The sequence below is a fragment of the Salvia splendens genome, chromosome 13 (genome assembly GCF_004379255.2).
Source record: "Salvia splendens isolate huo1 chromosome 13, SspV2, whole genome shotgun sequence".
NCBI classification, from domain to species: domain Eukaryota; kingdom Viridiplantae; phylum Streptophyta; class Magnoliopsida; order Lamiales; family Lamiaceae; genus Salvia; species Salvia splendens.
Genome location: NC_056044.1, coordinates 24,193,700 through 24,263,323, shown reverse-complemented (window position 1 = coordinate 24,263,323; position 69,624 = coordinate 24,193,700). Strand labels below are relative to the sequence as shown.

Sequence of the window (69,624 nt, the reverse complement as noted above, 5' to 3'; positions counted from 1 at the left end):
TTCTTAAAATACGTGCCCGACTCAACCGGAACTCCTAAAGCGGGATGGGGGTATTATGTTAAAGAATCATAATAATCGATAATTAACGAAAAACATAAATTGAAAGCATAGAAATGAGGGAGAAAAGGATCAGGAAAATGGAGACACCAAAAAAAATGATACTACTAGTAGAAAATTTGAGATGCATTTTAAGAAAGAGAAATGGGTAAAGCTAGCCCCTAAACTTAATTTCAAGAATCTCTATTACGGGCTGACAAGAACAAAGGCCCAACAATCATGGACCATGTTCGAACTCAATCTGTATTTTGAATGAGAAATATGGGTAGTAATCTTTGACTAATCCAAATTCTAAATGGAATAATACGCATTTTATTTTATGTATATAAAAACAAAAGGCAAAATTGTGAAGTTAAGCTAGAAAATAAATATTACTCCGTAGTAGATTTCGCAAAAGACTCAATATTGCTCGACTAGATTAACACATGATGAATTAGGAGATTTGAAATTGTGTATAGTCATATTGCGTGTGATTAATATAACTATAATGTTATAGGCAACCCAAGCTCTAGTCGAGAAAAAGAAAGAAAAAGAATTCAACATACATCATTACAATTAATATGTAGAGCAGCAGGGGTCATGTATTTTCGACTGCCACATCGACATTCTGTTGGTCGAAATTTTTTTTCGAAACATTTTATTCTCAAAATTGAAATAATGAATATGAAATGATAATGATCTAAATAATTGGATATGTTCGAATAAAAACCACAAAACAATAGAACATATTCGACCCTTCGATGTTAAAGCCAATTCATTGTATTTTTTGTCAAACATGCCAAGATTGAAACAATTAAGGGAGGAAGATATGGAACTGATATGTAAAACAAAGTCTTAGAATAGATTGATTTCACATAGATTACATTCCAAAATTAATTTGTATTCCTCCTTACATATAGGGAAGAACCGATTGTATCAATCACTATCAAAGAAATACAATTCTATCTCCCAAAAAGCTTCTGATATGCATCGCCTTTTCAAGTCTCTCGATTACCATCGTTAAGATGGTATCAGAGCAGGTTCGGGACTCAGAACAGATTCATCACCGTCCCGGGCATACCTTTCCTGACCTTTCCTAGAACCCCTGCAAACCACCAAGATGTCAGAATGTGACAAAACCAAAACCACAGAAAACTTCCAACTATCCAATGTGACTTCAATTACAGAGCTTGCTGCACAGTTTGCAGAATTTGTGAAAAGGCAAAACAGCCAACAATCAAAGCCATCAAACCAAAACCAACCAAGCTGAATCTCCCCTAAACCAGAGTTGTTTGGGGAAGTTCACCTACAATCCAGGATAAATGGAGACAATTGCTCATTCTGGTCAAATATGATGGAGCGTGCTATCGGAGGAGAGGGCCGAAACGGCGGAGGCCGAGGAGGCGGGAGAGCCACAGCGGCCGCCGCACATGACCACGCCACCAACACCGATCCTCCTGCGGGCGGCAGCATCACCGGTAGCGGCGGCGAAGGGGCACCCGGTGAAGCTAGGGTTCCCACGGCAGAATTGAAGGAGACGGCTAGAGTGCCGATTCATAGGGCAATTGTTAAACCCCACCCTCCAAACATCCCCCAAATCCCAATTCTCCTTTAATCACATCTTCTGATCAGACATGGTTTCCCCAGAGAACACGAACTGGCTCTACGATTACGGATTCGAGGATATCACTGTCCCAGAAGGAAATTTCGCCGCCCCCAATTCTGGTTTTTCCTGGCTCAGTCAAACCCTCCAAAATTCCAAAACTACCTCCCACAAATCCTAAATACACTAGCCGACCCCAGCCAAAAAAGGCCCTTCAGAATATACCCCCAAAATTCCAAATACTCCAAATTAACCCCCACTTAAAGAAAAACACAAAAAACACCCCCAAACTTCCAAAAAAATCCAAACTGACCCCCCACTTGTAAAAACTTTGCAAATTGCACCCTCTACATCTGTCTCGTGCCCAAAAGACCCCCAATGTATTTTCGGGCCAACCATATCCTGCCGGAACTCCTTTGATGCCTTAGCCTGTTCATCTACATCTGTTTCAGGCGCAAAAGACCATCAATGGATTTTTTACTGTGGGGCAACAGACACGATATCGTTTGAAGCCTCAGATTTTGTTTCCTTAGCCAAATCAAAAAAATCCTATGTCCAAACTGTCAGTGGGGACCTAGCACAAGTTATGGGGGCAGGCACAATCAATATCTCGCCGACTCTATGCCTCTCGAATTGTCTTTTTGTTCCGTCTTTATCACATAAATTGTTATCAATAAGTCACGTGACTAGATAATTGAACTGCAAATTACTGATGCAACCTCGCTTTTGCATGTTACAGGATGTCAAGACGGGCACGATAGTTGGGCGTGGCACGGAGCGAGATGGGTTGTACTATGTGAACGAGATAGCCCAACAGAGTGCTGCAATGATGCTGACTCCCGGACCGACAGACAGACAGGCTTGGCTTTGGCATCGTCGGTTAGGGCACCCATCTTTGGGGTACTTTCGTCTTCTTTTTCCTAAATTAGCTAGATCCTTGAACTCCTTTCATTGTGATACTTGTGTGCTAGCTAAGAACCATAGACATTCCTTCAAATTGAACAACACGAGAGTAAAATCCCCTTTTGCTTTAGTACATTTGGATGTTTGGGGTCCCGCTCCTATCCCGGGGGGACAAGGTTTTCATTATTTTGTGCTTTTTATTGATGACTACTCCTGCATGACTTGGATCTATTTCTTGAAAAATAAACATGACGTGTTTGATAGGTTCGTAGATTTCTATAATCTTATTCAAACTCAGTTTCAACACACCATCCAGATCCTTAGATCAGACAATGGGGGGAAATTTGTCAACAATAAAATGCAAGAGTTTTTTAGGAGTAAGGGATTAGTCCATCAAATCTCGTGTGCGTACAATCCAGAACAAAATGGGGTAGCCTAAAGGAAAAACATATACATACTCGAAATTACCCGAGCTCTCTTAGTTGAATCTAAAGTACCGAAGTCTTTTTGGCCAGCAGCTGTAGCAACCGCTGTGTACCTCCTAAATCGTCTACCTACTGGCATTCTCAACTTCAAAGACTCTCTTAGATATTTTTTCACAACACTTCGACATCCCATCATCTCTATCCCTAGAACCTAAAGTTTTCGGATGCTCGGTCTTTGTACATATTCCTAAACACGAGCGGTCCAAATTTGATCCCTGCGCTCTCAAATGTGTTTTCCTAGGCTATGGGAAAAATCAAAAAGGTTACAGATGCTATGACCCTAAGACTCGTATGATACACACCACAATGAATTATGATTTTGTGGAAGGGGAATACTTCTATGCCCAATCTAGTAGTCAGGGGGAGACTTCAACCAATAGCCCGAATAATGATCTCCTAGATTGGCTACCAGATACTCTAAACAACCAATTAGGGGGAGAGCCACCATGGAGACTACAAACAGGGGGAGAGTCACAGCCAAGTCCTATCACAGACGTTGGTCCACCTGATGAAGTTAGCAACGCCGCCGGGCCATCACCTCCGGTAATACAAAACGTCGAACAAAGTGTCACTGACCATCCGTCAACCCCGCCTTCGATTCCTGAGGTAAACAATTCAGATTTTGATAATATACCTCCAGATAGCACTAACATTCATATGGGCAATGGAGAGGAGTGTGGAACAAGCGGACAAAATATCGATTCAACAGACCCATACGAGTTACCTCCAAGAAGAACAAGAGGAGTGCCTCCTCGAAGGTACTCATCAGACTGGAAAGGGAGAAAGGCCAAATATGCAGTCTCCAACATTGCGCAAAGTCATCAATCAAAAATGGCCCGAGCCTTCGAAACTGCTCTATATGAAGAAGAAGACATTCCGCAAACATTTGAGGAGGCCAGTAAACATAAGCACTGGAGGAAAGCCATGAAGAAGGAGATAGACGCCCTAGTAAAGAATGGTACATGGGAGAAATGTACATTGCCAGCAGGAAAGAAGCCAGTTGGATGTCGGTGGATATTCACCATAAAAAGAAGGGCAGATGGTTCAATCGAGAGATATAAGGCGAGACTTGTGGCAAAGGGATACACCCAAGTATATGGAGTGGACTATGAGGAAACATTCTCCCCGATGGCAAAGATGGAGACTGTACGAACCTTACTATCTGTAGCAGCGTGCAAAGATTGGAATCTACATCAGTTCGATGTGACTAATGCATTCCTCCATGGAGAACTAGAAGAAAACAAGGAGGTATACATGGAAGTCCCACAAGGTTTTTCGGGGGAATTCGGAAAAGGAGAAGTTTGCCGATTACGGAAAACCCTGTACGGTTTGAAACAGTCTCCTCGAGTCTGGTTTGGTAGGTTTTGCCAAGCCATGTTCAAGCATGGATTCCAACAAAGCCATTCCGATCACACACTCTTCACAAAGAGGAGGAACAACAAGGTAGCATGTCTAATTATCTACGTTGATGACATGATTATCACAAGAGATGATGTAGAGGAAATCCAGAAGTTAAAGGAAAATATGTTTCAAGAATTCAAAATGAAAGATCTAGGAGCACTGAAATATTTCTTGGGAATAGAAGTGTTGAGATCCAAACACGGGATATTCTTAAGACAGAAAAAGTACGTCCTAGACTTGTTGCCCGAAACAGGACTCCTCGAATGCAAGCCCGCAGACACTCCAATGATCCCCAATCATGGTTTGAAGATAGTGGAAGGAGAAGAACTCGCAGACAGAGAACGGTACCAACGGCTTGTCGGAAAAATCATCTATCTCTCACACACCAGACCCGACATTGCATACGCCGTGAGTATTGTGAGTCAATTCATGCATCAACCTCAAGTTACTCACATGAAAGCCGCATTGAGAATCGTGCGTTATTTGAAAGGTACGATAGGATATGGAGTATTTCTAGCAAAAAGAGAAGACCTAGAGATTGATGGGTACACTGATGCTGACTGGGCGAGCAACCCGGTGGACAGAAAATCTACGGGCGGTTACTTCACTTTCATCGGGGGAAACTTGGTCACTTGGAGAAGTAAGAAACAAAAGGTGGTAGCTCTATCTAGCGCCGAGGCTGAGTTCAGAGGAATGAAAAGTGGACTCATGGAAATCCTATGGCTAAGGAAATTGCTCACAGAAATCGGCTTCCCACCTACTCGAAAAAGTCAGTTATTCTGCGACAACAAGGCTGCCATTAGCATCTCAGAAAATCCAGTGCAACACGACCGAACGAAGCATGTGGAAGTAGATCGGCACTTCATCAAAGAAAAACTGGAAGGAGGAATTGTGGAGTTCCCGTTTGTCCGGTCGGAAGAACAACTTGCAGACATTCTGACAAAAGCAGTTTCCCCAAAGATCTTTAAAGAAATGTTGAGCAAGTTAAGCATCGGAGATATCATTGCTCAACTTGAGGGGGAGTGTCAAACATGCCAAGATTGAAACAATTAAGGGATGAAGATATGGAATTGATATGTAAAACAAAGTCTTAGAATAGATTGATTTCACATTGATTACATTCCAAAATTAATTTGTATTCCTCCCTACTTATAGGGAAGAACCGATTGTATCAATCACTATCAAAGAAATACAATTCTTATCTCCCAAAAAGCTTCTGATATGTATCGCCTTTTCAAGTCTCTCGATTACCATCGTTAAGATTTTTCGTTTATCAAAGGGTATCAACAAAATATAGTGGATAGTATAATGGTCCTATATTGGCATAGCCTGTCTAAATATATAGGATAGGAATTACATGTGCAACATTTCCTCAAACACCAGCATACTAATCCAAGTCATATGAATAATAGTATTCAAGTCATATTCCAATAGAAAAAATGATTAAAAATTCTGGATATTTTATGGACTATGAATAATAATTGAACCTAAAAGCGTTTTCCATATATAATTGATCAATCACCAAACTCAATCCAACTCCCCACTATGACCATACATCTAGAATACATGAAGAAATTGATTTTGTTAGGTCTTATATTGGTCCCAAACCCAAGTAACCTTTTTCCCCTCCTATTTGTGCTAAGATTCCCTCAATAGCTTTTGCTACTTTGTATTGACAAAGAAAAGATGTTTGTACACATTTATCACTTTCCTCATAAGCTTCATTTTGCAAAACATTCACCCCACATCCTAAAAATACCAAGAATAATTATTTTCTTTGTTAGTTGGGATATATATATATATATATATATAGGGTTTTGATCCATGCAAAACCATTCTTAATACAAAAATGCAGAACCAAGCATACAAAAGTCATTTTTAGGTCATTGTAAGCTTATTTTTACGTCATTATAGTAAGGATGACATCAAATGATCTTAACATGACCTCAAACCCAAAGTTTATAATATGACTTAAAACTGCTTTACAATGACCCTCCGTGTTTTTGTTTAATTATTGACCATTGAATTGTCAAATCTCATGGTCAGGATTTGGTCTGGATTTTGTATTGAGATCAAGTTTTGTATTGATCATTTTCCTATATATATATATATCATTGGTTTTGGTTGAAGCTGGATGTTTCTCACATGGTCCACCAATATTCAATATTATGAAAGTAGTCATTTGAAAAACTAAAACTATAAATAAAATAGGATAAAATACATTATTTATAAAATACTACTGTATATATTAAAACAAAAATAGTTTGAGGTGACGATTATCTATAAAATAGTAGTAGTAGTTTGTTTTTCCGTCACCATTATCTATAAATAATTTTTGTTTTTTCGTCACTTCAAACTTTATAGTATTAAAACATAAATATAAATAAAATAGGATAAATCTTTAAAATTATGAAATTGAGTATAGTGTGAAAGACGTATACTTTCCATTTTTCTGACTTCTTTTCAATTACGAAAAGCGTGGACTACTTTTCTCTTTACTTTCTTTCTCTACTTTATATTTTAGTCTACTCAAAAAGACTAGATTTGAATCTACGATCTTATCAACAATTTAAAATACACAAAAAAAAGATTTCTTATGATAAACAAACGATTCCAAAATTAATTAAAATTTTGAATTAGAAAACACGAATTCATCCAAGAAACTGCAGCATCACCTTCTTAACAAAATCAAGGAAATTTGAATGCTACAACATCGAGTTCGACATCTATATCACACATATTAAGAAGATGAAAAAGAGGAATGAATCATCGATTTCTTGCAATGAGCGATAGCTGCATTAATGGAAACCTCAATCTCCGCGGCGCTGCTGCTCCGCCGGAGAAACTGCAGCTCATGCAGACCGCTCAAATTGAACGAGGACGACGCCGTCGATGACGAAGACGAGCAATTCGTCGTCGTCGTTGAAAAATCCGCACTGATTGCGCCGGAAAAGGATCTCCTGTGATCGTCAATTCCGTTCCTTTTCATCAAAGTTGCGAATCTCTTCCCGAATCTGGAGTATTTGACAGCGAGGTCGGGTTTGGATGATAGGTTTTGGGGATCCGATTTGGTGAAGAACGATTTGAGCTTGTGAGCGAGAATAGAGCGCTTCATCTTAAGCTTTTTGGACCAGGAAGTGGCGGTGCTTCTAATCGGTTGGTGATTGTTGAGGAAGGAGTTGATTTCGGTGGGCCACTCGAAGGCGGTGAGGTCGCAGCTGACTCTGCGAGATTCGGAGGGGGAGATGTTGCGGGAATCGGATGGGGTGTTGGAGTTGGTGCAGGGGGCGGTGCGCAGAAGGTGTTCGACCATTTGCCTGCGAGGGGGGAGGTGGAGAGGGAGGAGTTTGCCTTTGTAGAAGAGTTCGTCGGCGGCGGAATCGTCGGGAGTGGGAGCGGAGAAGAATTGGAATTCGAACTCTTTCAGCTGTGGGGATTTGGAGGGGGAAGACGCCAGCTCCATGTTTATGTACTCTTCTTCTTCTTCTTCCTTTACCACCGAATTGGATCCCATCTTCTTCAACCTGCTACTCCCCTTTACTGTGTGTATATGTGTGTGTGTGTGTGTGAGAGAGAGCAGGCTAAAATATTTGTTCTTCAGTGTGTGAGTGAATTGCAGACTAAATTTATGTGTGCGCGAAATTAGGAAGGAAAAATTCTGTGTTTTTTATTTGAGAGAGAGGGAGAGAGAGCCTTCTTTTTTAAAGATGAATAGTCTTTTTAAGCTGGAATTAGTAAAGCTATGATTTTTATTACTCCATCAACAACTGTATCTACCAGTAAATCGAGGGATTAATTGAGTCAAATAAATTTATTTTTGATGGGGATTCATATGGAGTAATTCTTTGTGCTGCAAAAAATTGTAACTAAAGCTATTTATTTCGAAATTATATGTAGAGCTTGAACACATCATAAAAATGTCTATAGCAGTAGCACCGTATTATAATTAGTTAAACCTTTTGAATAACTGTGTGTAAAAACCAAACAATTATTGACTGGATACAGTAAATAAATAGGTCACTTTGTTCGTATAGATAGTAGTAATAGTAAGTTATAATTGATATACGACTGAACATACATAGAATTCCTTGATGGTATAAAGGAGACATATATATGAGTAAAAAGAAAAAAAGATAAACGTACGTACATGTAGTATATAATATTTCTAAATTATAAATCTAATTACACTATGGCATGAATTAGTTTTGTTATTAGTATTATTTATATAGCAATATAAAAGAAGTGATATGGAAAATTTATGACTCCCTCCGTCCAGCAATAGGAGTCCCATTTCTTCAGGGCACGGGTTTTAAGAACGTTTTGGAATGTGTAATAAATGGTGTGTGATAGTGGAATTTGAGTCCCACCTAAATTGTTTTAAACCTTTTTCTTTAGCTTGCATACAACAAGAAGCCAAATTTTTTTGTTGGTTTGCATACAACAATGCAGCACGTTTCCATATCATTTCATGGAATGACAAAGTTAATTTTAGGCTGCCAAAATTAAAAATAGGCATAATATATGGAAAACTGAATTTAAAAGAACACTCAAGCCTCAGCCATGGCCTCTGCCCTCCCCCTCCTCCTCTCTCTCCCCCTCCTCTACTTCTTCCTCGCCCCTCGCTTCCTCTCCCCCCCGCCAAATCCCCATCCCTCCCTATGACGAGCTCCACGACTTCTCCCTTTTCCACAAGGCCATTGCCATGGCATTCCTCTTCCTCACCAACTCCTCCTCCACTTCGCCCCCCTCTGGGAGCGATTCTTCTCCCCTGCGCCCTCCTCCCTCTACAACATTTACATCCATGCCGACCCCTTCTCCCCCCTCCCTCCCCTCCACGGCGTCTTCCGCGGCCGCCTCATCCTCGCCAAGCGCACCCAGCGCTCCTCCGCCGCCCTCATCTCCGCCATCCACCGCCTCTCGCTACCGCCATGATTGACTATCCCGCCAACCCCTATTTCGCCCTAATTTCGCAACACTGCATCCCCCTCCGCTCCTTCAATTTCAACTCATCAAATTGAACCCAGAACTTTCGAAAATGACTCATCAAATTTATCTGTAAATTGAACCCAGAACTTCTTCAACTTCAACTCCAAAACCAACAAACCAAACAAATAGAAACAGAAGAAGAAAACATCTGAAAACAAAAACTCCAAAAGTGGAACCAACAAAATCGAAATCTGTAAATCCCGGCGAGAGTTGAGAGAGAGAAGTGGTGGTCCTCGTAGGCGGCGGACACGTCGCCGCTGGTGAATCGGATCGACAGCGGCGTGTCCTCGATCGAGACGTCGGCGTCGGAGTGGAAGGGGAGCTCTAACACATTGGGGTGGGTGTAATTGAGAGAGTGGCGAGAAAAATTAGGGTTGGGGTGAGTGTAACTGAGAGAGCGGCGATTGGGAGAGGAGGAGGAGGGTGACCGAGAGTGAGGGTGAGAGAGTGAAATTTGTTTTTTTTATGGCAATTGTGTAAATTAGTGAGAAGGGGGAGGGTAATTAAATTGTCCAAATATGGTAAGTAGAATCGGGACTCCTATTCCCGGACGTCCCAAAATGAAAAAACGGGACTCCTATTGCTGGACGGAGGGAGTATAAATTTTCACACGATTTCGAGCTTGAATCGAAATAATTATACAATATTAAATTAAAATTTTAATATTTTTCTAAATTATTATAAAACGATTAGCATGAAAATTATTTTAAGTTAATATATTGGTTTTCAATGTAATATGTCAAAAAAGTTCGATTATGTATACATTTACATTTATCAGTACCCGAATCAAGGGTTTTGTTGATAGGGACAAAAACAAAAAAATCAAAGAAATTAATTTAGAATTGAAAACATCATACACTAATATAATCTAACAAATCTTAGTGGATCTGCTGAGGCTTTATAGGACTTGTACCTTTCTACATGTGTCCAAAAATCACAAATTTAAATAGAAATGGAGTTTGAATAATGCAGACGTATACATCCCCTAGTGCAGCACCCACAGCTTTCACTGCAACTATAAAGAAATGAATACATAGAAAATTTAGACATAATAAGAAATAAATTATAAATTGGGGAAACAGCCCATTCCTCAAAACCTGGTTTTTCGCACCCCTCAAAACAATTAATTTATGGTGTGACCAGAAAAATGAAGTATTGTTGTTTGAATCTCGCAGTTGCTTTGGTCAAATTATGGGCACTTTGTCTTTTTATGATTCAAGAATCCAAGATGCTCTATGTAGATCCATATTCATCTTTTTATTTCATTGTTATGTATTTATATAAACATTTTATATTATACTACGAGAGATACGACGTGCAATGCATGTATTTTTTTACTAGTTTAAATTTAAATATGATATCCGTAACATTGCGTACATTTACAATGTGATTGGGACACCGATATATAAATAAGATAACAATTAAATATTAGGAGTGACCCTGTGTCCAAATTTATAGTATTAAAACGCTAATACTTCCTATGTAACTTATGATTCATTCTGCTCACAAATTACTCCCTTCGTCCACCATTAAATATCCTATTTTAGGTCACTACGGCTAGGCTATTAAGAAATGTGAAAAAAGTGAAAGGAAAAAATAGTGAAATGCATGTTCGATTTTCGTATATTAGTTTTATAACTTAAATGAGTTAGACATGTAATGACAATTGAATTGAACAAGTATTATTTCATTTTTTTTTATGTATTACGCCTTTCTGATGTACCTTATGATTAATTGTATCATAACGACACTTCTAAAGCATACCATCCAATATTGATAAAGAAAAAGTATTGTACTACTGTAACTACTGAGAGTAGAGTAGGGTTGTGTTGGAGATTACAAATGTTATTTAAAGTTTAAACATTGTGATATGAAAAGTTATTGCACCCCTAGAAATAGGCTTTCAGTTTCACTTTTAGTGCCTTCCTATGCACAATTTAGTCACTCAAACTATAAAATAATTATTGAGCATCACTTCCAATCAGAGTTCGATAATCGCATAATTATTAGACAATTATTTCAATATTTGTATTGTATTATACATAGATATGCGTGTGTCATTTGAAAACCGCCTCTCACTATTGATGATTATCAAGGGTCAATTGTCGTCTAATAATGCTTTAATTATTTCATCTTATAAAAAAAGATATTTCTCCTTAATTCTGTTTTATTGACGTATTTCATCCACTAAGGGCACAAACAAACAAACTTTTGCAATATAATTAAAATACTACTATTAAATAATTTCGAGGCAGACTCAGAATAGTCCAATTATCTTTTCGGTCGGGCTTGGATATTATCAAATATAATGATGATATAATAATCGTCAATTTTTAACATGTATAAATATAATAAGTTTTTGGGAAAATGGTATTCTCGCCAAACAATAAAAAACAAAAAAAAAATTGTGATGAGATGAATAGATTTATTGATTAAAGAAGATTATGGGCATCAACTTAGTACAACATGAATAGTCTAAGGTTTACATATAGATATGAAGTCTTTTTGCTTAACAGTAATGAGAGTACTAAATCATATGATGAGGTTAAAAAAGACAAAAAAAATGATTAAAAGAATACTGGTTACCAAAAAAAATTATGTCCCAGCATCTCCAGCCACTGATACAGTTCCGCATTCCGGCCAAACCGGGCTTCAGCCGGGCTTCTACAAGTTATCGATATCGGGTAAAGGCATTTTCCAGTAATTCCACAAGTTATAATACTCCTGCGCAGATGCAAAGTTACACACCACAAATTTAGCATCAACAAGCCTGAGAAATGCGATTTCTTACGGGAAAAAGAGAAGCCTTATGGAGTTGGCATTACCTGCTCAATCAGTGATGTTGGTGGGAACATGTCGTTCACCAGCGTGTGCAGCGAAGTGTACGATTTCACATCAATACGACGATTAATGGCCACCTCCCCCTGCAACAAAATAAACATTAAAATGAAAACCAAGTGTTTCGTTTCGTTTCGTTTCATTTTTCTTTTCTTTTTTGACCAAATCATTCAAGACTGTACCTTTGGGTTGATTATGAAGATTTTTCCCTTCGGAATCCCAATTTTCCGGTAGCTGAGCTCGTCAGTATCTCTGTTCCCAAAGCCCGCATAAAATGGATTGTAATCGGGAGGAAACAGAGCCTTAATATCCTGCAAATCGAAGATTGCAGAAACTTATATGAGAAGATGTGTAGGTTTTTGGCTGACAGATCTTTCATAACTAGATGGATATTGACATTTACCTCTAAACATGCAATCTTGAATTCGTGTGTGGCTCGCCGTATAACTGGCACATCACAACATTTCTGTCAGATACGATGGGGAAAGATGCATCTACAAATCTATTGCAGTACAGCAGTAGTGAAAAGAATGGAGACAACGGAAATTTGCTTGTCATTATTCACAACCACATATGAAGGGAAATAATGCCAGAAAAGGGATCAAAATGATCAAGAATGGCTCTATCATATATGAAATTCTTTTAATGCCAATAAAGTTTGAGCAACACAATTTTGAGATTAGATTTCAAAATTCGAAAAGCAGGTTTCATCCATATGTAGACACTTAATCTCCAAAGACAGCTCTTTCGTATCGAGAAAAAATATGAGTCAAGTAGAGGGATATCACCTTCTCGGTACAATGAGGGAAATAATCCATCAGGGGAAATGACAACAGGTCCATTTGGCAAGCTTTTACCATCCTGTCCACAATGAAACAAAACAATAATCCCAAGTCTCAAAATGTTATAAGAAGCACAAGAACATATGCACAATCTTGCACGTCACAGATGTGAGATAGATGGCATATAAGAAAGAGTGGAAGTCATAGTTACCAGTTAACAGTAACATGGATTTATGTGGACCAAACGTTACAAGTTACAGCAAATTGAGACCATCTAACATGCCTAAAGGTGCTACAAACATATTCCTTTCAGAAACACCAAGTAACAAATTCCCTAGAGCTAGTTAGACTCAGGCTCATATAAACTATACCTGCTTGAGATTGAATAGGAAACTTTTCGTTAGGTATGCTTGAACAATAGCCCGTGCACTCAGAAATAAGAGTTGGTAACCATTCTCCTGTAGCAAAAATAATCATAATGAGACAACAGAAAAGGTATATGTATACAAAACAAACAAATATGCAGCTTATATCATGTGGGCCTTCATATTTCAAATAATCAAATGAGCTCAGAATACATAGTATTAAGTATTAACACATTTAGGGAGACTCTAAAAACCCAGCATAATGCAAAGGAGTTTGTGGTTTCTACTATTGTTTTGTGGTTCCTATATTCAGATTCACCAATCCCACCTCCCGTAGAGCTATGGTGTGCTAGGCTTTACCAGTAAATATTTACAGCTATTGTTTGCATCAGATGTAGTGGTTCCAGATTTTTTTTGTATTTGGGTGGTTTAGTATAGAAGTGTTCTAAGGGAGGATAATAAGAACTATCTGCTTAGCATGAGTGAAGACATGCAAATATTATGCAGCATCTAGCGATGAATTAAGTACCAGAACAAAGCATTTAAAAAGACTACCTTTATTGCAGAAAAAAGATGAGCGATCACAGAATGAGTCCAGTCTTTTCCTACCAACGGCATAAACTGGCCAAGAACATCAGACCTACAAACAGGCATACATGATTTCTTTAGGAAAATACGAAAGCTTGTGGGATTGATTATCAAATCTCTATCTTTAATCCACTAAAAATGAGGAGCAAGAAACGAAAAACACTAGAGTGTTCAGCCAATAACAGTCACCAATTCCGTACTTTAAACATATGTACCATCTCAGTTAACAAATTCTGCAATGCAGCTTCGATGGCTACATTATAACTGCATCACTAGTAGCCTTCTTGGAAGAAAAAGCTACAAATTAGGGAATGAAATATAAAAGACTTACTTGGTAATAGTCCCGTCCACATCTGATATCACGATTCGTGTATTCCACTTCCACAAGTATATATGAGCTTCAACCTTCTGGGATCCAAGAACTCTGGTAGAGAATTTGAAACTCACCATATTTTGTCCCTCTTTGAGATTCAAAGATGCTATCTGTTCGGTAGTGGGCGCATTGGTTCTTATAAACTGCTTGCGGGGAGACTCACTCGCTGCCTGTGCTGTGGGAGTTATAGCTGCCTGTTGGCTCTGTGAGCCAGAGTCAGAACCAACATAGATGTCTTCATTAGATGAGTAGCTAGTGGCATGTTCGAGTGGCTTGACCCTCCTAAATGGGATTGGCCAGAGTCTCCATCTGTGAGATTGAGTAGACACCAACTGTGGATCATCTTCCTTTATTTCTGGCTTCTCCTGTTCGACCGGGATTGTGTCATCTGGCTCAACCGGTATATACTCACCAAAAGCAGCCATGCCGAGAACGACGTGTGCAGCTTTATGCCATGGTAAGTACTTCCCCAGAATTCTAACAATCAGGTCTTCATTTTTCACTACTGATGCAGGTGAAAGTTTGAAGTCCTCCAATGATATGTGCTTCGAGTCGAAGGCATCTTGTGCTGCACTCGAACCCATTCCAGCATGAAGCAACTTTGCACAAAGAGATATCTCCAACCCTGCAATGAAAAAATATGATAGTAACAGTTTTAGACCATAACAGGAAGTAGTGGGTGGCAATCACAATGTTAGAATTAAATGAATTTCTTACCTGATGATATATCTAAATTTTTGTATCCAGTTGAAGAAGCTGTTTGAGGTTCTACGCGGTCCTGGTCCCTTTCTTGACATACATCAGAAGGAGACTCCCTGACATCATTCATTGTTCCGACGGTGCGATCAACTTCCACTTGTTCACCTGAGTCCTGATCAACACTAACAAATCGAACTGCCATGCGACCAGAACCATCAGGATCAGTATTGGAATCATATCTTTCATGAGCTGAAGCTTCAACCTGTGATTCTGGCAATGAGACATTGCTAGGATTTCCAGACTCGTGGCAATACGATTCGTCATTGTCTCTTGATATTTCAAGATTCTGTTCTACAGGCTCGTCATTCATCCAAGGACTGAAAGGAGATTTCTGGTCTCCTGAAGAACTGATATCCTCCTGATCCTCATTTGTCGACTGCTGAGACAATTCCATGAACTCCAAACATCTCTTGAATACATCTTCTAAAACTACCTGATTCAGAGCCACTTTCTACACTGAGTTCCTTGTCATGATTCGATGCCGGACTTTCTTGGAGATGATATAGGTGCTCTTCATCACTTTGTCGATATTCCAACTGTTCAGAAGATTGAGGTTCCTTGTTTCCGTTGCAATTTTTTCCTGTGGTAATTTCATGAGTAGCGGAGTCAAGCTCATCCATATAATTAGTTGTCCACGACTCATCACCCCTGTTAAACTGTTGAGTCCTTTCACCTGGTCCAAGGTGAAGATGAGGTGCGGTTAGTTGCACACTTGCAGCATCTGTCGCGGATGATGATATAGGCGCCGTTAGTATATGCCCATCTACACTCACCAAAACTACCTCTGAATTCGAATTTTGTGATTCCTCCAGTGCATGTTCCACACTATCTAAATTATCGTATCTACCAGAATCATACTCAGAAAACTCAACCGAACCATCCAAAGAAGATTGTTCATCTTGAAACTCATAGAAAATCCGCTCATTGTCAGACTCGACTCTCTCTAACCTCTTCATACTAAGTGAAGTGCGTAACTCTCGCATCTCTACATCACCACTATTAAAGTCATCTATCTCTTGTCCAAAAAAATCGTTTTCTTTAGAACCACTCTCTGCATTACTATAAACACTACTATTATCCTCCCTCCCGCCTTCAACACTGTCTGAGTCCTTAATACCCTCGCGATCATCCTTGTCCGCATCAACCTCTCTAACGAAATACGCTTCACCGGAGTTATCAAGATGCATATGAAAATTGGCTTCCACACCATTGACTTCTATCCGGACAACCTTCTCCGCCCCTTTGAGAACGCCTTGGAATTTTCCAAATCGAACATACCAAGGTGTGCTCCTAAACGTCCCATCAAGCTGCTTAACAGTGATTATGTCAACCGCCCCACCAAACGGATGAAACGGTGTGGCAACAGAGTACACTCCTTGTGTTATGAAGCTACTAACTTTACCCACCACATTCATTTGGCTCACTTACACAAATTCACCCCCCAAAAATCCCTTACAGTCTACTATTTCTCAAAAAAACCTGTTAACCCTCTAAACACTTAATCAATCAACATAAACCAAGATAAGAGAATTGTCAAAACTGTTCAATCCTCGGAATCTCCGACATCTGCATGCAACAAATCGAATGATCATGCAATCATTCTATCCCTTTTAACTTTATTGCAAAACTAAATCTTATCTAAAAAAATACTAAAAATTATGATTGGTTTTTTTTACAAAGTCTACAATGTAGTCAATCCTAATTCAAATCAACTCCAATTCAATTACTGGTCAACCAGAGCCCTAACAACATGATTTCACATCAAACATTTACTTGAAAAAAGAAGTCAAGAACAGTGCGATAGAAAATTCAAAAACATAAACTTGAATCAAATACTTCGAAATCAACGTAGAGATTGAAAAGAAAGAGGAAGCATCAAACTTACACAAATTCAAGACTTTGCGAATCCGAGCTCGAAAGATTGAAGATTGGGGTGATGGATGAAGTAAAATTCGTGAAGTTATTTGCAGAAGAAGATTCAAATAAAATATTTTTAAGGGTCGTCCATTTTTCTCTTTCCGAATGGTAGGTGATTTTGTGTGAAAAGCTTCTGTTTGTTTCGTGAATTTTCTTCCTATTACAATTGTCAATAAAATAGGCTGTGCTTGACTCAATAGCTTCATCTTCTTCATATATTTACCGAATTACCCACGAATTCTTTTGGCAAAGTTAAATTTTGAGTAGGGCATTTTGGTAAATGCAGAAACTCTTCCAACTAAGATTTGCAACCGACGTCAGTAATTGATTTGTAATTTGTTTAATATAAAAAGTATTTATAATAGGTGAGTTTTCGTTTAAGATTGTTTCAATAAGGATATAGACAAAGGATAAAGTAGTTTCATTTCATTTAAAATAGTAATTTTTGCATAGAATTCGATTCGTTGAAGGAGACTTTTGCACCATGATTCGAATTAAATATAGTTAATTGACGGTGTATATAAGTTTTTTAATAAATTTTATTGGAAGAATGTGGCAGGATGCTTGGTGTTTCAGATTTGATGAGCATTTTAATCAAATACTTTAAAATGGCTTATTGTATAAATATATAATTTAGTGGTAGATCACAAATTTTATGACTTACTAGTTTTAACCCACGTGCGATGCACGATGAAATATTTTTTTATCATACGATTTTAAATTGTTAATTGATTAACACAAGATCAAGTTTTGATTCCGAAAATAAATTGGTAGTATTGCAAGTTTTAAAATTGGACGATAGCTTTTCAAACCTCAAAACGGTTTTAAAATTGTATTTTGAAGTATAAAAACGCCGACGCAGAATAATATTGTCACAAGTGTGTAATCTTTTTTGTATTTTGTATCCATTTAAATCAGTACTATACTTTATCATAGTCGAGCTTCATTACATTGCAATATAGTGACCCTAATACGCTAAAAACTCAAACCTTGAAACCTAAATCCTAAACCCTTAACGTTAAAATATAATCATTATGACCAACAAATGAGCTAAATATAAATAAAATCCTCCCTCCGTCCTAGTTCAATTTTACTTTGTTAATCACTTTAAAATAAACTTTAATAATAGAAAAAAAATAAAAAGAATATCATAACTTCATGTTAAACAATATGAAGAGATTTGGAAAATATGGAGGGAGTGAAAAACGTGATGAAAAAAAATATGTGAGTGGATAAATTACCAAATGTCATATATTTATAGTCCAAAAAATAGAAGATAACTCCTCAAAACTTTTTCACTTTCTTCACCTATTATTAAAAATTTTAAAACCTTTTAATTTCCCAAAAATTAAAAACTAAGCGATACGTAAATGTTATCAAATTTTGGAAAATGAATGATAATAATTTCCGCCATTGTATTTGTATGAAATGAGTAACGAATAAATGTATAATAAATTTTGGAAAATGAAATGGAAGGCCATTGAAGCAATAATCTCAGAATTTACTTTACAACCTTTCGGTTAATCCGCATACTCATACAACAAAAGGTCGTTATTCCTCATACTTATAAACACCAATCAATGGCAATATTAAATGTCCGTAAATATCGTTATGGATTTTATATAATTGTATAAAATACTTCAACACCAATGTAGAGACTTTAATATCATGGGGATATTGAAACCTCAATCAAAATTCAGTAAAAACCAAAACTTTTCATTTTGTCCACTAATGATTAGAATTAAATAAAACTTTTTAATTTCCTCAATATTGAAACCCCACAAATTGGCAATTTTAAATTTTATATCAATACGTTATTAACTACGGTTAAATTTTATTGGATTGTATTTTATATTTTATTATTAATCAAAGTAATGAAATATGAAAAGACGCTAAAAATGAGAAAGAAAATTAAATGATTGAATTAAATAAATTTATATTATATTATTAATTTTCTCACAAGCTTCATGCTTCATGTTGCGCAAGCAATAGACATGGAAAGTAATGCATCATTATTAGCAGGTTTTCAAATACCATGCTTCAATTTAATTGTTTTATGAAATTCAAGTTTTTTTCAATAGCCAATGAAATTCTAATATGCCTAAGAAAAATTGCATATAAGAAAAATTGTAACTTCATAATGTTGCTCTTGAAAGCAAGTATAAAAGCAGTAATGTAGTTCTTGAAAGCAAGAATGAAAGCAAGAGAGGTAAACCAGTCTGTCAATATCTTGAATTGTTTATAATTTCATGCATACTGAGTAATCGGTGATGCAATAATTCTACGAGTTAAGTAAGGTAAAACTGAATAGCCGCAAATCTCCAACTAAATTATGTCTTCCCATATGATAATATCTATTTTTTCAAACCAACAGGTTGTGGATTCATATCTTGGTGCAGAACTGTTACTTTTGAAGCTTTCTCAAGGCAAAAGTATACCTGCAAAAATAAGTGAAGATTTTACAAAATAGTTGCCCACATATATTTTTTAATTGTTTGCAATAATATAATGAATAGAATAAAATACAGTAATAAAAAGGAAAGATAAGAAACTAAAATAAGATAAGCATCAAAAGTAAAATAACATAATTAAAAACACAAATTAGATTAAATAGCTGGGAGAGAAAGATAATACTCCACATGATTTGACGGACAGAAGCATCTTTACTGAAATAGTATTTTTTTGATTAATAGAATTGGTATTTATAGAAGATTTGAGAGTAACTCAATGGTATAGTATTATTTATTGTAAATTAAATTAATAATAAATACCATTTATATCTTGTGACCTTTCAAATTATTTAAGTGGAAGTGAAGAGACAAAACACATTTTCTCAAAACACTACTAATACATTATTTAGCCATGAAAAGAGATGATTAAAACCCCACATATAAAGAGCAAAAAATTGACTTTGTGCTCGGTAAAGAGCACTTTTTATAATGTGTGGATTCCTGCAAGCATATGAGCCTAGCATTATAATTACGAAAGCATTTCAATAGTATTAAAACCAAATAATTACTATAGAGAAGCAAAATCCTTACCTGTCATTATTGTAGAAGAAACGGACCATAAAGATTTGGAGAGTCTCTCTTCCAAAATCTTATCAATTTCCTCAATAAATTTGAAGTAATTATTCAATTTATATTTCAAAGCCTTTTCACTTCCACTTCCCTCAATTTGCATAAAAATAAATAAAATCTTTTCATTAAGATATTTTAAAACATTATTGATTTTAGATGGTAAACAAAATAACTATGAATTATACAACTAAAACATACCATATATTTAAAATACTTAATAACAAATTATAAAAAATTGTAGAGCTCTGATTCACAATACATGAATGGGGATATTTGAAACAACATTTTGATTAAGCTCTAAGAAGAAAAATGAATCTAATTCACATCACCTATAACAAAAGATTCCAATTATAATAGTTACAACATTAATTTAATGCTCAAATATAAATAACATAATAATAAAAAATAATACTCATATTAGAATTAGTTGTATAATGTAAACAAATAGGTTTTAAATTAATATTAGACAAATTCAGATACACTTATGACTATTGTGTTACATACAACACACTTAATAACAACAAATTTAAAAAATAGGCATGCAAATAAATAATAGAAAATAACTAAACGATTTAGATAATATTAAAGTAACAAAATTAAATATGAAGAATTGGGAATATAAACAAACATTATTATTATATAATAAAATTTATGATGTAGAAAACGAACTTCATATTAAACTAACATTGATAGAGAGTCAAGAGAGTACCTAAAATTTGATCAAATCTCTGCAAAATGTTCAACAAAGAATGTAATGAGAAAAAGATAGAAATGTGTGGATTATAAGCTATCAAATGCTATATATTTATAGTAGAAATTAGAAGTTAATTTCTTTCAAAACCTTTCACTTCCTCCACTTATAATTAAAATAAAAGGAATTAACTTCCTACAATCAAAACCTATAAATATGAAGAATAAAACGTTAAAAAAACTGAATAATTAATTTCATTGATTGGTGGGGTCAAGACTTTATAGGGGACACGTTATTTCTTATATTATGATGAGAAAGTTTTTATTCTTAAATGTCTAGATTGTAGTATTTAAATTATATATTTAAGCTTAAATGATAATTCCATAAATACCCCCAAAACTCCCCCTTTATATATGTATAGATTAGTAACTGTTAAAATTTACCTGCAACTTTTGAATATACAGTAATTGGACTTTCTGAATTTGTGCAACTAAATGTAGTATAGTACAGAAAAAACGAGACACATAACCTCCATTGAAGATGCGCATTGATGAATATATGTTGTGTAATTGGTAATAGATATGTTTCCATATACTGTTATTGAGGTAACGTAATAAATACATATAGGGAGTACTATTATTTAGAATGAGTGAGGTGATAATATAAATTATTTTAATTTATTAATTGTTTAAATACAACTCAAGAAAACGACTCTAGTGTGGCAGTCGGGGTATAGTCTTAGGAAAATAAATGTATTATCCCACCTTAATTAATTAATCAATTAATAAATTTTCATTAAAAATTGTTTGGAGTATAGTCTTAGGGGTTAACAAATTACCTTTTTTTTCTTTTTTTTTTCAGAGTCTTTGTCCTAGCGACAATGAGCTTAAACATTATTACATGAGGTGCCGAGTTCGAGCCTTACTCTATCTAGTAAAATAGATAAATTAATGAATAGATATTTCAAGTTTTTTTAGGAGCGTAAGTATCAGACTTTTCAAAGATTTTAGTCAGACTTTTCAAACATTTTAGTCAGATATGAATCTCCTGTATAAAATAATGGAGTAGTTGGAAACCCATTTGACAAAATACTGTCTAATAAATGTCATAATAACTATGCAACCTATCATTATGTCTCGTTTGTTAGGATATAATAGTATAAATCCCAAATTCTAGTAAAATAATTTAATAAAAGACATTAGAATTAAATAAGGTCCATTTAAAATAATTGAATCCCAACTGCCCTCCTTCACATGCCTTGCCTGGTCGCACTTATTAGTGTCCCAAACGAAACAAACATAAAACAAATCATGTTTATAGCAAGTGTGTGCGTGTGTAGCAATACAGTACTAACGTCCGATGTTGATGCATGGATAGATATTGACATGCTTATGATTGAAACAAAATAAAAGATGAGACTATAATTTGAATAATTCAAAAGGTTCAAGCTATAAAGTGAGTACTAATTAAACCTATTTCTATTATTCAGACATGTTTGCAACATGGAAAATCTAAAGAAAAGGACGTGATGTATCTTACAAAAGATCAGCTTCAATTTTATTTTTCTTGGCGCAAGAACATCATCACACCTAACAACAAAACAAAAGCAAATTCTAAAAATTCAGCATTTTGTATTGCCTTTAAGCAGATGAGGCAGCAGTGAAAGGTAATGGCTTCCTAGGGGCAGGCAATCGACCGATACTGTCTACCTTCTCTTTTAATTTCGGAGGTGGCCTTGCTGCTTTTGGAAGTAGCCTGCCCTTCTTTTCGATCCACTCCGGTTTCAGCAGCGCCCGCAGCCCCAATTTGTTGTAATACACTCACCTCACGGTCCCCCCAGCAGCCTCTACTGTTGCTTTCGCCCTTACTGTCACCCGTGAAACCTGTGTAGCTAGAGGTCAATGAAACGGCCAAAAAATGGATGCCAAAAACATATTCAAGTTGGACAAATGACAAGGAAAAATAAAAATGGATTACCTCTAGATGGATGGGCCATTTAATGTGTTCAGCTCTACGTCCCATCAGTCTAACACCGTCTTCTATTTGCTTGCCTATAGCTCCACAATCCTTTTGTTGGGAAAAATATTAGTGCAGGTTTTCAGATAAGCGCATGGAGCTGGAGAGAATAGTACAAGACACTCATATACACACCTTGAGAGTTTTCATTGTGATCAATTCTGAAGAATCTATTTTCCCAGCATTTATTAGCTTTGCGATTTTTCCTAAACCAACAGGCTGCAGGGGACCAATAGTTATTAGTTAACAAATTTATCATAAAGCTAGTGACAAACATCTTAAAAAACTTATTGTGTATGCCAAAAACAAGAGAGTGATTGTGAGAGTGAGTGAGAGACATAAATAAGTATGCAAAAACAGATGGAGCAAGCAAAAGAGGAGAAGAAGGTTTTAGGCCCTGGCCTAATTGGATCATTATGGAGATGGATCACCAATGATTTAATTCAAATGCAAATTATGCAATCACATACAATAATGAATGATATCAGCATTGATTTCTGCTTCCAGTTAGATAAATAAAATTCTCAGAATGTATATCCCCGTTCACAAATGCTTATGGGATACTTTCCAGGGCAAAATAACAAGTGGCTGTGGAGCTATCAATACGTTAAGTGATGTGAAGAAATGTAGGGATAAGAAAACACTCGTGCAGTAGCAAATCCAAGGTGGGTGTACGTCGAGAAGCCAAATCTATCAGGGGGCATTTACTTTCGAGGATTAACCTAGACAGATATAAATAGTAGGCTAATCGGATAATCCCTTGTTTACATAGATGGATTGGAATTTTAGGATATCAGAAGGCGCTTGATAACTCCTAAGATTTGAGATAATATTGCTTGATTCACAACTTTTACCGTATGTCCATGAATCTTCACATAAGCTCTAAAGATCATTTCGAGACACTTTCTATGTAAATAGGAGGAAGCATAAATGCAGGTATATGAATGATACTGGTAAGCTAAATTAATGATCACAGACACACACTAGGATTAACACCACATACTAGCTACAAGTAGTAACTCCTCTTCCATTGGGGAACAAGATCAGGTTTCCTAATGAATTGCAGTAAAATTAAATCTCAGAAACATGAATACATAAGCTAAGGATGAACAAACGAATTAAATTTGTAAGCATGTGAAATGATGGATGGAATTAAAATGAGGATACCTGAAATGTGAGACTGAAAGGATTTTTAAAGCCACGTTTAGGAAGGCGGCGACGAACGGCGTCTGTCCACCTTCAAATCCGAATTTATAGGTGCCGCGAGCCATTTGACCCTTGTGCCCCCGGCCGGCGGTCTTTCCCTTACCCGACCCGATACCCCGCCCCTTCCTCGTCTTCTGCTGCCGAGAACCTGGATTATCCCTCAGATCGTTCAGTACCAGAAGGCTGCTGTAAGCCCTCACGCTTCCTAAATCATACCTGTGATTGAAGCTACCAACGGATGCGGATGTATACTGCAGTTGAGGAGGAAACCTTGGAGTAGGCTTTGGACACGATCGTATCAAATTAGGTACCACTGAAGTAAGACTTCTTCTCAACATTTTCTCAACATAACAATGATGAAATGCGGTTTGGAGAAGAAGAAATCTCGTCGAGAAGCTGAGCGGCGGTTCTCTGCTGATTTTATATTCATGGGGGGTTCTTTCTAACTTTCATTATCAATGTTGCATTATTTTCTTTGATTTTATTTTTATACTCCTCTACCTTATTTTTTAAAAATTAGATCTGTCTAAATTAAAGTTTATTTTATTTTAATTAGTATTGATTTTATTGCTGAAAGATAAAAACAAATTCAACATTCAATTAATATATCCGAGTCATATCGCCTGAGTTTGGACTATAAATAACTTACGAAGTACTTACTCCTTTTTTAGCCAAAATTAATTATATTTTTAATTTTGCTATTTTATGCTCGTCAATATTTTATTTTCTCTCTTTTATTTTTTATAATTTTATTTTCATTCTCTTAACTACTTAATTAAATTTCACGTTTATATTTTAAAATATGCTCTATTTATTAACTTCAAAACAAACTAGTAGTAGAAAAAACAAAGTACTGTAGAACCTAATCTACTTGGAATTGGTGTTGGGGATTTGAGATCAATTTCAATGTTACACTCCATAATGATGATGGCTCCGTCACCGGCGTGTTTGGCCGTCCGCAAGACGTCATCGCCTCCGCCGCCGCGAAAAGGGCAACGGCAGAAACCCGCCACGAAAACCTCCCATGGGTTCGGGCGCCAGAAGAAATCACCCGTATGGCAGTGCGTGGAGAAGTGCGGCGCGTGTTGCAAACTCGACAAGGGCCCCACTTTCCCTTCCCCTGAAGAAATATTCGACAACCCTTCTGACGTCGAGGTATATCTCGGCACCCTTCTTACTCACTGTGTGTTCACTTCTATTCTTCAAAGATTTAATCTTGATTTCTGGAGCACACTGTGTTGTGGTCCGTTCAATTTTGTATAGTTGTTGATTTTTCAAGTAAACGTGCATAGATGAATTGGGTCTTTGGGTGGTGAAGATTTTGATTGTATGATGTTGAACTGTGGATATGATGTGTAAGGTGATATTGAATATGTGGAATTGTGGATATATTGTGTATGTTTGATGATATTTTTAACAGAAGGTGCAGAAATTATTTTGAGGTTGCAGTGAATTGTGCACTGAGCTCATAATTCAATAGATCATTAAGTGACAGACAATTTGGTTGCTTTTCTGATGTTGAGTTTGTGGATATGGTGTGATTTTTTGTGTTGCGAAGAGAATTCTCTATTGAATATGTGGATATAGTCTTATAGTAGTTGTATGTATAATTGTGAATAAACAAACTAACTTTTAGTTTTAACTACTTAATTAGAGTTCTTTTATGAATATACAATGTTGAATATGTGTATATAATTTGTTCAGCACTACAATAGCTTGGTTGGCGAAGACGGGTGGTGCATACACTACGATAAAAGCTCAAGAAAATGTTCCATTTATGCTGGTGAGTGCATTTTCACTCTGAGAAGTATTGATATCTGTTGCAATATTGGTTGCTAGAAAGGCCTAAATGTTGAAGTTTGGTAGGAACCGACTTATCTGAATGGCGAGGGGCCTATTTAAAGTTTTAAATCGTTATTTGCGCGTATATTTAGTTCTGCAGTTCTAGTGCTTTGATTTTTTCAGATCGTCCGTACTTTTGCCGAGTTGAGCCAGAGATTTTTGATACTTTATATGGTATTGACAAGAAAAAATTCAACAAAGAAGCTTGCAGGTTTACTATCGTAGTCCTTATCCCATATTATCATCGTAACTGTTCATGTTTCAGTTGTCCATGGTAGTGGACTCGTTTTTCCGCGAGTCTATTAACGCACACCTTGCCTTCAGTTGTTGTGCAGACACTATTAAAACTGTGTACGGAGCAAATTCACAAGAGCTGGAAAAGTTCAACAATGCTATATGGAGCAGCAGCCCTAAATGATTAATCTTGTAAGTATGTCTGAAATTTAACTCTCCTCTCAATCTTCTGATAGGATATAGATCTCGTGTAGTGTCCGGAATTCCTTTGGTAATGATTGTCTATTCTTTGGTTGCTGTTGGCTTCTCTGTGTCCCGTATCATAAGAGGTCTTCTGATTTCTAAAACTGTAAAATCCTTTTCTCACTCATTTTTCGGTGTTGTTTGGCTCTGTCATTCTACTTGTTGAGTCTCCTTGTTACTTTCCAATCTTTGAGTCTATAAAATCTCTATTTTCTTTCCCAAAATTTCCTTTAATTGGATTAAAAGGTTTACGGTGAAAGAAATTGGAAAAAGTTGTTATTAGATTCCTTCCCATATACTCCCTCCATTCCACAAGAAGAGTGCGCTCAATTTGTCATTTTCGTCCCTCCTACACGAATGTGCCTGTTTTTTTTATAGTAACCACCCTTATGTTTTTAACTCCTCCTTTTCAACTTGTTAACCTGTAAAATGTGGGACACTGTCTCCAGTCAAAACCACCGCTACCAACTTTCACAAAAACCATTGTTTTCCGTTAAGAGTGAGCAAACTCTTATGGGATGAAGGGAGTATTTTTTTTGGAGAAGCAGAAGACATGCTTTTTATAACCAGTGATCAAATTAGTCATCACCCTTGTTCCTGTTTTCTGCTAGGAAGAGCTAATTGAAGATTGTTACATGATCGGCTGCTATGCAATGGCGCATCGATGCTAATCGGAATGCTGATCAACAACGAGCTGAGGGAAAATCATATACTCTCGTGTTCTTCAAACAAGCAAGAGACGCAAGTGTTGCGATTTGTAAGTTTGTAGCACAAATCATCTAATCTATGATGTGCCACGGAATGAGCAATCGATGTGAATTGATCTCGTGTTAACTGGAATTCATTGTCATTAGGTTAAACGAGGTGCAACGTCATGTACATTTTTCGGGTTAGAGAAGGCGGGATATGATGCAATAGAAATGAATAATTTTCTTGCTTTTAACTATCTCGTGTTTTATAGAATATTGAAATTCAGTCGGCGGAGAAGACGTTAGTCTCCAATTGATAAGCTTTGGTGAAGAATGAAGGCCAAGAGAGGTAAGTCGACATTATGCTGCTAACAGTTGAAGCTCCCACCAACATGTTCATCACCACAATTTGGAGCTGGATGGCCTCAAGAGGCGACGCCCCGCCCATTATCAGCCCCGTCATCGCCCCCGGCAGCGATATTAGCCCCACTGTCTTCGCATTGTCCAGCACCGGAGATAGGGCTATCACCAGCGACCGCTTCACCTGTTGCAACGTCGCTTGTCGTGGCGTTGCCCCTAAAGCTAGAGCAGTCTCCACCTGTATACGCATCACAACGAACTCTTCCTAAATCAACTCTAATTAAAATTTGTGACTGCATAGTAGCAAAGCAATTCCATACCAAATTCATTTGGATCTTAATGTCGTCACGGAGCTTTTTCATAGTGACTCCGGTGACTGTCATGGCGTTTCCTACCATCATCCCGGCTACTGGGATGATGTACCTCGGAGTGAAGGGGAAGACGTGCAATACTACGAGCAGAAACATGGTAATTCCGGTGCCAACCAGAATCGAAGCCCCGGCTACGTACTTCCCTCGAGGGACGTGCTTCGCGCGCTCCCCGGCGGTATAACCGGCCACCGAGACCTATTCAAACACAAGAACCGTACCCACTCAAAACTAATTCTTTATGAAATACTATGTCAAAACAGAGTTATTTAATTCCCAATCACCAAATAAATCACATCTCCATAATTCATTTTGAACTGTCAATTCTATGCAATCACGTTCATAACTGAGATTACGCGTTATTATGATATGATACTTGATAGTAATGGTTGACCAACATCAAATACGATAATACATAGTAGATTTTTTATTTATACTTTGTACATGAATTTGGAAGATAGTAGTATTATTATTTACATAAATATATATACACAATGGATGATTCATTTCAAAACTTTTCTTAAAGTTAGAACATAGGCTCATATCAGTTTATAAATTTATTAATATCGGTTCTTAACTCAATATCAAGAACTACTGATATGATTTTCGGTTCTCAAAGTTCTCATTTTTAAAAAGTTTTCACTAGAAACGCCTCGACATAAGTTGGTAATATTATGATATAAGACAAATCTTAGCTTAAATTATGGGAAAAAAAGGAAGAGAAAAGAGATACCATGAAAAGATAAGCCATGAGGATCCAGATAGCATTTTCCTGGTTGAAAATGAAGTCTAAAACAAAGCCAATGATGGAGAGCTGAAGAAAAGCTCTGAAAATGGAGTAGGCCATCTCCCACTCCAGCCCCAGCTTCTGAAAATACGAGAGCGCTATCGCCATGGCTACCACCGCCAACGCGGCCACCGGCTTGATCATGCCCTTCAAGAACTCCACCGCCCATTCCAACTCCATCCCACCACACTAGTTACTACAAAACCAACCGAAATAAACTTGCAGTTACAAGCAACTGATATAGGTACGATATCTTATAATTGTAATGAAAGGGGATATTTTAATTAATTTTTTTGGTTCAACTAGTGGAATATTTCAATTTGTGTGTGGTTGTGCTGAAGAAACCTTCCCCTGATAGAATGGAATTATTATTTTTTCTTGGTGGAGTTGGCATCTTACTTATGGCATTATATTAATTTGATGATGAAAGCAATGTAGGGGAAAAGGTACGTACGGCCCCATACCAAATAGGTACCCACCACTTGTTTGAGATGAGAATTGCACATAACAAGTTTCAATTTTTTTACTAGTTTCCTTTTTTTGGGTTTTGTCTCTTTGTAACTCATAGATTTCATCCCTACGTAATACTATGATTTTTCTGCGTACGTCTGACTTGTGTTTTACTATTAATTTTATTTTATGAATTTTATACTCTCTCATACATCAATAAATCCTTATCTCATTTCAAAACAAATCCACACACACCAACATATCATCAACGTAAAGCTCTATATTATTTTATGAACAAAACTTAGAATGATAATTATGTGTTGATAGTCTAAACCGAAAATATGAGACATAACCAAAACCTTTTCTAGCTCTTACAACTATGATAATGGCCTTACACGCTGATGGTCAATAGAGATGTTTATCGGGCCAACCAGCTCGGGTTCGGGCCTATCGGATTATCAGATTATTCAGATATGAATCATTTAGATATAATTTTTAGATGAGATATTGACACCTAATATCATGGAACTTTTAAAAAGTTGGGTTTTTCCCATGCAACTTTGAAATTGACAAATAATATCACGAACTTTACCTCGAGTTTATTATTTCCCACCAGTGAAAAAATTCCGGCTATATTGATAGATTGAAGAACAAATTTTGAGGGTGTGCTTCAAGAAAAACTATTCTCAAATATTGAAAATCTTGAAACTCTCAAAATTGTTGTCGAGAAATTCTGAAAAAAACCCGTATCATGATATTATTTGTCGGAATTTTTTCATTGGTGAAAAATAACAAACTCGGGGTAAAGTTCGTGATATTATTTGCTAATTTCAAAGTTCGTGGGAAAAATATAACTTTTTGAAAGTTCTATGGTATTGGGGTCAATATCCTTTTTAGATTATAAATGGTCAATTATAACTCTAAAATTTTGAGATTCGTCCATATTATTTTCTTAAAAGATTCCAAATGAATACAATATTAGAGAAAATTACTGGTAAGCAAAGGTTTTTATTTTTATTTTAGAACATTAATAGAAGCTGACAAAGAGGATGATCGGAAAAATGAAATAAATAATAAAGACGCGTTGGCTTTTGGATATTGAAATTAGCTAGTCTTGCCATTAATTGGTACGGGAATAAGGGTCATGTACAGAATTGTTTTTTTCTTTATTATATACTACTATAAACAAAAATATTTGCCTACTTATTCTCAATGATATAGTCATCATGCGACTCAGATCAGATGATATCACATGATGTTACAGCTCTATTTAATTGGCAGATCATATAATAATAGGGGAAATTACAGTTTACATTCTAAATTATTAGTTAAGTAGAGTATATTACAAAAATATGAGTAGCTGTTGAAATTTTTATGTATGATATACAAAGATCATGATGCATATTAATTTTTCGGAGAAGGTGTGCTTTGATTTGGAAAATCAGTGGATCCAAAATAAAAGATTGAAAAAAATGAAAGGGACATTTTACATATTAGCTTATCAAATAGAGGAAGCACCGGACTTATTAGTTATCACATCTAGACAAGTCTTATTCAGCCCATATTAAATTACCAGTCACTATATTTATCAAGCAATTTTTTTTTAGAATTAGAGGCCATGTACTTTTGCTTTTTGTTTAATTGTATAATACTGTACTCCTTCCATTCCCTAATGTACTCCTTCCATTCCCTAATAAAAGTAGTTACTCCAAGAGCCTTATTTGATTTCGGCGTGAATTATAAGAAATGTAAAAAAAATTGTGTGTTGTGAATAAGTTAAAGTGTTCACAATAGGGGAGCTGTGGTGGCCGCCGCGTCCTCGGTGGCGTCGCGGCTCCCTATTGCTGAGGACGAGGGCAGGCGTGGCGGTGGGGGTGGAAAGGCCCGAGCCGCGCGGTGTGGGCATGCGTGCGGCGACCGCCTCGACGCCTATTGCACGCTGGAGAAAGCCGCGGCGGTGCCCGACTCCAATTTTGTGATTTTTTTTAAAAAATTTTAAAAATTAAAAATTTCTATATATCTATTCCAAAATCATTTTTTTTCATTACATTCCATTCTATTAATTTTTTTCAATTAGTTTTGTTCCAATTCAATTAAAATATACCAACAATTGATAAAATATAAGATTTGTGGCTGTGGCGTGGCCACTATTGGGCTGGACAAGTTTTTGTGGCTGTGCTTTGGGCGGGTTCGTGGCTGTGCCACATTATTGTGCCTACTCTTAGTGGAATATGACTCCAACTTATATATACTTCTTCTGTCCCACTGAATTTGACACACTTTCCTTTTTGGTTTGTCTCAACTATGATCCCATTATTAAAATTGGAACGTTTATCTCTACTTTATTCTCTATATCTTACTTTACTCTCTCCACTTAATACACAAAATAAAGCTGCAAAAAATCCGTGCCGTCCATCTTCCTTGGGACGGAGGGAGTATTAGTTTTATAATAAAATATGAGTAAAATAAGTTTTTTTTTTTTTTTTTTAAAAAAAAAAAATTAACTTCATATATTTATATCATATATATGAAGGAGGAAATTACAAATCAACTCCTATAACAAGGAGGGAAGACAAATTACGCCACCCAGGGTTCGAACTCGAGACCTCCAGGATGAACGCGGTATCTAGTACCCTTTACCGCTAGGCCAAGGGGCTTGGATGAGTAAAATAAGTTGTGGATGTGGGGTTTATTTATTATTTATGAAAAAAAGTGAAATAAGGCTTTTAATGGGGGATGGACGGATATGACAAAATATAGAACTCTTAATGTGGGAGGAGGGAGTAGTATTTTTTTAAATGGATAATTATACTTTTATTTTTTATTTCATTTAATTTTAAATATAATGAATCTCATTATCCTTGACGTTTCCGTTATTTGGAATGAATAAGGAATTTCTAGAAGGGATATTGACATCTAATATTATGAAACTTTTTAAAAGTTGGATTTTTTCCACGAATTTTACCTGCGTTTGTTATTTTCCACTGGCGAAAAAATTTCGGCAAATAATATCATGATGCGGATTTTTTACGTAATTTCTCGACAACAACTTCGCCGGCTTCAAGTTTTTCAATCTTTGAGGATAGTTCTTCTTGAAGCACACCCTCCAAAATTGTTATTAAATTCATTAATATAGCCAAAATTTATTAACGGGTGAGAAATAATAAACTCTGGTAAAGTTTGTGATATTATTTACTAATTTAAAATTTTATAGAAAAAATTAATTTTTTTTGAAAATTCCGTAATATTAGAGGTAGGCAAAAACAGACTCAAGCTCACCACAAAGTTAACCAACTTATTATGAAATCGATTAAACAAAAACTTAGTAAAGTTAAAAGACGAAAGTACAAGATTTATTTAAGTGAACATATTATAGAAACATCTAATAAAACAAATAAAAGTATATGAATTTGTACACGTGTTTTGCTGATTTTTTTGGTAAATGAACTTGATTTTAAAGGTCAGCCTTGAGACATTTGGATAACCTCTACCACTTGATTGATTATTACTCCTATATCATATATCATCAATTGTCGGTTTTGATATATGCAAAAGAATATATGACTCGACCATTTTCCACGTTTATTTTATTTAATGGAGTACTAGATTTGTAGACAAGATGCAATAACCCCGAAATTTAAAATAAGAGATTTGTTGGTATTGGGCCAACGCTGATGAGAAGCCCAAATCGAATTTGCCCAAATAGTCCTTATCGAACGAAATAATCCAATTGATTCGTGCGGGAAAATAGTTCATTTTAGGTTCATTTTTGTTAATGCAAGTTCTCAATAGTTCATTTTTTAGGTTCAGTTTTGTAGTTTTGTTCTGATGTAGACTCTGCTAAGTTGTTTTCCGTTCAAGAAGCTTATGCAATCATGTTGATTGTTGAGGAAACAGAGTGCTTTTTGTTAGACCACAATGTTAGTTTAGTCTTGGAAGCCATTTATCTTCTTCGAGCCATAAATATTCTTGTCAAAAAATAAACAAAAGTAAATAGTTTTCCATAATCTCAGGAAGGAAAGATTTTGAGGAATCAATTGACCGATTTCCTGCAATCACAATAAGTAGGAGAATTAGTAATTGGTTTAATTTGATTCTTACTTTGTATATGAGATTAGGTTTAGAGGAATAAACTTACCATAAGATTGTATCCTTAAGCCTATAAGGGGCATGTATATGTGTATCGATGAAGAGTGAATGAGAGAAATATAACATTCCCAAAACCTGTTTTATCATGGCTTCAGAGCAGGAGTTAAACTAGGACTCAGATTTTTCGTTCATCACTGCCCATTCTAGACCAATCTCGGCCAAATCAACAAAAAATCACAGTAAGCAAACCAATTCAAATCAACACCCAATATGTCAGATGATGAGAAACCAACTAAACCGACAGAATCAGAATCAACAAGTAGTAAAATACGAGCGAGTAAGAACGTAACTGTTGCGTTCAAACTCAATGGATGGAATTACCCACTTTGGTCGAGGCTAATGAAGGTTGCAATAGGGAGCAGATGAGGCTACTCCCACATAACCGGCAAACCGGCTCCACCACTTCCGGGAAGCACGGAGTATGACGATTGGGAGGAGACGGATCTGATCGTCTTCTCATGGATAGTAGATAATATCGAAAACGATATTATTGCAGATTTCGCCCACCATCAATCGGCCAAGGCTATATGGGATAGCCTAGCCACCGCATATGAGAGCGAGACCGATCTCTACCTCGTATATGACCTGGAAGATCAAACAAACACAATTAAATAGGGTAATATGGATCTGGAAACGTACTACCGCAAAATCCACGGGATGTGGACCAATATCGACCGGTGTCAGAAACAACTGATTGATTGTTGCGAGAAATGAGTCAATCAGTTCAGAATCTACTCCAACACTAAGAGATTGCTCCGATTTCTAGCAGGGCTGAATGAGGAACACGAGGGAGTCCGGCGAGACATCCTCAAGGAGGTATCCCCTCCCCCACTGGAAACCGCCTACGGGTGGGTTAAAAGGGAGGTGACCCGATGACGATTAGGGCCACCGGAATCCTCAAAAGCCAACACCCACGGCGGAGGAGACCCACAAGGAATCGGGCATGGACTGGCGGCGCAAGGGCAGCGACAAGGCTACCGGAATGGAATCCCGCACCAAAACACCACCGCTCACCGCCCGGCGAACAAACCGGTGGACAAATCGAAGCTTTGGTGCTCCCACTGTGGGATGCAAAAGTATACTCGAGAAACCTACTTCCAATTACACGGATATCTCGAATGGTGGGAGGAAAGGCAAGTGGCGAAAGCTAAAATGGCAGCCGGGATCTCAGTCGGGAGCGAGGCAACCAAAATGGCGACCGGAAATTGGGACACGGTAACCGGTCGAGGAAAACAGAAGGAAGAACCGGAGGTCCCCAGCGGAGGCGGGAACAGAGGGATCGGCGCCGGCAATTTTCCTAACATAACACCAATTTTCCTAACCCTAACCCCAATTTTCCTAACATAACACCAATTTTTCTAACATAACACCAATTTTTCCTAACATAACACCAATTTTTCCGTATTTGCAAAATAACCCCCCAGATCCTATGAAATTAAGACACAGACCCCGGATATTGCATGACAACCATCTCACTTATAATAAATTGCATTATGAGCCCCAGATTATGAATTATTGTGAGAAACCCCCAGATTGACTGAAAATTGAGCAGTTTAGTCCTATCCAACTTAGAAATCAATTTGAGCCCTTGGACCATATTTCCACTGCATTTACTGTAAAAAGGGGGAATGGAGGTAACAAAAGGGGTTGGATATTTGATTGTGGAGCCACCGACACCATGACTCCCAACAAAGATGATTTTGTTAGTTTTAGTAATATTACTAAGACTTATATAAAGACCGCGAGTGGGGAATTAATTACCGTGGCAGGGGCGGGCACTATTGAAATATCCCCAACCTTGAGACTATCGAACTGTCTTTATGTCCCTACTCTTTCCTAGAGATTGATGTCTATAAGCCATATAACGAAGGAATTAAATTGTACCTTGCTAATGCACCCCGACTTTTGTATTTTGCAGGATATTCGGACGAGGAAGATACTTAGGCGTGGCACTGAGAGCCAATGACTGTACTCTGTGGACGAGATAGCTCAACAAGGCAGTGCGATGCTGGCTCACGGGTCCACAAAATGAGAAATTTGGCTTTGGCACCAACGGCTGGGACACCCCTCCCCTGGTTATTTTAGATTGCTTTTTCCTAACCTCTCTATTCTAAAAGACTTTTCTTGTGAAACTTGCGTTTTGGCCAAGAGCCACAGACAATCATTTAAATCTACAAATACTCATATGAATTCTATTTTTTCCCTTGTCCATGCTGATGTTTGGGGGCCTGCACCTATTGTTGGGGGAACAATTCTAGATATTTTGTGATTTTTGTAGATGATTGCACTAGGATGACATGGATATATTTTTTGAAACACAAATCCGAGGTAATTGAAAAATTTATCCTCTTCTTTAACCTTATCCAAACCCAATTTCAGACCACAATAAAGACCATTCGATCCGACAATAGGACGGAATTCGTGAACCAAAGAATGACAGACTTCTTTACCAAAAAAGGCCTAATCCATCAAACCTCATGCCCTTACACACCAGAACAAAATGAGGTAGCTGAAAGAAAAAATCGAATCATCCTCAAAATCACCCGAGCCTTGATGCTTGAATCTAAAGTCCCTAACCACTTCTGGCCTGAAGCTGTTGCTACCTCTATTTACCTAATAAACCGACTTCCCACTAAAATCCTTAACCAAAAATCCCCTCTTGATACCCTCTCCAAACTAGCCAAGATACCCAAACACCTTAGCCTCCAACCCAAAGTATTCGGATGTACCGTTTATGTCCATGTCCCAAAACATGAAAGAACAAAGCTATCACCTTGCGCTACAAAATGTGTCTTTGTGGGATACGGGATTAACCATAAAGGATACAGATGCTTTGACCCAACTACAAAACGGGTAGTTACCACAATGAATTGCAATTTTTTGGAAACAGAGTTCTATTACCACACCCATCTTAGTAGTCAGGGGGAGAGTGAGTCACACGACACAACAGACTACCTAAGCTGGTTTGTGCATGGGTCAAATCTCTTTAATGAGGACCCAACAGAAAAAGTTAGCACTGTCGCTGAGCAGATCTCAACCACAACAGAGTCCTCTCAACCGCCTCTAAGTGTCTCTCTTCAACCGATATCTGAGGCAAATGAGGTAATTCCCGACTCACCTCAAGAAAATATTCATGCCACTGATCCTACTGATGCAGAAATAGCAGATTCATCCCTGGATGAGAGCACAGGTCGATATATACTCCCACCACGGAGTACTCGTGGGATACCACCGAAACGGTTTTCACCAGAAAAAATTAGAAAAAAGAGCCAATATGCTGTGGCAAACTTTGTGAAAGGGAACCTGACCAAGATGGCTAGAGCATTTGAAGCCGCCCTCTACGAGGAAGAGGAGATTCCCTATACAGTCGAAGAGGCGATGCGGGTTAAACATTTGAGAGATGCGATGACGGTAGAGATGAATGCTCTATTGAAAAACAAAACTTGGGAAGTCAGTGAACTGCAAAAGGGAGCTTCTACTGTGGGATGCAGATGGGTGTTTACGATCAAAAGAAGACCCGATGGATCTATTGACCGGTATAAGGCGAGACTGGTGGCAAAAGGGTATACCCAGACTTACGGCGTCGACTATGCAGAAACCTTCTCACCAGTTGCCAAGATCAACACAGTAAGAGTGTTATTTTCGATAGCAGCTAATCGTGAATGGCCCCTACACCAGTTTGACGTGACGAATGCTTTCCTACATGGAGAACTGTCCAAACCTGTCTATATGGTTCCCCCACTAGGTTTTTCCGGAGACTTCCAGAATGGAGACGTCTGCAAGCTCAAAAAGGCGTTATATGGCCTCAAACAATCCCCTAGGGCGTAGTTCGGAAGGTTTACTGAAGTAATGAAGAAGTATGACTATCATCAAAGCAATTCGGATCACACCTTATTCCTAAAGAAGAGGGAAGGTAAAATTACATGCCTTATTATTTATGTTGATGATATGATTATCACGGGTGATGATGAAGAAGAGATAGGCCAGCTAAAGAAGAACCTATCCAAGGAGTTTGAGATGAAGGATCTTGGCCACTTGAAATACTTCTTAGGAATAGAAGTGTTCAGATCAAAACATGGGATCTTTATCAACCAAATGAAATATGTGCTTGATATCCTAGCAGAAACATAGATGATAGATTGTAAACCGGCAGACACTCCAATGGTCCAAAATCATGAACTACAGATTCGAGAAGGAGCCAAACCCGCTGACCGAGGGAGATATCAGCGGTTGGTAGGGAAACTCATCTATTTGTCTCACACTAGGCCAGATCTTGCCTATGCCATTGGAGTTGTGAGTCAGTTCATGCATGCACCACAAGAAGAACATTGGGAGGCAGTATTGAGGATAGTGCGGTACTTGAAGGGCACGCGGGGGCATGGAGTACTGTTCAAAAAACATGGACATCTAGAAATACATGGTTACACAGATGCAGATTGGACAGTAAATCCAAATGACAGGAAATCAACCGCGGGGTACTTTACCTTTGTAGGAGGTAATTTGGTGACATGGAGGAGTAAGAAGCAAAAGGTGGTAGCCTTATCGAGTGCCGAGGCTGAATTTCGAGGGATTAAGAGTGGATGACTGAAGTACTGTGGCTTAGGAAACTCATGACCGAACTTGATCTCAAGTCCACCCAACCATGTCGACTGTTATGCGATAACAAGGCTGCCATTAGTATCTTAGAGAATCCAGTTCAACATGACCGAACCAAGCATGTGGAGGTGGATCGACACTTCATAAAAGATATGATTGATGCAAAGGTGGTGGAATTGCCTTATGTCAAGTCAGAAGATCAACTGACGGACATCTTAACAAAAGCAGTGAGTTCGCACTCGTTTCGAAGTGTATTGGACAAGTTAAGCATTGGTGATCCTATTACTTAACTTGAGGGGGGGTGTTGGAAGGAAAGATTTTGAGGAATCAATTGGCCGATTTCCTGCAATCACAATAAGTAGGAGAATTAGTAATTGGTTTAATTTGATTCTTACCTTGTATATGAGATTAGGTTTAGAGGAATAAACTTACCGTAAGATTATATCCTTAAGCCTATAAAGGGGCATGCATATGTGTATCGATGAAGAGTGAATGAGAGAAATATAACATTCCCAAAACTTGTTTTATATGATGCTTCTGTAAGTGGAGTATTTTACAGTAATTCAGGCTTTATTAGATGCCAAAGTAGTATTACTTACTACTTATTTTAGCTATATATATATATCTCCAATTATTGTGTAGGTTGATGTTATCTCATGCAATAGTTAGGTGCACCGGAACAGCTAAACAGCTAATTTCGCCAATTTACTCTATAATGCTCTGTAGATTGGGAGGGTACAAAGAAAAAAAATGGTGTTTAGACTTATTTCATGCAATATTGTTTTATTTCGATATATAGATCGTGCCAAAATAGTAGTATTAGATTTGTCATAATATTACATGTTTTATGATTGGGTGGTTGGGGTGGTGGGAAATCGAACGAATCTTAAGATGCTCATTCTTTGCCACTCTCAATGGCCCATTCGATTCTTCTTCTCTTTAAAGAGGGCGAATGAATAATCTTATTTCGCTATATATTGGTGTCGGCTGTTATTTATTTTAATCTAAAATTGTTGCTTTTCATCATTACAACATTTGAGAAACAAAAAATGGCTGTTTTGTTCTGCCTTCTTTTTAAGCATTAATGTCGTTAAGTAATTAACTATTTTAAGCATTAACATTGTCAAGTAATTAACGCTCATGGGAGTCATAACAAGAAAGTAAACGCTCCAATCGAATTAAGAAAGCAAATTGTAACCGAAATAATCTCGTGGAGTAATAATTTAACAAGCTTACAAATCAAACCTAAAAGAAATTCTTCACTATTGTGAGTATCAGATTCTTGTGTCGTGGTCAAATTGCATATTTATCGATTGGATTATACCTAGTTTATTTTCATTATCTTTTTATTTTTCACAATTATTTTTTTTACTACAAAGTACAAATGGTTAAATTATGATTTTACACACCCTTAATCTCCAGTATTGGTCTATATGATAATAATATGCACGATTTCGCACTGGAGTTAAAATAGGAGAAAATCTAGGATACCCTAAAGTCACTGTTCTTGATCCTCCAAATATAATCATTGGTGATGCAGACAAAAAAAATTCATAAAGGAAAAGAGTGGTTAATTTTTTAGAAAAAGAGTGATTTATTAAAGTGAAATTAGCATAACCTTACAAATTTCAACGCTTAATCAATTGTCTCTTTTATCTTTCCTACACTCACTATGCATTACGATTAGCCGGCCTACCATTTTCTTTATTTCATTTTGATTTTGTTTTTGGTTTGACTTAATACCACTCCTAATTTCAGAAATCTCTCTGTTTATCAACTCAATTATTTTCTCAAAAGGGATTATTTTATGCATCATGTTTAGTTTATCGGATGTCCTAAATTCATTGTTCATGTTGACAAAGTTGCATTTTTCTTGTCGGATTTTCCTAGGATCAGAATAGTTTTCACATTCCTCCATGTTTAGTCCCTTCTCTTTCTCTTCTTGAATTGACTATTGGCAAATCTCAGGTTCTTGATTTTTGAATAACATGGATAGTTCAAAAACAAATACTAATCAAAGAAGAAGGAGTTGGACTCCATCATCTATGCGTAGAACACTGTGGAGTAGCAATGAGAGTCCGACAAAAGATTTTCGATCCAACGATGATCTCAAAGGCGTAAATGTGCAAGTTGTTGCACGATGCAGGTGACCCTTTTTCATCTTCTCATCATATCAAAATAAGTTCTTTGCACAAAAATGTTGTTTTTGTTTTTGTTTTGGACATGTGTTTTATGATGCAGTGTTTTTCTGTTCACATTAGGCCTCTGTCTGAAGGAGAGATCAGAGCAAAAACATCCTCAATCATCTCGTGTGATGAGACCAAACATCAAGTGATTGCCACTCAAAACACAGGCAGCAAGCAAAATGATAAAGTTTTTGCGTTTGATAAGGTTTGATTATTTGCTCAAATGATGGCAATCGCAGGACTGATTTTGAACTGAATGGTAGTTTCAAGAATAGATTTTTTAAGGATTTTTGAGGGTTGTTTCTTGTGCTTGTTTAGGTGTTTGGTCCGAATTCGAAGCAGATTGATGTGTACGATGATGTCGTTGCTCCCGCCATTGCTGAAGTTCTCGAAGGCTACAGCTGGACCGTCTTCGCTTACGGCCAGACTGGGACAGGCAAGACTTACACCATGGAAGGTGAAGGACGAAAACACAAGGTTTCTTGCTTTATATCAGCTGAAAAATGTGTTGCAGTCATAAGAAATGCTTTATCATGTTGTTTGATGTATTGGTTTCTGTTGTAGAATGGTGAGTTCCATGAAAATGCCGGTGTGATCCCAAGAGCTGTGCAGCAGATATTCGACGTGTTGGAGAGGGATAGTGCCGACTACAGCATGAAGGTGACGTTTCTTGAGCTCTACAACGAGGAGATAACAGATCTCTTGGCACCGGATAATGCCAAGAAGTCATTATTACTGATGGAAGATGGGAAAGGCGCTGTCTTTGTTAGAGGGTTGGAGGAAGAGATTGTGTGTAGTGTGGATGAGATTTGTGCAATTTTGGATAGAGGGTCGTCTAGGAAGCACACGGCTGAGACACTCGTGAACAAGCAAAGCAACCGTTCTCACTCGATTCTCACCATCACAGTCCAGATTAAGGAGCCTAGCACCACTGATGGATCAGAGATGATCAGGTGTGGCAGGTTGAATCTTGTGGACCTTGCTGGCTCGGAGAACATTTTGCGTTCTGGTGCACGAGAGGTCCTGATACACGCACTCTGTGTAGTTTACTGCTCCGTTCTTGAACTCGTTTAACTTTGTTCTGATGATGCAGGTGAGAGCAAGGGAAGCTGGTGAGATAAACAAGAGTTTGCTTACACTCGGGCGGGTTATCAACGCGTTGGCTGACAATTCTACGCATGTTCCATACAGGTATGTCTTGTTTCTGTCAAGTTTAATGAATGCTGCATCGTGTTGTCTGACAGAATTCAGGTGTAAGGGTAGCCCTTTTTGAATCTCAGGGACAGCAAGTTGACTAGGTTGTTGAGGGATTCGTTGGGAGGTAAGACGAAAACGTGCATTATAGCAACGATTTCACCATCCATTCTCTCTCAAGAAGAGACACTCAGCACTCTTGACTACGCGTTTCGTGCTAAATGTATCAAGAACAGACCTGAGGTTTTTGGTTTCTTGTTCAGTGTTGTTTTTTGTGTTGGACGAGGAATGAGATGAGGTCGGTTCGATTTTCAGGTGAACCAAAAGTTGATGAAATCTACGTTGATCAAAGAGCTTTACACTCAGATAGATAGTCTGAAACAAGGTAGATGTTTCTCATGTCTCATAAATTAGATCCTACACGCGAAATGCAGTAGCTGAGTTAGTTATGTTTTGATTCTATCGCATCAGAACTTCGTGTTTCGAAGCAAATGAATGGTGGTTATGGTGATCATGGTTATCGACATAGTGCAGATGCATTGAGGAAGGTGTGTAGCCCTTGTATTACTTGGTTTTATGAGTATTTTTGTTATTGAGACGAGCGGCTGAAGAGAAGGTTTTTTTTGTTGTGAGTAGCAACTGATGGAGCTGCAAGAACTGTATATTTATCAGCAACAGCTAAGAGTAGATTTGGAAGATAAATTACTGAGCACTGAGGTATATATAATACATCTGCTGTTACTTGTTCCTGTTTTTCTAGCCCGAAACGAATAAAAATGGTGCATGTTCTGTTTGAATCCAGAGAGAACTGACAACGGCTCGACAATCTTTGCTTAATATTGAAGATCAATGTCAACAAGCAAAAGACATGTGTAGAGATAAGGAGACTGTAATATTCAATCTCATTTCTTCTGGTAAGAGGGTGTTTTTCACATCATTTCTTTGTGTTGAATGCAATCTCATTTATATTTTTTCTGAACAAAGCGTATTGCTAATAATGTACAGGAAAAGAACTGACAAAGAAAGCACTTGAGCTTCGATCAGACTTAGAGGGTGCTGCATTGGACGCGTCTACCTTGTTCGCCAAAATTGGTCTGCGTTTCTTCTTCAAATATATCATCATTTTTTTCTAAAATTTGTCTCAGATAAGTGACTAGTATTGATTTTCTTGTCGAACAGAACACAAGAACAACTTAGAAGAAACAAACAGGCAACGTGTAGAGGATTTCTATTCTCAGTTAGTTCAGCAGCTTCAGGAGTTGGACGAAGGGGTTTCGGCCTCAGCAAAGAGCCAAGAACAGAACTGGAAGGAGTTCCAAGATGATACACAATTATTTCTAACTTCAAAAGCTAAGGTAGCTCATAAACTGTTTTGAGTAATGTCTATTCTTTGATTGTTTCATGTGGGGTATGAATCTTGTACGGCATTTTCATCTGATGTAGGCGATAGACGATCTATTCAAAAAGATCGAAAATCTCAAAGAGCTGCATGCGTTCGGTGTCAATAATTTGGATGGTTCAGCTGAAGAACTATATCAAAAGTCTCAACTGGCCTTAAGTAGATTGAGCTCCGAGTTATCAGCTCACTCTTCGTGCATTATGGATGTGAGGATTGATGTTTGTACGCACTTTTTGGTTCCCCTTCGTTACTAAAACTAACCAGTAATCCCTTCGCAGCTTGTGACAAAAAAGTCATCAGATGCTCATGCCATTAACAATGGTTTGAAAAGTAACATGAGCAATCTTGGATTGAGGTTGGATGCATTCATGAAGCAGCAGGAGGAGGTAAGAAAAAATATTTTATCTAGTTTTTATGCGACAAAATGGCACACGGCCATGTACAAGGGCGCTTGATAATGTCATGAATCAACCTTTTTCCGTCAGACTCATGCGCGAACCTACCATACATCCAAGTCCATTTCCAGTAGCCTTGTTCATTTTTTCAAGACTATGAAGATTTATATATCCAAATTGACACTCATTGAAGAGGATTCTCAAAATATGGCTAAACATAAGCTGCACGCCTTCACGACGAAGTTTGAGGTAATCTTGGAGCTTCTTTCATTTTTTTTGCTTTGGCTATGGAGATTTTGTATAACTCACTAATTTGCTTACTTGTAGGAAATCTCTGCAACTGAAGAGAAGCTTTTGTTAGAAGAAATGGCCAAACTTTTGGCGAATTCGAGTTCTAGGAAGAAGAAAATGGTAAATGTTATTGCAATGAACCTCATCTCCAAATTTGAATGGCCTATACATAATTATGTGCTTTTGTTCTTCAGATACAAGAAGCAGTAGACGACATGCTAGAGAGCGCCTTTAACAGAGGAGAAAAGCTAAATCTTGAAATATCGGACATGCAAAGTCTAACAGTAGATGCAGAGGGAAAATGGAATGGTTTCATTGAGACAACAAAAAGCAACTATGTGGAAGATTCTGTTGCTTTTGAAGCCGGTAAATGCGCTCTTGAAGATGACCTTCAATGCTGGTAAACGTGATAAAATGACACACCTCTTCCGGCTTTCTTATTTTGAATATGCTTAGTAGTTTTAGTGCAATCTTTGATGCAGCATGAGAGACTTGGCAGAGGTTTCACAACAACAGAGATTGTCTGAAGAATCCCTCTTGGATACGATGAAGACGAATTTTGACTCGGAAGATTCTGTTATCAAGTAAGTAAGCTCTCTCATTTGCTGCCATTTGATTTGAGGCCATTACATCTAACCACACAAATACTTCCATTTTGATTTGCAGGAATGAAACAGCGGCTATTGAGAAGATCCACGCTCGATTTTCATCAACTGCAGCGTCGTTTCTTGAAGAAACACAGGATGCTACAAAGAAGTTAATGTTATCTGCTGAGAGTAAGGATCTTCACTTGCCTAATTATATGTATTTGTCATAGCCTTTGATATCACATTTTCTTGTGTAGATCCTCTCAGACTAGACCAGGAAGCATCGGAGAAGGCCGGGCTCCTAAGTGCACGTTGCCTCGTCTCCACGAAGCAAACGAGCAGCATCCACTCTGAACAAGTAGCTGATGTTTCAAGAAGAGCAAGAAAATCCCTTGTTGATGACTACTTGGTAAGGAAATGTCTTCATCTTTTTAGAATGATCAAATCCATGAGAGAAAAAAACACTGAATAATAATGTGTATATATGTGAGCAGGTGGATAGTTGGTCATGTCAAAGTCCGAGGAAGAGAAACGTGGTTGTGGCAAGTAGAGAAGAGATAGAGAGTTTGATGAGTTTGCAATCACCCAAAGCTCATAATGCAGTTGCATCCTAAATTGGATACTTCATCAAATGTTCATTCAAATGTATACCCAATATTATATTTATAGCAAATTTGGTGTCACATACCCCAAATCAAAAAAATATCAGCTCATGTTACTCAATTCTCTCAATATTCTTTCCTCTTTTTCATCATCATCATGAAATCCAACTTTTAACTTTAAATTTTGTTTAGCTATTACATTAAGATAACAGATTCCGCATAACATAGTTAGGAAACAAAAAAAGAGTAAATATGTCATTTACAAATGAAGAGAATACATTTTCAATAACCAAGTTTCATAGTTTCAGGCTTTCAGCCCTTTAAAAAGAGATAATATTAACATTACCAAAAAAAAAAGAGAATACTCAAATGACGATTCATGTCAATGATAACTCTGTGTACAATCAATATTTTGAACACGGATGGATAAAATTTTGCAATACTACTACTCCCTCCGATCCTTGTTAATTAAGGCGTTTTTTCGGTACAGAGTTTAAAAATAGTGTGTTAAGTGAATGATAAATAGAGTAAGAGAGATGAAGAGAGAATAAAGTAAGAGATGATTACTTTTTGCCAAAATTAGAAATGACTCTATTAACATGGAACGGATGGAGTACTAAATAAGAACATTAATTTATTATTCTTTTATTTTTAAAATTTACAAAAATATATTTTATAATTTTGAAATAAATACTCCGTACAAGACACTCTGCATGCATTCTAGGGGTGACAAATCTGCTTGTTGGGTTGTTATAGGGTCAACCTGTTAACGACCCGATCCAATAAGAACAAAAACGAACACGACCCGATCCAATAAGAACAAAAACGAACACGACCTGTTAAGAAAACCCCAAACCCGAGCACGAACACGAACCCAACTTGCTACCCTCAGACCCGAACACAGCACGAACCCGACCTACTACCCTCAGACCCGAATACGGCACGAACCCGATCTGCTACCCTCAGACCCGAACACGGCACGAACCCGACACGAACCAAATTGGGTCAATATGACACGATAACAATACGACCTGGTAACACGGTAAGAACCTGATAACAAGTGTTTTTTATTAACAAAAGTTACAAAACCTTGAATCTGATCATTAAGAGTCTAAATAAAAACTTAAAATCTGATTACACAATCTGATCTGATGACAATAACATCAATAGATTCAACAAAAAAAATATCATTTTTAAAATATTAAAAATTAATAATATTATAATATTATTTCTTAATGGATAACTCGAATCGAACACGAATTTTCGTGTTCTTAACGGGTCGACCTGATAAGGACACGAACCCAATAAGCTTTGACTCAAACCCATTAATTTCTATTGGAGGAGCATCCTTGAATCAAGATGCTCCAGTCATCAACAAGGAAGCTGTCTCAGTGAGTCAGCCTTGCAATCTGGCAAAGTGTGCCATGTCACATGTAGAATGCAAAGGATCCACACTGTGTGCCATAGACCTAAGCTAGAACTAGAGGAATTTAAGGTAGAATGAAAAGCAACAGATGATGAGCTAGAAACAGGAACACCATTTCTGCTCTTATTGTCAGATATGAAGGATCTTGAAATCTTGGATGATGAGGGAGACTTATGTAAAAAGAAGTGGTAGAGGCCATCATCAAGTATGCCCTTGAGAATTATTTCCTTGGATACCTGATCTCTCACAAAACAAAAGGGAGTGAAACTCAAAGAAGACATTGTTGTCAAGAAAGCTCTAGATCATTGTAATATCTCTTTTAGTTAAATAAAAGATTCTAGTCTTTGTCTTCCTTGTTCAGTTTCCAAGAGTCGCAGATTACCATATGTGCATTCCATTACTCAACACTCAAAATCACTTGAACTTGTGCACAGTGATGTATGGGTCCTTCACCTATTACTTCTAGAAATGGCTTCAAGTATTACGTTACTTTCATTGATCATGCAAGCAGATTTACTTGGATATATCTATTGAAAAACAAAGGAGAAATCAACAAGCTTTGAAGCAATTTAAGGCAATGGCAGAAACTCAATTTGATGCTAAGTTGAAAATTCTTCAGAGTGACTGGGGTTGGGAGTTTCAAGGATTATCTAAGTTCATGCAAGAATGTGGTGTCTTACAAAGAGTATCGTGTCCATACACACCTCAACAGAATGGTCTAGCTGAAAGAAAACACAAACACATTGTTGAAATAGGACTAGGTTTATTGGCTGAATGTTAAGGATATTCTCCTTAACGCGATGGCGGAAGATAGATTAGAAGTCCCGGGAGACGAAATCCCGTCGACAACTAGGGTTTGCAGAAAAACGATAAAGAAAACAAGAAAGACGATAAACGATTATTTCATTGATTGATTAATGAGAATAATAATAGCCCTATTTATAATAGGGATACTAACTTAATGAGCAAGACAAAAGATATGAAAAAGATATGCAATCCCTAAATATCTAACTAAATAATGCAATTAAATAATAATGCAAGATATGTGGAATAATAAACGTATCAACTCCCCCGCAGTTAAAATCCACCTTGTCCTCAAGGTGGGAACCACGACACAATGAAGAGAGTCCAAAACAACAGCTTTGGCGAGACCTCCCCTCCTGGATCAAACGTGCACGGTCGGTGCCGATAATGGAAACAACTTTGCTTGCTAGACTGGCACCATGATTCAATTATGCCTGTGAACATAATATTTATATGGGATCTTGAGCTCTTAATATTTGTTGCTCCAATAATTCTATTAGATAGGCTCTTAACGTGAATACAGATATCCGCATAGCCGACAACATTCTCCTCAAACAACGTCTCTGTATCATATTTTATCTCCAATTCACAATGTGTTGGAACAATAATTCCATCACCAATTTTGTCATCATATGCCTCAACGAGCACTTGAGGCATCATATTTTCGTTCACAAGGATCTCTTTATAGGGCTCGTCGTCTAGAACATCAAGAGTAACACCATCATTGCGAGTAGCATTGTTAGAAACATCGTTAATGTCTTCGGGAATATCCTCACTCAATACCATTGTGGGAGTATTATCAATGTTCTCCGCTGCTATATTTTCATCATCATTGTTCTCGTTGTAATCATTTACGACAGCAAGTTGGGCAGGAGAGGGCGATCGAACCAAGAGGTTGGTTATATCGTTAAGATATCGCGGCTGCCCCGAATCAATAAGCTCCCTGGACTGTTGAGGCAGGTGCATTGAACCGGATCGTGGCTGGGCAATGGCAGGCAGCGACGTCGTGCAGGGGCTCAGCGATCGGTTGAACTGCGGTGGCTGGTACGTTGGCTGCACTTCCGGCGGATGGTAATTCAGCTGCCATTGTTGATAACCGGCGTGGAAGGTCTGCGTGCAGCAGTAGCTGGGTGGGTCCCAGCCTGTTGGACGTCGCATCTGGACCGGCTGCATGTGGGGCTGGTGCTGTTGCCACCGCCAATCCTGTCTCTCCGGTTGTTGCGATTGCTGCCATTGCAAAGCATAGGGTGGATCAGGTTCGGGTTGCAACGGAGGGAGTGTTGCTGCTACCCTGCGCTCATGCTCAACCAATCGAGACTCGAGTCGGGCGAACCTAGCGAGAATATGCTCCAACTTTGCAGCTATTGAATTCAATTGCAAGTCTTCGGATACTTGCGATACCTCCGGCCATGAACGAAGATTGACTTCGGCCATGAGTTCGAGAATGAAAGCACCAATTTGTTAAGGATATTCTCCTTAACGCGATGGCGGAAGATAGATTAGAAGTCCCGGGAGGCGAAATCCCGTCGACAACTAGGGTTTGCAGAAAAACGATAAAGAAAACAAGAAAGACGATAAACGATTGATTGATTAATGAGAATAATAATAGCACTATTTATAATAGTGATACTAACTTAATGAGCAAGACAAAATATATGAAAAAGATATGCAATCCCTAAATATCTAACTAAATAATGCAATTAAATAATAATGCTAGATATGTGGAATAATAAACGTATCACTGAATCTGGTCTTTCTAAAGGTTTTTGGGATGATGCTTTTGTTACAGCTGTGTTCATCATAAACAGGATCCCTACTCCTATCCTTAAATTTATTTCACCATTTGAGTACTTGTTCAAATCAAAGACAAATTATACAGACTTTAGAGTCTTTGGATGTCTATGTTATCCTTTCACCAGACCTTACAACAAGCACAAGCTTGACTTTAGATCCTGCCCCTCTACCTTTCTTGGCTATAGTTCTTCTCATAAAGGCTATAAAGCTCTTCTTTCTTCTGGAAAAGTGATCATAACTAGAGATATCGTCTTCGATGAGTCTATTTTTCCACACAAAATGTCAAAATTAAATCTTATTCCCAATCTGCCAAAAATCAAGAATTTCCTACCTTCTATTTCACCACCAATCCTTTCTCAACCCGTTTTCTTTGTTCAAAATTCACCAATTCCTTCTCAAGTCTCATTACCTATTCCAAATGTTTCTCTCATTTCTTCACCACATATAAATTCTGATCAATCATCTTCTTTCACTCCACCACCTTCACTTACAACCTCTGATGCAGCCAATACTCCATTACCTTCACCTCCAATTAATGCTTCCGATCCTATCATACATGATGATAATACTCTTGCACCAATTGTTCCCAGTGCAGCTCCTAGTCACAAAATGGTTACTAGAAATAAAGCTGGGATCTTTAAACCCAGAATCTATATGCTCACTTTTCTTGGAGTTCCCAAATCAGCCAGAGAAGCTCTTCTTATTCCCATCTGGAAAGCGACTATGCTTGAAGAGTTCCTTGCTCTTATAAAAAATAGAACTTGGATTTTGACACAGCTTCTACCTGGAAAACATCTTATTGGGAATCTTTGGGTTTTTAAGTTGAAAAGACATGCTGATAGAAGTATAGCAAGACATAGGCAAGGTTAGTTGCATAAGGCTTTTCTCAAGAACTAGACTTTGATTTCAATGAAACTTTCAGCCCTGTTACTAAACCTACTACTATCAGATTGATTTTGTCAATTGTTGTTTCCTCTGGATGGACCATTAACCATCTAGATGTTAATAATGCTTTTCTACATGAGAATGTGGATGAAGAAATCTATATGAGGCAGCCACTTGGTTTTGAGCAAGGTGATCCAACCTTAGTATGTAAACTTAACAAGTCTCTGTATGGTTTGAAGCAAGCTTCTAGATCTTGGTTTTTAACCATTCAAGCCTCTCTTTTGGATCTTGGCATCTCTCAGTCCAAAGCAGACACCTCTCTGTTATGTGGAAAAGAAGTCACATATCTTCTTATCTATGTAGATGATATGCTCATCACTGGCTTATATGCATCTGCTGTTAGAAAGGTTATTTCTCAACTTAGTGAGAAATTCTCCTTGAAAGACTTGGGAGAGGACAAACATTTTCTTAGTGTTGAAGTAGCTTACACATCACAAGGCCTTTATTTAAGTCCGGGTTCATACATTAGAGAGTTATTAGCCAAGACACAGATGCTTGATTCAAAGCATTTTCCCACTCCAATGTTAACAAATCTCAAACTTTCCAAGGCTGATGGTGATCCTTTTTTTGGATGGGAAACTATATAGAAGTACAATAGGTGCTTTGCAATATGCTACAATTACTCAGCCTGAAATCAGCTTTAGTGTCAACAAAGTAAGCCAGTTCATGGCTTCACCTCTTGATTCACATTGGAAAACTGTCAAAAGGATCCTAAGGTATCTTGCAGTTACAATCGACTATGGTCTTCATGTGCAAAGAACGGACTTTAAGCTGGTTTCATTTTCTGACTCTGATTAGGCGGCTGATTCTGATGATAAGAGATCTGTCACTGGGTACTGGGTATATTTTGGTAAGAATCTTATATCTTGGTGCTCTAAAAAACAAGTTGTGGTTTCCAAATCCAGTACAGAGGCCGAATATAGAAGTCTTGCTCATGCAGCGTGTGAGGTCAGTTGGCTCACATCTTTACTTCATGAGCTTAATATCAAATCTTTGGGAATTCCTGTTGTTTGGATAGACAATGTTAGCACTATTACATTGGCCAGCAATCCAGTTCTATATGCTCGAACTAAACACATTGAGCTAGATGTTCATTTTGTTCGAGATAAAGTGAAAGACAAGAAGTTGGAACTTAGATATGTTCCTACATCTGATCAAATTGCCGATGTTCTCACCAAACCATTGGGGTATCAATTCTTCTCGCGGCTTCTCAACAAGATGAATATTTCTCCCTCATCCACTCTCGAATTGAAGGGAGGTATTGGAGGAGCATCCTTGAATCAAAATGCTCCAGTCATCAACAAGGAGGCTGTCTCAGTGAGTCAGCCATGCAATCTGGCAAAGTGTGCCATGTCACATGTAGAATGCAAAGGATCCACGAGCTCTCAACATGCTTGTATCCCTTGTAGTTTTTGTGGGGAAAGAGAATGAAGTGGAATAACTTGTATCCCTTGTAGTTGATGATGAAGCACACTGAGTTATATAGTTGTAGGGGATGGGTGGCATAAAATTAGTATTGCCAGAAAAGTGTACAATCACCCAACCACCAAGTGCTTCTTCGACTCCTTCGCTTGGGTTTGCGTTTCTCAAAAGTTTCACACCAAATCAGTTTTGAAGGATGTGTTGAAGCAACTCAGCCCTCTCCACAATAGCTCAAATTTGAGCCTCACAGAGTTGGCACACCTATTGTTTCAAGTCTAGGAAGCTAATGCTTGTCAATGATGACATTTGGAGTGTTGGCCATTGGGAACAACTTAAGAATGTCTTTCATCCCAAAACCAAGATTTGACTCACCATGCGTATTCGCGACACCGCAAACATTGGATTTGCAATCAAGGCTGGCCTCCTCACCGAGTTACTCAAGATTAAGGGGAAACCATGTATACCCTCCAATGTTCCAGGTAAATTAATTATATAGTATATAACAAGAGTTGGCAATTACTAATAAATAATTGCTTTCTTTTTTCCTACTTCGCAGCTGAAGAAATTAATATGTTTGAAAAAATTAGGAAAGAAATGGTACGCAAGTGTGGGAATTTACCACTCGTCATTTCATTACTTGGCGGGATATTGAGTAACAAGGAATCAAGTGAAAAGTTGAAATTGGTTAATAAAAACATAAGTGCCCGTACTGGTGTTGAAAATCTGAATGATGAAATTCAGCAAGTGTTGCACTTAAGTTATCTAGACCTGCCATGTTACTTGAAGACATGCTTTCTCTATACGGGTATGTACAAGAAAGACGAGGTCATTCCGGCAATAGATCCATGTGTGATGTGGATCGCACAAGGCATGATCTCGCACCATAATCACCCAAATGAAGTGAAGTTGATGGAGATAGCACAAGGCTACTTGACTGAGTTGGCTTCTAGGTTAATTGTGGAAATTGCACGTGATGATCCTACTCGTAGACAGACGACTAGAACGTGTAAACTTCATGACGCTGTGCGAGAGATGTGCTTGTCACTGGCAAGAGATGAGGATTTTGGTTTGCAAAACGCGCCATTTGATTATTTATTTGAAAAGTAAATTACAAGAAGAAAGCAGAGAGCTTGTGGCCAAAATTGTGCGATCTCCAATTTTCGTCAATGATATGGAGGGAAGGCCACTCACTCGATTTCCGCATAGAATTGTTCGTTTGAAGGAATTCAAAGTGCTTAACACGCTATCTATATGCGGATTTGTTTTCGAGGGAGGAAAATTGTCAGAGGAGATATGTAAACTAGCCCTCCTTCGGATTTTACGCTTCCGCAATTGCCTGTTTGACGAGATACCGTCGTCCGTGAAAAATTTGGTGTACTTGCATACACTGGATCTATGGAATAGTGGGACCGTTCTAATACCAAATGGTGTTTTGGATAGAATGTTACGATTAAGGCATTTGTTCCTTCCCGTATATTATGCTATTTAGAGGGTTACAGAATGAGGTTGGAAGGTCTTGAGTAGCTGGAGACACTTGTTGGGTTCCATAGTCTGGTGCACCAACTGGACTCCCAAACCCAAATCAGTTTTGAAGGATGTGTTGAAGCAACTCAGCCCTCTCCACAATAGCTCAAATTTGAGCCTCACAGAGTTGGCACACCTATTGTTTCAAGTGTAGGAAGCTAAAAAGTACATGCTTGTCATTGATGACATTTGGAGTGTTGGCCATTGGGAACAACTTAAGAATGTCTTTCATCCCAAAACCAAGATTTGACTCACCATGCGTATTCGCGACACCGCAAACATTGGATTTGCAATCAAGGCTGGCCTCCTCACCGAGTTACTCAAGATTAAGGGGAAACCATGTATACCCTCCAATGTTCCAGGTAAATTAATTATATAGTATATAACAAGAGTTGGCAATTACTAATAAATAATTGCTTTCTTTTTTCCTACTTCGCAGCTGAAGAAATTAATATGTTTGAAAAAATTAGGAAAGAAATGGTACGCAGGTGTGGGAATTTATCACTCGCCATTTCATTACTTGGCGGGATATTGAGTAACAAGGAATCAAGTGAAAAGTGGAAATTGGTTAATAAAAACATAAGTGCCCGTACTGGTGTTGAAAATCTAAATGATGAAATTCAGCAAGTGTTGCACTTAAGTTATCTAGACCTGCCATGTTACTTGAAGACATGCTTTCTCTATACGGGTATGTACAAGAAAGACGGGGTCATTCCGGCAATAGATCCATGTGTGATGTGGATCGCACAAGGCATGATCTCGCACCATAATCACCCAAATGAAGTGAAGTTGATGGAGATAGCACAAGGCTACTTGACTGAGTTGGCTTCTAGGTTAATTGTGGAAATTGCACGTGATGATCCTACTCGTAGACAGACGACTAGAATGTGTAAACTTCATGACGCTGTGCGAGAGATGTGCTTGTCACTGGCAAGAGATGAGGATTTTGGTTTGCAAAACGCGCCATTTGATTATTTATTTGAAAAGTAAATTACAAGAAGAAAGCAGAGAGCTTGTGGCCAAAATTGTGCGATCTCCAATTTTCGTCAATGATATGGAGGGAAGGCCACTCACTCGATTTCCGCATAGAATTGTTCGTTTGAAGGAATTCAAAGTGCTTAACACGCTATCTATATGCGGATTTGTTTTCGAGGGAGGAAAATTGTCAGAGGAGATAAGTAAACTAGCCCTCCTTCGGATTTTACGCTTCCGCAATTGTCTGTTTGACGAGATACCGTCGTCCGTGAAAAATTTGGTGTACTTGCATACACTGGATCTATGGAATAGTGGGACCGTTCTAATACCAAATGGTGTTTTGGATAGAATGTTACGATTAAGGCATTTGTTCCTTCCCGTATATTATGCTATTTAGAGGGTTACAGAATGAGGTTGGAAGGTCTTGAGTAGCTGGAGACACTTGTTGGGTTCCATAGTCTGGTGCACCAACTGGACTCCCAAACCCAAATCAGTTTTGAAGGATGTGTTGAAGCAACTCAGCCCTCTCCACAATAGCTCAAATTTGAGCCTCACAGAGTTGGCACACCTATTGTTTCAAGTGTAGGAAGCTAAAAAGTACATGCTTGTCATTGATGACATTTGGAGTGTTGGCCATTGGGAACAACTTAAGAATGTCTTTCATCCCAAAACCAAGATTTGACTCACCATGCGTATTCGCGACACCGCAAACATTGGATTTGCAATCAAGGCTGGCCTCCTCACCGAGTTACTCAAGATTAAGGGGAAACCATGTATACCCTCCAATGTTCCAGGTAAATTAATTATATAGTATATAACAAGAGTTGGCAATTACTAATAAATAATTGCTTTCTTTTTTCCTACTTCGCATCTGAAGAAATTAATATGTTTGAAAAAATTAGGAAAGAAATGGTACGCAAGTGTGGGAATTTACCACTCGTCATTTCATTACTTGGCGGGATATTGAGTAACAAGGAATCAAGTGAAAAGTGGAAATTGGTTAATAAAAACATAAGTGCCCGTACTGGTGTTGAAAATCTGAATGATGAAATTCAGCAAGTGTTGCACTTAAGTTATCTAGACCTGCCATGTTACTTGAAGACATGCTTTCTCTATACGGGTATGTACAAGAAAGACGAGGTCATTCCGGCAATAGATCCATGTGTGATGTGGATCGCACAAGGCATGATCTCGCACCATAATCACCCAAATGAAGTGAAGTTGATGGAGATAGCACAAGGCTACTTGACTGAGTTGGCTTCTAGGTTAATTGTGGAAATTGCACGTGATGATCCTAATCGTAGACAGACGACTAGAACGTGTAAACTTCATGACGCTGTGCGAGAGATGTGCTTGTCACTGGCAAGAGATGAGGATTTTGGTTTGCAAAACGCGCCATTTGATTATTTATTTGAAAAGTAAATTACAAGAAGAAAGCAGAGAGCTTGTGGCCAAAATTGTGCGATCTCCAATTTTCGTCAATGATATGGAGGGAAGGCCACTCACTCGATTTCCGCATAGAATTGTTCGTTTGAAGGAATTCAAAGTGCTTAACACGCTATCTATATGCGGATTTGTTTTCGAGGGAGGAAAATTGTCAGAGGAGATAAGTAAACTAGCCCTCCTTCGGATTTTACGCTTCCGCAATTGCCTGTTTGACGAGATACCGTCGTCCGTGAAAAATTTGGTGTACTTGCATACACTGGATCTATGGAATAGTGGGACCGTTCTAATACCAAATGGTGTTTTGGATAGAATGTTACGATTAAGGCATTTGTTCCTTCCCGTATATTATGCTATTTAGAGGGTTACAGAATGAGGTTGGAAGGTCTTGAGTAGCTGGAGACACTTGTTGGGTTCCATAGTCTGGTGCACCAACTGGACTCCCAAACCCAAATCAGTTTTGAAGGATGTGTTGAAGCAACTCAGCCCTCTCCACAATAGCTCAAATTTGAGCCTCACAGAGTTGGCACACCTATTGTTTCAAGTGTAGGAAGCTAAAAAGTACATGCTTGTCATTGATGACATTTGGAGTGTTGGCCATTGGGAACAACTTAAGAATGTCTTTCATCCCAAAACCAAGATTTGACTCACCATGCGTATTCGCGACACCGCAAACATTGGATTTGCAATCAAGGCTGGCCTCCTCACCGAGTTACTCAAGATTAAGGGGAAACCATGTATACCCTCCAATGTTCCAGGTAAATTAATTATATAGTATATAACAAGAGTTGGCAATTACTAATAAATAATTGCTTTCTTTTTTCCTACTTCGCATCTGAAGAAATTAATATGTTTGAAAAAATTAGGAAAGAAATGGTACGCAAGTGTGGGAATTTACCACTCGTCATTTCATTACTTGGCGGGATATTGAGTAACAAGGAATCAAGTGAAAAGTTGAAATTGGTTAATAAAAACATAAGTGCCCGTACTGGTGTTGAAAATCTGAATGATGAAATTCAGCAAGTGTTGCACTTAAGTTATCTAGACCTGCCATGTTACTTGAAGACATGCTTTCTCTATACGGGTATGTACAAGAAAGACGAGGTCATTCCGGCAATAGATCCATGTGTGATGTGGATCGCACAAGGCATGATCTCGCACCATAATCACCCAAATGAAGTGAAGTTGATGGAGATAGCACAAGGCTACTTGACTGAGTTGGCTTCTAGGTTAATTGTGGAAATTGCACGTGATGATCCTAGTCGTAGACAGACGACTAGAACGTGTAAACTTCATGACGCTGTGCGAGAGATGTGCTTGTCACTGGCAAGAGATGAGGATTTTGGTTTGCAAAACGCGCCATTTGATTATTTATTTGAAAAGTAAATTACAAGAAGAAAGCAGAGAGCTTGTGGCCAAAATTGTGCGATCTCCAATTTTCGTCAATGATATGGAGGGAAGGCCACTCACTCGATTTCCGCATAGAATTGTTCGTTTGAAGGAATTCAAAGTGCTTAACACGCTATCTATATGCGGATTTGTTTTCGAGGGAGGAAAATTGTCAGAGGAGATATGTAAACTAGCCCTCCTTCGGATTTTACGCTTCCGCAATTGCCTGTTTGACGAGATACCGTCGTCCGTGAAAAATTTGGTGTACTTGCATACACTGGATCTATGGAATAGTGGGACCGTTCTAATACCAAATGGTGTTTTGGATAGAATGTTACGATTAAGGCATTTGTTCCTTCCCGTATATTATGCTATTTAGAGGGTTACAGAATGAGGTTGGAAGGTCTTGAGTAGCTGGAGACACTTGTTGGGTTCCATAGTCTGGTGCACCAACTGGACTCCCAAACCCAAATCAGTTTTGAAGGATGTGTTGAAACAACTCAGCCCTCTCCACAATAGCTCAAATTTGAGCCTCACAGAGTTGGCACACCTATTGTTTCAAGTGTAGGAAGCTAAAAAGTACATGCTTGTCATTGATGACATTTGGAGTGTTGGCCATTGGGAACAACTTAAGAATGTCTTTCATCCCAAAACCAAGATTTGACTCACCATGCGTATTCGCGACACCGCAAACATTGGATTTGCAATCAAGGCTGGCCTCCTCGCCGAGTTACTCAAGATTAAGGGGAAACCATGTATACCCTCCAATGTTCCAGGTAAATTAATTATATAGTATATAACAAGAGTTGGCAATTACTAATAAATAATTGCTTTCTTTTTTCCTACTTCGCAGCTGAAGAAATTAATATGTTTGAAAAAATTAGGAAAGAAATGGTACGCAAGTGTGGGAATTTACCACTCGCCATTTCATTACTTGGCGGGATATTGAGTAACAAGGAATCAAGTGAAAAGCGGAAATTGGTTAATAAAAACATAAGTGCCCGTACTGGTGTTGAAAATCTGAATGATGAAATTCGGCAAGTGTTGCACTTAAGTTATCTAGACCTGCCATGTTACTTGAAGACATGCTTTCTCTATACGGGTATGTACAAGAAAGACGAGGTCATTACGGCAATAGATCCATGTGTGATGTGGATCGCACAAGGCATGATCTCGCACCATAATCACCCAACTGAAGTGAAGTTGATGGAGATAGCACAAGGCTACTTGACTGAGTTGGCTTCTAGGTTAATTGTGGAAATTTCACGTGATGATCCTACTCGTAGACAGACGACTAGAACGTGTAAACTTCATGACGCTGTGCGAGAGATGTGCTTGTCACTGGCAAGAGATGAGGATTTTGGTTTGCAAAACGCGCCATTTGTTTATTTATTTGAAAAGTAAATTACAAGAAGAAAGCAGAGAGCTTGTGGCCAAAATTGTGCGATCTCCAATTTTCGTCAATGGTATGGAGGGAAGGCCACTCACTCGATTTCTGCATAGAATTGTTCGTTTGAAGGAATTCAAAGTGCTTAACACGCTATCTACATGCGGATTTGTTTTCGAGGGAGGAAAATTGTCAGAGGAGATAAGTAAACTAGCCCTCCTTCGGATTTTACGCTTCCGCAATTGCCTGTTTGACGAGATACCGTCGTCCGTGAAAAATTTGGTGTACTTGCATACACTGGATCTATGGAATAGTGGGACCGTTCTAATACCAAATGGTGTTTTGGATAGAATGTTACGATTAAGGCATTTGTTCCTTCCCGTATATTATGCTGTTTAGAGGGTTACAGAATGAGGTTGGAAGGTCTTGAGTAGCTGTAGACACTTGTTGGGTTCCATAGTCTGGTGCACCAACTGGACTCCCAAACCCAAATCAGTTTTGAAGGATGTGTTGAAGCATCTCAGCCCTCTCCACAATAGCTCAAATTTGAGCCTCACAGAGTTGGCACACCTATTGTTTCAAGTGTAGGAAGCTAAAAAGTACATGCTTGTCATTGATGACATTTGGAGTGTTGGCCATTGGGAACAACTTAAGAATGTCTTTCATCCCAAAACCAAGATTTGACTCACCATGCGTATTCGCGACACCGCAAACATTGGAATTGCAATCAAGGCTGGCCTCCTCACCGAGTTACTCAAGATTAAGGGGAAACCATGTATACCCTCCAATGTTCCAGGTAAATTAATTATATAGTATATAACAAGAGTTGGCAATTACTAATAAATAATTGCTTTCTTTTTTCCTACTTCGCAGCTGAAGAAATTAATATGTTTGAAAAAATTAGGAAAGAAATGGTACGCAAGTGTGGGAATTTACCACTCGCCATTTCATTACTTGGCGGGATATTGAGTAACAAGGAATCAAGTGAAAAGCGGAAATTGGTTAATAAAAACATAAGTGCCCGTACTGGTGTTGAAAATCTGAATGATGAAATTCAGCAAGTGTTGCACTTAAGTTATCTAGACCTGCCATGTTACTTGAAGACATGCTTTCTCTATACGGGTATGTACAAGAAAGACGAGGTCATTCCGGCAATAGATCCATGTGTGATGTGGATCGCACAAGGCATGATCTCGCACCATAATCACCCAAATGAAGTGAAGTTGATGGAGATAGCACAAGGCTACTTGACTGAGTTGGCTTCTAGGTTAATTGTGGAAATTTCACGTGATGATCCTACTCGTAGATAGACGACTAGAACGTGTAAACTTCATGACGCTGTGCGAGAGATGTGCTTGTCACTGGCAAGAGATGAGGATTTTGGTTTGCAAAACGCGCCATTTGATTATTTATTTGAAAAGTAAATTACAAGAAGAAAGCAGAGAGCTTGTGGCCAAAATTGTGCGATCTCCAATTTTCGTCAATGATATGGAGGGAAGGCCACTCACTCGATTTCCGCATAGAATTGTTCGTTTGAAGGAATTCAAAGTGCTTAACACGCTATCTATATGCGGATTTGTTTTCGAGGGAGGAAAATTGTCAGAGGAGATAAGTAAACTAGCCCTCCTTCGGATTTTACGCTTCCGCAATTGCCTGTTTGACGAGATACCGTCGTCCGTGAAAAATTTGGTGTACTTGCATACACTGGATCTATGGAATAGTGGGACCGTTCTAATACCAAATGGTGTTTTGGATAGAATGTTACGATTAAGGCATTTGTTCCTTCCCGTATATTATGCTATTTAGAGGGTTACAGAATGAGGTTGGAAGGTCTTGAGTAGCTGGAGACACTTGTTGGGTTCCATAGTCTGGTGCACCAACTGGACTCCCAAACCCAAATCAGTTTTGAAGGATGTGTTGAAGCAACTCAGCCCTCTCCACAATAGCTCAAATTTGAGCCTCACAGAGTTGGCACACCTATTGTTTCAAGTGTAGGAAGCTAAAAAGTACATGCTTGTCATTGATGACATTTGGAGTGTTGGCCATTGGGAACAACTTAAGAATGTCTTTCATCCCAAAACCAAGATTTGACTCACCATGCGTATTCGCGACACCGCAAACATTGGATTTGCAATCAAGGCTGGCCTCCTCACCGAGTTACTCAAGATTAAGGGGAAACCATGTATACCCTCCAATGTTCCAGGTAAATTAATTATATAGTATATAACAAGAGTTGGCAATTACTAATAAATAATTGCTTTCTTTTTTCCTACTTCGCAGCTGAAGAAATTAATATGTTTGAAAAAATTAGGAAAGAAATGGTACGCAAGTGTGGGAATTTACCACTCGCCATTTCATTACTTGGCGGGATATTGAGTAACAAGGAATCAAGTGAAAAGCGGAAATTGGTTAATAAAAACATAAGTGCCCGTACTGGTGTTGAAAATCTGAATGATGAAATTCAGCAAGTGTTGCACTTAAGTTATCTAGACCTGCCATGTTACTTGAAGACATGCTTTCTCTATACGGGTATGTACAAGAAAGACGAGGTCATTACGGCAATAGATCCATGTGTGATGTGGATCGCACAAGGCATGATCTCGCACCATAATCACCCAAATGAAGTGAAGTTGATGGAGATAGCACAAGGCTACTTGACTGAGTTGGCTTCTAGGTTAATTGTGGAAATTTCACGTGATGATCCTACTCGTAGACAGACGACTAGAACGTGTAAACTTCATGACGCTGTGCGAGAGATGTGCTTGTCACTGGCAAGAGATGAGGATTTTGGTTTGCAAAACGCGCCATTTGTTTATTTATTTGAAAAGTAAATTACAAGAAGAAAGCAGAGAGCTTGTGGCCAAAATTGTGCGATCTCCAATTTTCGTCAATGGTATGGAGGGAAGGCCACTCACTCGATTTCTGCATAGAATTGTTCGTTTGAAGGAATTCAAAGTGCTTAACACGCTATCTATATGCGGATTTGTTTTCGAGGGAGAAAAATTGTCAGAGGAGATAAGTAAACTAGCCCTCCTTCGGATTTTACGCTTCCGCAATTGCCTGTTTGACGAGATACCGTCGTCCGTGAAAAATTTGGTGTACTTGCATACACTGGATCTATGGAATAGTGGGACCGTTCTAATACCAAATGGTGTTTTGGATAAAATGTTACGATTAAGGCATTTGTTCCTTCCCGTATATTATGCTGTTTAGAGGGTTACAGAATGAGGTTGGAAGGTCTTGAGTAGCTGGAGACACTTGTTGGGTTCCATAGTCTGGTGCACCAACTGGACTCCCAAACTCAAATCAGTTTTGAAGGATGTGTTGAAGCAACTCAGCCCTCTCCACAATAGCTCAAATTTGAGCCTCACAGAGTTGGCACACCTATTGTTTCAAGTGTAGGAAGCTAAAAAGTACATGCTTGTCATTGATGACATTTGGAGTGTTGGCCATTGGGAACAACTTAAGAATGTCTTTCATCCCAAAACCAAGATTTGACTCACCATGCGTATTCGCGACACCGCAAACATTGGAATTGCAATCAAGGCTGGCCTCCTCACCGAATTACTCAAGATTAAGGGGAAACCATGTATACCCTCCAATGTTCCAGGTAAATTAATTATATAGTATATAACAAGAGTTGGCAATTACTAATAAATAATTGCTTTCTTTTTTCCTACTTCGCAGCTGAAGAAATTAATATGTTTGAAAAAATTAGGAAAGAAATGGTACGCAAATGTGGGAATTTACCACTCGCCATTTCATTACTTGGCGGGATATTGAGTAACAAGGAATCAAGTGAAAAGCGGAAATTGGTTAATAAAAACATAAGTGCCCGTACTGGTGTTGAAAATCTGAATGATAAAATTCAGCAAGTGTTGCACTTAAGTTATCTAGACCTGCCATGTTACTTGAAGACATGCTTTCTCTATACGGGTATGTACAAGAAAGACGAGGTCATTCCGGCAATAGATCCATGTGTGATGTGGATCGCACAAGGCATGATCTCGCACCATAATCACCCAAATGAAGTGAAGTTGACGGAGATAGCACAAGGCTATTTGACTGAGTTGGCTTCTAGGTTAATTGTGGAAATTTCACGTGATGATCCTACTCGTAGATAGACGACTAGAACGTGTAAACTTCATGACGCTGTGCGAGAGATGTGCTTGTCACTGGCAAGAGATGAGGATTTTGGTTTGCAAAACGCGCCATTTGATTATTTATTTGAAAAGTAAATTACAAGAAGAAAGCAGAGAGCTTGTGGCCAAAATTGTGCGATCTCCAATTTTCGTCAATGATATGGAGGGAAGGCCACTCACTCGATTTCCGCATAGAATTGTTCGTTTGAAGGAATTCAAAGTGCTTAACACGCTATCTATATGCGGATTTGTTTTCGAGGGAGGAAAATTGTCAGAGGAGATAAGTAAACTAGCCCTCCTTCGGATTTTACGCTTCCGCAATTGCCTGTTTGACGAGATACCGTCGTCCGTGAAAAATTTGGTGTACTTGCATACACTGGATCTATGGAATAGTGGGACCGTTCTAATACCAAATGGTGTTTTGGATAGAATGTTACGATTAAGGCATTTGTTCCTTCCCGTATATTATGCTATTTAAAGGGTTACAGAATGAGGTTGGAAGGTCTTGAGTAGCTGGAGACACTTGTTGGGTTCCATAGTCTGGTGCACCAACTGGACTCCCAAACCCAAATCAGTTTTGAAGGATGTGTTGAAGCAACTCAGCCCTCTCCACAATAGCTCAAATTTGAGCCTCACAGAGTTGGCACACCTATTGTTTCAAGTGTAGGAAGCTAAAAAGTACATGCTTGTCATTGATGACATTTGGAGTGTTGGCCATTGGGAACAACTTAAGAATGTCTTTCATCCCAAAACCAAGATTTGACTCACCATGCGTATTCGCAACACCGCAAACATTGGATTTGCAATCAAGGCTGGCCTCCTCACCGAGTTACTCAAGATTAAGGGGAAACCATGTATACCCTCCAATGTTCCAGATAAATTAATTATATAGTATATAACAAGAGTTGGCAATTACTAATAAATAATTGCTTTCTTTTCTCCTACTTCGCAGCTGAAGAAATTAATATGTTTGAAAAAATTAGGAAAGAAATGGTACGCAAGTGTGGGAATTTACCACTCGCCATTTCATTACTTGGCGGGATATTGAGTAACAAGGAATCAAGTGAAAAGTGGAAATTGGTTAATAAAAACATAAGTGCCCGTACTGGTGTTGAAAATCTGAATGATGAAATTCAGCAAGTGTTGCACTTAAGTTATCTAGACCTGCCATGTTACTTGAAGACATGCTTTCTCTATACGGGTATGTACAAGAAAGACGAGGTCATTTCGGCAATAGATCCATGTGTGATGTGGATCGCACAAGGCATGAGCTCGCACCATAATCACCCAAATGAAGTGAAGTTGATGGAGATAGCACAAGGCTACTTGACTGAGTTGGCTTCTAGGTTAATTGTGGAAATTGCACGTGATGATCCTACTCGTAGACAGACGACTAGAACGTGTAAACTTCATGACGCTGTGCGAGAGATGTGCTTGTCACTGGCAAGAGATGAGGATTTTGGTTTGCAAAACGCGCCATTTGATTATTTATTTGAAAAGTAAATTACAAGAAGAAAGCAGAGAGCTTGTGGCCAAAATTGTGCGATCTCCAATTTTCGTCAATGATATGGAGGGAAGGCCACTCACTCGATTTCCGCATAGAATTGTTCGTTTGAAGGAATTCAAAGTGCTTAACACGCTATCTATATGCGGATTTGTTTTCGAGGGAGGAAAATTGTCAGAGGAGATAAGTAAACTAGCCCTCCTTCGGATTTTACGCTTCCGCAATTGCCTGTTTGACGAGATACCGTCGTCCGTGAAAAATTTGGTGTACTTGCATACACTGGATCTATGGAATAGTGGGACCGTTCTAATACCAAATGGTGTTTTGGATAGAATGTTACGATTAAGGCATTTGTTCCTTCCCGGATATTATGCTGTTTAGAGGGTTACAGAATGAGGTTGGAAGGTCTTGAGTAGCTGGAGACACTTGTTGGGTTCCATAGTCTGGTGCACCAACTGGACTCCCAAACCCAAATCAGTTTTGAAGGATGTGTTGAAGCAACTCAGCCCTCTCCACAATAGCTCAAATTTGAGCCTCACAGAGTTGGCACACCTATTGTTTCAAGTGTAGGAAGCTAAAAAGTACATGCTTGTCATTGATGACATTTGGAGTGTTGGCCATTGGGAACAACTTAAGAATGTCTTTCATCCCAAAACCAAGATTTGACTCACCATGCGTATTCGCGACACCGCAAACATTGGAATTGCAATCAAGGCTGGCCTCCTCACCGAATTACTCAAGATTAAGGGGAAACCATGTATACCCTCCAATGTTCCAGGTAAATTAATTATATAGTATATAACAAGAGTTGGCAATTACTAATAAATAATTGCTTTCTTTTTTCCTACTTCGCAGCTGAAGAAATTAATATGTTTGAAAAAATTAGGAAAGAAATGGTACGCAAGTGTGGGAATTTACCACTCGCCATTTCATTACTTGGCGGGATATTGAGTAACAAGGAATCAAGTGAAAAGCGGAAATTGGTTAATAAAAACATAAGTGCCCGTACTGGTGTTGAAAATCTGAATGATGAAATTCAGCAAGTGTTGCACTTAAGTTATCTAGACCTGCCATGTTACTTGAAGACATGCTTTCTCTATACGGGTATGTACAAGAAAGACGGGGTCATTCCGGCAATAGATCCATGTGTGATGTGGATCGCACAAGGCATGATCTCGCACCATAATCACCCAAATGAAGTGAAGTTGATGGAGATAGCACAAGGCTACTTGACTGAGTTGGCTTCTAGGTTAATTGTGGAAATTTCACGTGATGATCCTACTCGTAGATAGACGACTAGAACGTGTAAACTTCATGACGCTGTGCGAGAGATGTGCTTGTCACTGGCAAGAGATGAGGATTTTGGTTTGCAAAACGCGCCATTTGATTATTTATTTGAAAAGTAAATTACAAGAAGAAAGCAGAGAGCTTGTGGCCAAAATTGTGCGATCTCCAATTTTCGTCAATGATATGGAGGGAAGGCCACTCACTCGATTTCCGCATAGAATTGTTCGTTTGAAGGAATTCAAAGTGCTTAACACGCTATCTATATGCGGATTTGTTTTCGAGGGAGGAAAATTGTCAGAGGAGATAAGTAAACTAGCCCTCCTTCGGATTTTACGCTTCCGCAATTGCCTGTTTGACGAGATATCGTCGTCCGTGAAAAATTTGGTGTACTTGCATACACTGGATCTATGGAATAGTGGGACCGTTCTAATACCAAATGGTGTTTTGGATAGAATGTTACGATTAAGGCATTTGTTCCTTCCCGTATATTATGCTATTTAGAGGGTTACAGAATGAGGTTGGAAGGTCTTGAGTAGCTGGAGACACTTGTTGGGTTCCATAGTCTGGCGCACCAACTGGACTCCCAAACCCAAATCAGTTTTGAAGGATGTGTTGAAGCAACTCAGCCCTCTCCACAATAGCTCAAATTTGAGCCTCACAGAGTTGGCACACCTATTGTTTCAAGTGTAGGAAGCTAAAAAGTACATGCTTGTCATTGATGACATTTGGAGTGTTGGCCATTGGGAACAACTTAAGAATGTCTTTCATCCCAAAACCAAGATTTGACTCACCATGCGTATTCGCGACACCGCAAACATTGGATTTGCAATCAAGGCTGGCCTCCTCACCGAGTTACTCAAGATTAAGGGGAAACCATGTATACCCTCCAATGTTCCAGGTAAATTAATTATATAGTATATAACAAGAGTTGGCAATTACTAATAAATAATTGCTTTCTTTTTTCCTACTTCGCAGCTGAAGAAATTAATATGTTTGAAAAAATTAGGAAAGAAATGGTACGCAAGTGTGGGAATTTACCACTCGCCATTTCATTACTTGGCGGGATATTGAGTAACAAGGAATCAATAGAAAAGCGGAAATTGGTTAATAAAAACATAAGTGCCCGTACTGGTGTTGAAAATCTGAATGATGAAATTCAGCAAGTGTTGCACTTAAGTTATCTAGACCTGCCATGTTACTTGAAGACATGCTTTCTCTATACGGGTATGTACAAGAAAGACGAGGTCATTCCGGCAATAGATCCATGTGTGATGTGGATCGCACAAGGCATGATCTCGCACCATAATCACCCAAATGAAGTGAAGTTGATGGAGATAGCACAAGGCTACTTGACTGAGTTGGCTTCTAGGTTAATTGTGGAAATTTCACGTGATGATCCTACTCGTAGATAGACGACTAGAACGTGTAAACTTCATGACGCTGTGCGAGAGATGTGCTTGTCACTGGCAAGAGATGAGGATTTTGGTTTGCAAAACGCGCCATTTGATTATTTATTTGAAAAGTAAATTACAAGAAGAAAGCAGAGAGCTTGTGGCCAAAATTGTGCGATCTCCAATTTTCGTCAATGATATGGAGGGAAGGCCACTCACTCGATTTCCGCATAGAATTGTTCGTTTGAAGGAATTCAAAGTGCTTAACACGCTATCTATATGCGGATTTGTTTTCGAGGAAGGAAAATTGTCAGAGGAGATAAGTAAACTAGCCCTCCTTCGGATTTTACGCTTCCGCAATTGCCTGTTTGACGAGATATCGTCGTCCGTGAAAAATTTGGTGTACTTGCATACACTGGATCTATGGAATAGTGGGACCGTTCTAATACCAAATGGTGTTTTGGATAGAATGTTACGATTAAGGCATTTGTTCCTTCCCGTATATTATGCTATTTAGAGGGTTACAGAATGAGGTTGGAAGGTCTTGAGTAGCTGGAGACACTTGTTGGGTTCCATAGTCTGGCGCACCAACTGGACTCCCAAACCCAAATCAGTTTTGAAGGATGTGTTGAAGCAACTCAGCCCTCTCCACAATAGCTCAAATTTGAGCCTCACAGAGTTGGCACACCTATTGTTTCAAGTGTAGGAAGCTAAAAAGTACATGCTTGTCATTGATGACATTTGGAGTGTTGGCCATTGGGAACAACTTAAGAATGTCTTTCATCCCAAAACCAAGATTTGACTCACCATGCGTATTCGCGACACCGCAAACATTGGATTTGCAATCAAGGCTGGCCTCCTCACCGAGTTACTCAAGATTAAGGGGAAACCATGTATACCCTCCAATGTTCCAGGTAAATTAATTATATAGTATATAACAAGAGTTGGCAATTACTAATAAATAATTGCTTTCTTTTCTCCTACTTCGCAGCTGAAGAAATTAATATGTTTGAAAAAATTAGGAAAGAAATGGTACGCAAGTGTGGGAATTTACCACTCGCCATTTCATTACTTGGCGGGATATTGAGTAACAAGGAATCAAGTGAAAAGTGGAAATTGGTTAATAAAAACATAAGTGCCCGTACTGGTGTTGAAAATCTGAATGATGAAATTCAGCAAGTGTTGCACTTAAGTTATCTAGACCTGCCATGTTACTTGAAGACATGCTTTCTCTATACGGGTATGTACAAGAAAGACGAGGTCATTCCGGCAATAGATCCATGTGTGAAGTGGATCGCACAAGGCATGATCTCGCACCATAATCACCCAAATGAAGTGAAGTTGATGGAGATAGCACAAGGCTACTTGACTGAGTTGGCTTCTAGGTTAATTGTGGAAATTGCACGTGATGATCCTACTCGTAGACAGACGACTAGAACGTGTAAACTTCATGACGCTGTGCGAGAGATGTGCTTGTCACTGGCAAGAGATGAGGATTTTGGTTTGCAAAACGCGCCATTTGATTATTTATTTGAAAAGTAAATTACAAGAAGAAAGCAGAGAGCTTGTGGCCAAAATTGTGCGATCTCCAATTTTTGTCAATGATATGGAGGGAAGGCCACTCACTCGATTTCCGCATAGAATTGTTCGTTTGAAGGAATTCAAAGTGCTTAACACGCTATCTATATGCGGATTTGTTTTCGAGGGAGGAAAATTGTCAGAGGAGATAAGTAAACTAGCCCTCCTTCGGATTTTACGCTTCCGCAATTGCCTGTTTGACGAGATACCGTCGTCCGTGAAAAATTTGGTCTACTTGCATACACTGGATCTATGGAATAGTGGGACCGTTCTAATACCAAATGGTGTTTTGGATAGAATGTTACGATTAAGGCATTTGTTCCTTCCCGTATATTATGCTATTTAGAGGGTTACAGAATGAGGTTGGAAGGTCTTGAGTAGCTGGAGACACTTGTTGGGTTCCATAGTCTGGTGCACCAACTGGACTCCCAAACCCAAAAACTTTTCGTTAGAAATGAGTAAATTTCGGGACGAAATTTCTGTTAAGGTGGGTAGAATGTAACACCCGTACCTTAAGTTTGAAATTAATTTTATGTAACGGAATAATTGATAAAATTATTTCGAAATGCTATGCTTCTCGGTAAATGTGATATGGGAAAAATTGTGGGTTATGTGTGTGGTGTGAAAAGGAATGTGTTTATGTTTTTTTTAATTGTGAACGATGGGAAGCACGTTTAAGGTCTCGTTGAAAGGTCAATGATGAAATTGCTATTCTTTAGCAAGGCGAATGAATTAAGTGGAAAGGTATGTATGTTTTATGGATAATGACGCGCGTAATTTGAGGAACGGTTGAATGAATTTTATATTTGGAACAACACCAAATATAAGTTATTCATTTGGAACAACACCAAATATAAGTTATGTACGATTTCTCGTACTTTAATTTTTGGTTATGAAGAACGAGATAACAAAATTTAATAAAGGCCCGTGAATTTTATTTAACGAAGGAAAATGCGAAAAATATAAAAATGTATGAAATTACTTTGGACTTTCCAAAATAAATTTGAAGTCCAATTAAAAATAAAATAGCTTGAGTTCTAATCACTCTTTAAATACATCAAGTGGTAGTTTTTAACTTGGGCTTGTAATTTATTTATTGGTTTTAGCCCAATTGAAATTTAATTTATGGAAGCCCAAGTTTGGTTTTAAACTAGCTAAGCCCAAACCCCCCCCCCCCCCCGTCGACGGTTTTCCATCCCCTCCCCCATGACCGATCGGTTTTACTCCTCTTTGATCCACCTCTCCACTTTCCCCATCAATATCTACACCCCAAAGCCACCCCCCACTTACTCTTGTAACCTTTCACTTAGCAAAAAAAAAAAAGAGAGAAGAGAGAAGGAGAAGCGGCTAGAGAGAGTGCCGAGAGGGAGGAGGAAGCTTTGAGCCACTACCTTGTGTATTTTCCACCATTTTCAACCATCTTGGAGGTATAATCCATTCCTTGTTTAAAGCATGTGTTGTTCTAGTTTTTCATGCATATTACATCCTTGTTTCATAGCTTTTCTTCCATAATCAAACTAAATAGGAACCAACTTAGAATCTTCCAAACGATCGCCGTACATAGCTGAAGCTTAGAAAGAACTTAACTCTATAGTAATAGCACGTGTTTCGGGAAGTTTCGGGGTGGTTTCGGGCGTGTTCGGAGTGGCGTGGTGGCTGTCCGGCGGCTGGACCTCTCGGCGATGACAGGTGGGTGGCTGTCCGGCGGCTGGGTCTGCCTCCGCTCCAGGCGCGACGACAGACGACGACGGAGCAGCAGTCGGCGACAGCTGCTGTGCCATCCGGCGACGGCAGCGACCGACGACGCCAACAGCAGCTGCACGGCTGTAAGGGACGACGGCGACGGGCTGGAAGCGTCGACTCCTCGACGACGGGGCAGTAGCAGCGACGTCTCTCGCCGGGGGCGACGGCGGCGTGCCTTCGTCGTGGTGGCAGTCGGGGAGAGAGAAGGAAGGGAGGAGAGAGAGAGGGAAGAAAGAGAGGAAGAAGGTAGAGGGAATTGGGCCATGTACTTTTGTTGTTGGGCCTTGGATTAATTTTTTTTTAGTTGTTGGGCTCTTCCTTTAATTGATGGGGGCTCACTATGTAATTTTGGAGGAATAAGGTGGCTAAGAAATTTAATCCCGGGTCGGTGATTGAGAGTTTAATCGGGGGAAAATATTTAATTAAATTCCGTAAGTTCTTTTGACGAGTGAATAATTTACCTAGGTAT

At 38.4% G+C, this 69,624-nt stretch overlaps 10 protein-coding genes, 1 long non-coding RNA gene and 2 pseudogenes across 16 annotated transcripts; 8 read left to right on the top strand and 5 right to left on the bottom strand.

Annotated features, from left to right (window-relative positions):
- Window positions 1–7,168: 7,168 nt before the first annotated feature.
- Window positions 7,169–7,942, bottom strand: LOC121760752 (probable membrane-associated kinase regulator 4). Its single transcript, XM_042156379.1, has one exon. The coding sequence runs from the start codon at window positions 7,940–7,942 to the stop codon at window positions 7,169–7,171; it is 774 nt and encodes a 257-aa protein (XP_042012313.1).
- A 3,877-nt stretch (window positions 7,943–11,819) lies between these two features.
- LOC121762816 lies at window positions 11,820–17,174 on the bottom strand (annotated as a pseudogene).
- A 2,057-nt stretch (window positions 17,175–19,231) lies between these two features.
- On the bottom strand, window positions 19,232–21,222 carry LOC121761389. Its single transcript, XR_006041974.1, has 2 exons — window positions 20,078–21,222; window positions 19,232–19,474 (listed from the first exon to the last, which is right to left on the bottom strand). It is a non-coding gene; the product is annotated as an uncharacterized LOC121761389 (long non-coding RNA).
- Window positions 21,223–22,231: 1,009 nt separating this feature from the next.
- LOC121761282 lies at window positions 22,232–24,466 on the bottom strand (annotated as a pseudogene).
- A 373-nt stretch (window positions 24,467–24,839) lies between these two features.
- On the top strand, window positions 24,840–27,428 carry LOC121761114. 4 transcript variants are annotated; one of them, XR_006041935.1, is made up of 6 exons: window positions 24,843–25,184; window positions 25,734–25,812; window positions 25,995–26,082; window positions 26,196–26,297; window positions 26,960–27,105; window positions 27,310–27,428. XR_006041935.1 is itself a non-coding variant. In XM_042156709.1 (5 exons), exons 1-4 carry the CDS (start codon window positions 24,936–24,938, stop codon window positions 26,287–26,289), a joined length of 510 nt encoding a protein of 169 aa, XP_042012643.1. In that variant the 5' UTR covers window positions 24,840–24,935; the 3' UTR covers window positions 26,290–26,301; window positions 26,960–27,291. The 4 variants fall into 4 exon arrangements, 2 of the variants coding, with proteins under 2 accessions (XP_042012643.1, XP_042012642.1); XR_006041934.1 differs by lacking the exon at window positions 27,310–27,428 and adding an exon at window positions 27,203–27,291; XM_042156709.1 differs by lacking the exon at window positions 27,310–27,428 and having other exon boundaries at window positions 24,840–25,184; window positions 26,196–26,301; window positions 26,960–27,291.
- Window positions 27,270–28,941, bottom strand: LOC121761112 (protein ALUMINUM SENSITIVE 3-like). Its single transcript, XM_042156706.1, has 3 exons — window positions 28,499–28,941; window positions 27,718–27,963; window positions 27,270–27,635 (listed from the first exon to the last, which is right to left on the bottom strand). The coding sequence occupies exons 1-3, from the start codon at window positions 28,730–28,732 to the stop codon at window positions 27,321–27,323; spliced, it is 795 nt and encodes a 264-aa protein (XP_042012640.1). The 5' UTR covers window positions 28,733–28,941; the 3' UTR covers window positions 27,270–27,320.
- A 10,459-nt stretch (window positions 28,942–39,400) lies between these two features.
- On the top strand, window positions 39,401–44,522 carry LOC121760332 (kinesin-like protein KIN-5D). Of its 3 annotated transcripts, none has more exons than XM_042156012.1 (21): window positions 39,401–39,893; window positions 40,009–40,138; window positions 40,252–40,410; window positions 40,498–40,953; window positions 41,027–41,124; window positions 41,214–41,370; window positions 41,455–41,512; window positions 41,599–41,675; window positions 41,764–41,844; window positions 41,930–42,041; window positions 42,133–42,219; window positions 42,307–42,482; window positions 42,571–42,732; window positions 42,805–42,912; window positions 43,012–43,170; window positions 43,249–43,332; window positions 43,407–43,612; window positions 43,695–43,796; window positions 43,879–43,988; window positions 44,057–44,208; window positions 44,294–44,522. In XM_042156012.1, the coding sequence occupies exons 1-21, from the start codon at window positions 39,736–39,738 to the stop codon at window positions 44,411–44,413; spliced, it is 2,952 nt and encodes a 983-aa protein (XP_042011946.1). In that variant the 5' UTR covers window positions 39,401–39,735; the 3' UTR covers window positions 44,414–44,522. The 3 variants fall into 3 exon arrangements, with proteins under 3 accessions (XP_042011946.1, XP_042011945.1, XP_042011947.1); XM_042156011.1 differs by having other exon boundaries at window positions 41,443–41,512; XM_042156013.1 differs by having other exon boundaries at window positions 39,752–39,893; window positions 40,252–40,390; window positions 41,443–41,512.
- Window positions 44,523–52,572: 8,050 nt separating this feature from the next.
- LOC121760751 (disease resistance RPP8-like protein 3) lies at window positions 52,573–53,306 on the top strand. The gene is made up of 2 exons (XM_042156377.1): window positions 52,573–52,678; window positions 52,756–53,306. Exons 1-2 carry the CDS (start codon window positions 52,573–52,575, stop codon window positions 53,304–53,306), a joined length of 657 nt encoding a protein of 218 aa, XP_042012311.1.
- An 894-nt stretch (window positions 53,307–54,200) lies between these two features.
- Window positions 54,201–54,713, top strand: LOC121760750 (probable disease resistance protein At1g58390). Its single transcript, XM_042156376.1, has one exon. It carries the CDS (start codon window positions 54,201–54,203, stop codon window positions 54,711–54,713), a length of 513 nt encoding a protein of 170 aa, XP_042012310.1.
- Window positions 54,714–55,607: 894 nt separating this feature from the next.
- On the top strand, window positions 55,608–56,120 carry LOC121760749 (probable disease resistance protein At1g58390). The gene has a single exon (XM_042156375.1). It carries the CDS (start codon window positions 55,608–55,610, stop codon window positions 56,118–56,120), a length of 513 nt encoding a protein of 170 aa, XP_042012309.1.
- A 3,487-nt stretch (window positions 56,121–59,607) lies between these two features.
- LOC121760748 (probable disease resistance protein At1g58390) lies at window positions 59,608–60,341 on the top strand. The gene is made up of 2 exons (XM_042156374.1): window positions 59,608–59,713; window positions 59,791–60,341. Exons 1-2 carry the CDS (start codon window positions 59,608–59,610, stop codon window positions 60,339–60,341), a joined length of 657 nt encoding a protein of 218 aa, XP_042012308.1.
- Window positions 60,342–62,642: 2,301 nt separating this feature from the next.
- On the top strand, window positions 62,643–63,155 carry LOC121760747 (probable disease resistance protein At1g58390). The gene has a single exon (XM_042156373.1). The coding sequence runs from the start codon at window positions 62,643–62,645 to the stop codon at window positions 63,153–63,155; it is 513 nt and encodes a 170-aa protein (XP_042012307.1).
- Window positions 63,156–66,642: 3,487 nt separating this feature from the next.
- Window positions 66,643–67,376, top strand: LOC121760746 (probable disease resistance protein At1g59620). Its single transcript, XM_042156372.1, has 2 exons — window positions 66,643–66,748; window positions 66,826–67,376. The coding sequence occupies exons 1-2, from the start codon at window positions 66,643–66,645 to the stop codon at window positions 67,374–67,376; spliced, it is 657 nt and encodes a 218-aa protein (XP_042012306.1).
- Window positions 67,377–69,624: the final 2,248 nt, after the last annotated feature.

Coding starts and splice junctions, on each gene's coding strand:
- LOC121760752 (XM_042156379.1), bottom strand. CDS start 7,942: ATGGGATCCAATTCGGTGGTAAAGGAAGAAGAAGAAGAAGAGTACATA.
- LOC121761114 (XM_042156709.1), top strand. CDS start 24,936: ATGTTACACTCCATAATGATGATGGCTCCGTCACCGGCGTGTTTGGCC. Junction 25,813..25,994: donor AAAATGTTCCATTTATGCTG/GTGAGTGCATTT, acceptor TGATTTTTTCAG/ATCGTCCGTACTTTTGCCGA. Junction 26,083..26,195: donor TTCAACAAAGAAGCTTGCAG/GTTTACTATCGT, acceptor CCTTGCCTTCAG/TTGTTGTGCAGACACTATTA.
- LOC121761112 (XM_042156706.1), bottom strand. CDS start 28,732: ATGGAGTTGGAATGGGCGGTGGAGTTCTTGAAGGGCATGATCAAGCCG. Junction 27,964..28,498: donor TCATGGCTTATCTTTTCATG/GTATCTCTTTTC, acceptor GTGTTTGAATAG/GTCTCGGTGGCCGGTTATAC. Junction 27,636..27,717: donor TTAAGATCCAAATGAATTTG/GTATGGAATTGC, acceptor ATGCGTATACAG/GTGGAGACTGCTCTAGCTTT.
- LOC121760332 (XM_042156011.1), top strand. CDS start 39,736: ATGGATAGTTCAAAAACAAATACTAATCAAAGAAGAAGGAGTTGGACT. Junction 41,513..41,598: donor GATAGATAGTCTGAAACAAG/GTAGATGTTTCT, acceptor CTATCGCATCAG/AACTTCGTGTTTCGAAGCAA. Junction 41,845..41,929: donor ATAAATTACTGAGCACTGAG/GTATATATAATA, acceptor GTTTGAATCCAG/AGAGAACTGACAACGGCTCG.
- LOC121760751 (XM_042156377.1), top strand. CDS start 52,573: ATGCGTATTCGCGACACCGCAAACATTGGATTTGCAATCAAGGCTGGC. Junction 52,679..52,755: donor TATACCCTCCAATGTTCCAG/GTAAATTAATTA, acceptor CCTACTTCGCAG/CTGAAGAAATTAATATGTTT.
- LOC121760750 (XM_042156376.1), top strand. CDS start 54,201: ATGGTACGCAAGTGTGGGAATTTACCACTCGTCATTTCATTACTTGGC.
- LOC121760749 (XM_042156375.1), top strand. CDS start 55,608: ATGGTACGCAAGTGTGGGAATTTACCACTCGTCATTTCATTACTTGGC.
- LOC121760748 (XM_042156374.1), top strand. CDS start 59,608: ATGCGTATTCGCGACACCGCAAACATTGGATTTGCAATCAAGGCTGGC. Junction 59,714..59,790: donor TATACCCTCCAATGTTCCAG/GTAAATTAATTA, acceptor CCTACTTCGCAG/CTGAAGAAATTAATATGTTT.
- LOC121760747 (XM_042156373.1), top strand. CDS start 62,643: ATGGTACGCAAGTGTGGGAATTTACCACTCGCCATTTCATTACTTGGC.
- LOC121760746 (XM_042156372.1), top strand. CDS start 66,643: ATGCGTATTCGCGACACCGCAAACATTGGATTTGCAATCAAGGCTGGC. Junction 66,749..66,825: donor TATACCCTCCAATGTTCCAG/GTAAATTAATTA, acceptor CCTACTTCGCAG/CTGAAGAAATTAATATGTTT.